General features: G+C 39.1%; 1 long non-coding RNA gene across 1 annotated transcript; it reads left to right on the forward strand.

Annotated features, from left to right (window-relative positions):
• Window positions 1-8,817: 8,817 nt before the first annotated feature.
• On the forward strand, window positions 8,818-59,793 carry LOC118211087. The gene is made up of 2 exons (XR_004761956.1): window positions 8,818-10,075; window positions 58,660-59,793. It is a non-coding gene; the product is annotated as an uncharacterized LOC118211087 (long non-coding RNA).
• The last annotated feature ends 12,296 nt before the right edge of the window (window positions 59,794-72,089 follow it).

Raw genomic sequence — 72,089 nt, forward strand, 5'->3', positions numbered from 1 at the left:
GGGGGCCAATCACTTATGCAGATTGTGGGCATACAGGCTGGAGAGTGAGTGAGCATGTAAGAGAGAGAGAACGAGAAAGAGAGAGAGAGAGGGAGAGAGAGAGAGAAGGGCGGGTGGAGAGGAATACAAGACGACAGGGGATCATATTCGCATGAAAGAGAATAAAGCTCTGCACAATGCGTTAAGCGGCGAGGCTGCATAGTCACTCTCCGATTTTAGAACGTGGCTCTCCAAATGTATAAATAACACATATACCTGGACCTCATTCACCACAGAGTGGCATTGATCTGTAAGTCTTTATACAAATTTGCATCAGAATTACCTCAAGGTATTGATGTTAAACTCTCAAGCTTGTGATTTCATAGAGCACCTTAAACCAGGGGGCTTATCTGTGTTATTATAATTTATAAAGGATTTATGAAATATATCTCAGAGAATGTTAAACCGAAGACCATCCTTGAAGTGCTATTTCCCATGCAGGCCCACTTGTTTACCTATTTGGTGACTTGACATTGTTGGATATGGTACTTATCTCTCCACAAATCCATTGTTACTCCCAGGAGTGTTTTTGTTTTGTTTTGTTTTGTTTTTTGAATGAACAAAACACTTTAAAAGTTTTCATTTCCATGAAGTAAACCACTTGTAGGTGATGAAAACAAGTTTTTAAAGCTTTAACATGTTTAATTTTTTTGTATTAATGTTTCATGGTCCCACAAGCTGTGCTTAATTTTATCTATGATTTAAATGCAATATGTTTGTTTTTTGTAATTTTGGCCAAAGTGGAGTTTATTTTAGCCTGGAGCTGCGATGCAAATAACCCAAATACAGTGTGTAAATGATATATGAACTATAAAAGTATGCAGAAGCTTTTGAGACACTGCATTGAATATATGCATAATATTTTATAACTGTCAGAAAGGATTATGGTACTGTGTGAAACTATGTTCACAGTTTTCCATAATAGCATTGCTTGAAAAGGGCTCTTTTGTAACTGCAATAAACTCGACATACCTTGCATGAACCTTATGGTATTTTAAGATAAACAAGTGTTTTAAAAGGGGATATAACAAAAATGGGCTATGATAAATATTTACTTTTATAAACAACAATGGGACACATGTTTATATCATAGATGTTTTTTTTAATGATTTAAAATGTATAATGATATACCTTTGTATGATAATGATTGTATCTATGAACAAAATTGTTTCACAATACAAATTTACAAATAAAATGCATCATTCATCATTCATTCATCATTCATTCATCCGATGTCGTGCACTAAAAGTTTGGGCAAAGATTCAGAAGATGAATAAAGAAGATGTGAATTTGACCAGACTGGTCACTGGATTAGGCTGATCACAGTTATAACTTATTTATAACTTTTTAATTGATTGTCTATCAACTATGAATTCTGTTCACAGGTTAATTTCCTGTGAATATAATACCTACTGAGGGTAAGTAGGAATAAAAAACATTAAATATAGCAAAAAATGTGCTTGGAATTTCACAACTTGATCGATGCAATGTACACATTGAACACCAACCTAATTCAAGAGACCCAAAAGTCGGTTGAAGAAGACAAAATCATATTGCAATATTTTTGCAGGGAACATTCATATCTACTTCTCTCTGACCTTCTCTCTGTTTTATTAAATGGCATCGTTTTTACAGAAAAGGAAGTCTCATAATGTTGCATTTCACTGAATTTTATTTCTTCATTGTGCATTTTTCCCTTTCTTAAATTGTTAGTGTCAGTTTCATTTTAAATGTGAATTACCAATTTGTCTTTACAGCATGGGCAATTTAAATGCACAGGCTTTTATGCAAAACACACTAAAGCAGAGCATTTTCCCCTAAATTGGACATTTTTATGGTTATAATTTTACCATTCTGACTGCAAGAAAAGCTGCCCCAAAGGGACTGCAACTCTTATCTTTTGTGCTCTTATGTGACGTCCGGATGACAAGTTTCTTTAATATGCATGGAGAATAGCAATTTTAAGAGACTTTTTGTCCTAGGAGCTTGACATGGCAGGCACTGTAGGAATTAACTGTTTCACTGTTTGTGCCATAAAAATGTAAGTGCCCCCCAAAAACCCTTGTGTTTTTTTTCTTTCTTTTTTCTGCAACTGTTAAATTGGTAAGGGATGGCAAGAGACACAAAGCCGACACCAATGCATTACCTGTGCAAATTAAGTTTCTTTTCATTTCCCTGAGTAAACATGGCTTTTTTGTCAGATCCGAGTCACCTTTTATCATCCTAGACAAGTATATTGCGCTGCAACATTGTGTAAGGTTGACCTTCATGCTGCATATTGAAACTTTATGTTCACTTAACTGACATGTGTTTTGGAACATGGTGTCCATCTAGTGTTGTTATTTGTGTGAATTAATAGAGGTATTACTGCATGGCCACATATAAAGTGCTACAGGTATAATAAATACAATAGCTACAGTACATATATAGTTAGAGGCAAGGAAAGGAACAAACTACATGCTATGTCTTCATTGGCCATTTGTGACTAAGCGTATCATAGCACACTCTCGCATCTGTATGCAACTGCTATGGTAGAATTTTGGAAATCTACTAGAAATGGTTAAACCAATGGAAGTGGTTAAACAAATAAGAAAGTAGTCCCTTGTAGGGATATGCCGACTAGAAACTCTGACTATTCAGTATGGATATTGTCTTTTTTTCCCAGTTATGACTGCTGTTCGAGAACGACTGACCAATATCCGTGGTCAGAGAAGCCTTTTTTTTTTTTTTTTTTTTTTGCTAAATTCATATCTTAACTGAATGTACACAGGGCTAATTGGAACATGATCTTAAAGCTGCTGGGTGATAGGCTAGATGCAACCAAGGTCCCTCCCCTCTTTAAATGCTATTGCTCGCATTTCTGTTTTGCCATTTCTTCTCACCAAATGCTTGTGTATCCTGCGCTCGCAACTCAGCCTCGCCAGAGACTTGGAGTACTATCAGTCGCTTGTATTCCAGGATATACAGGCCTACCTAATGATCCATGCCTGCATGAGCCTTTATGACTGGCCTGCTGCCTTTAAGAACAATCGAGCTAATTATTTAAGAATAAAGATCAATTACGTAAAACACAAAAGGCATGAGCAGAAGTGAACATGGTACTTACATATCGGTGCGATGGAGCAATGCATTGACCGTCTGCTTTGTGTTTGTGTTTAAGCCCCCCAAAAACCCTTGTGTTTTTTTTCTTTCTTTTTTCTGCAACTGTTAAATTGGTAAGGGATGGCAAGAGACACAAAGCCGACACCAATGCATTACCTGTGCAAATTAAGTTTCTTTTCATTTCCCTGAGTAAACATGGCTTTTTTGTCAGATCCGAGTCACCTTTTATCATCCTAGACAAGTATATTGCGCTGCAACATTGTGTAAGGTTGACCTTCATGCTGCATATTGAAACTTTATGTTCACTTAACTGACATGTGTTTTGGAACATGGTGTCCATCTAGTGTTGTTATTTGTGTGAATTAATAGAGGTATTACTGCATGGCCACATATAAAGTGCTACAGGTATAATAAATACAATAGCTACAGTACATATATAGTTAGAGGCAAGGAAAGGAACAAACTACATGCTATGTCTTCATTGGCCATTTGTGACTAAGCGTATCATAGCACACTCTCGCATCTGTATGCAACTGCTATGGTAGAATTTTGGAAATCTACTAGAAATGGTTAAACCAATGGAAGTGGTTAAACAAATAAGAAAGTAGTCCCTTGTAGGGATATGCCGACTAGAAACTCTGACTATTCAGTATGGATATTGTCTTTTTTTCCCAGTTATGACTGCTGTTCGAGAACGACTGACCAATATCCGTGGTCAGAGAAGCCTTTTTTTTTTTTTTTTTTTTGCTAAATTCATATCTTAACTGAATGTACACAGGGCTAATTGGAACATGATCTTAAAGCTGCTGGGTGATAGGCTAGATGCAACCAAGGTCCCTCCCCTCTTTAAATGCTATTGCTCGCATTTCTGTTTTGCCATTTCTTCTCACCAAATGCTTGTGTATCCTGCGCTCGCAACTCAGCCTCGCCAGAGACTTGGAGTACTATCAGTCGCTTGTATTCCAGGATATACAGGCCTACCTAATGATCCATGCCTGCATGAGCCTTTATGACTGGCCTGCTGCCTTTAAGAACAATCGAGCTAATTATTTAAGAATAAAGATCAATTACGTAAAACACAAAAGGCATGAGCAGAAGTGAACATGGTACTTACATATCGGTGCGATGGAGCAATGCATTGACCGTCTGCTTTGTGTTTAATTCTCTCTGTGCTAAGCACAGAATGGTGAATTCATTGTTTCCTCTCCTTCACTCTTGCCTTTTTATCGCAATGTTTGTGTGCCATTTTACAGTGAAACAACACCAAAAACAACAAGTGTCAGCCACCCAGAGCAGCATGTGTTCAGATTTTATTTATTTATTTATTTATTCCAACTTCACTATGGTCATAACTACTGGGATTTGGCTTCTGGATGTGCCTTCTAATCTGACTATGACATAGTTGGCTTAAGCCTAGTCACTGGGACACAGATGAGTGTATTTCAGTGAATGCACTTTGTTCCCAACCATTTATCAATGTCAGTGTTGTGTGATCTGCTTCGGATTTGTAATTGCTGTTAATGTGAATGTCAATATCATGACAAATTCAGACGGTATACAGTTACTGATCACTTGCTCAGTGACTAGTCTGAGGTCTGAGAAAGGTTAGAATCTAAGGTGCATTAAACACATGTACAAGCAAGCCATACTTGTAAGGGCTCGGTTCAAGCTGATGGAAAAGCTCAAGAAAGCTTCATTGGATATGGACAAATTGCAGAGCATTGCACTGTTTAAATGTTTAGCAAATGTTCTTAAGTCACTTGCATAGCGCAAATATAAAATATTGTCTTTGTATCCAGCTGGTTATTTACATAAGCAATTCAGATTAGGTACCTTGTCCAAAGATACGAAAGTAAAATTTCCAAATTTATATCCAAAATGAGAAATTTCATTGAATCTCGCAAAGGGAGTTTGTGAGCATGATCTCTTGTGGATTTTGAAGTCAGCTTAACAAACCAAGAATTTGAACATGAGGTTCATACTGCTTGATGAAAATGAGTAAATGTTTATGATGATCAACATTAAAACGTAATGTCATCTGTGGACAAACAGCACTAAATATTTAAATTTTCATGTGTTCTTGAAGGTAATATTGATTAATCCGTTTTCTGTATTTGATACTGTTGTGAATAAATGTTTCTTAGGTAACGGTGATAAAACAGCTGGATGATAAGTTCATTTGAATGTGTTGCCTTGTGAATGGGCCATCTCCTTGTATGCAAAACTATTATGTTCTGTCAATTAATAATAGATTTAATTGAAATACACATGATTCACAACAACAATAACAACAACAAAAAGAATCACTGAGAAGTATTAGGATATAATCTTCCTTCCTAACAAACAATCTCTTATAGAATAATTTTGCCCTATATGTGTGGCCTGTGGTAAGGAAAGAACATTGATATTCAAAAAAATACATTGTTGGATGTGTGAACAGTGTAAAGAAACTTATGCAATGCATATTTCCATCACATAGCCATATTCATAAGAGAGATACTACATAGGCTTGCATGGTAACTTTTTTCAGCAAATGTTGGTCTGCAATACTGCCAGCATAATTAACTGGCACACTTAGGAAAAAGTCTAGGATTGACAACTCTGTATGTTTCACACATGCAAAGACACGTATCATTAAAAATGGAAAAGTCTGGAAAAAAAATCACACCTTAGCAGTTCTGCTGTTAAGCGAACAAAATGAAACTAATGGAATTAGACAAAGATGTATCTTTTAATAAACAATACAAATGTGGAGCCTGACTTTAACTCTGACATTTATCAGGAATTCCACTGTGTAGTTTAATAATTTGCACCCCTTTGTGTGTGAGAAAAAATATCAAATCCATTAATGTTACCAATTTAGATTTAGTCTCATGAAGTATATTCAAATTAATCCTCTGAGCTGCTTAGTGCTAGCAAATTCTCAGAATTAACAGAATGTAGGTCAATTGCACTTTGGAGATATAATATTTCATTACAGAAAGATTTGAGTGACTGGTGAAAAATAAACCTAATGCAATTGTCTAATTTTCATTTGATAAAAATCTCCTCTGTTTCATATTGAAGTATTTGTACATCTCTTCAGAAGAAATGAATATCAGTTTTTTTAATGCGCCCTTACTCAGTGGCCTGTTGGGCTAAGGTGGGTGAGTGATTAGATATTCAGTGTGTGTTTGTATCTCTGAAGTGTGTGTGTGTTGGTGTATCCGCTCAAATATTGACTATTGAATTTTGCTTCAGTCAATGAGCTCTGCAGTTCAGTCAGACTCCCAAACTCTGAGGGTCTTGGTGCAGGCTTGTTTTACAGGTCTCCCTAATGATAGCATTGCATATCCATCACCTGTGAGCAGAGTGATGGGACAGCAGGGACCAGCTCATCAGCATACTCTTATTTTTCAACCCGGGAACTTTATTGGGGTGGGCGGCATAGACATTAAAGGGACTTTGCCTCCCCGTACAGCGTCAGCTACCTCACAGCTCAATCCCTGTCCCTTTTTTCTCCTGCAATTAAAAATGCATAAGGCGAGGGATGAATTAGATGCACATTTTCCAGGTTCACTGTTCTGCAGTGTGAAGCTGTCAAGCAAGGATGGTGTGTGTGGGGGGGGGGGGGTGGGGTGGGGGGGGGGGGGTGAGGGGGTGGTAGGGGGTGGTAGGGGGTGGCGGGGGCTGTGGCACAGGCGGACCCTCCGGCCCTGGAGCTTTGGCGTGGCTTGGCTCTCCCGTCCTCTAATGAATCACTCACTGTTGCTTTTATTTACTGTTCTTCTCCCAGGTCTCATCCTTCACCTGTCCGACACATTGAGTGGCCTTTCATCTCCCCCCATAGCCCCCCACCACCCCCTCACCCCCAACCCCCCCGCCCCTAGAATGCGCACATCCCCGGCTTTCACTACTCCTGCCACCAGCACATTTACACCTAATCAATCTTGCAGCACTTTTACTCAACATGACCGAACATGCAGCTACATCCTGCAGGAAGGGAAGCATCATCGGAACATGTTGGGTTACTTTAAATAGAATGCGTAATGGTGGTTTCTCTAGCCAGGTGGATTTCCCTGTCTCCACAAAATATACATGTAAAAAAGAAGAACGAAATACAAATAGGTGGCAGAGACCTTAAGCTGAACAGTGCTGGGAAGTGCGGATTGCATGTACAGAGGGGCCAAGGTAAAAGTAGTGTTACTGATGTGAAAACAGACATAGAAAGTGAAGGTCTTTTCAAAGTTTATGTCTTCTTGCCTTTTATGTTGTGAACCTTGCAGGCTTGCTACAGGACCTGGAAGATCAGTTGTCAAAACTCAAAGGCATTTGCTTTGAGGTCTGGAGTTCATGAATCTGTTCAAAATTGTACAATTTTCTGTAAAATGAAAAATGTCATTATGTCATAGGTATAGTACGTGATAAAGGAAGATAATGTGTAAAAAAAAACGTTATTTTTTTCATACTGTAAATGTCCTTCCTTCCTCATATGGAAAATCTTGTATTTTACAGCAAAATAAAATACGACAAACTGATCTAGTAACTATACAGTCTCCAACAGCTTTGTCTTATAGATGTACATTCTGAACTTTAACCAGTTGACTCCAGTGCATCCCCAAGCATTATCTTGCATTTGAAGGCGATTTCCTTGTATACTAGATAAACGGTGAAATACAAATATATATTTGTTTCCTAGTTGGTTTGTTTGCTGGCTTGGCCTTGTCCTTTGCATGTGTGTTTCACAGTGCGCCATCAATGTGCCATCCTTACTGTGTGAAAGAAACATGATTTAAGGTTATAAGGCTGGATTTTCACATTGCAGACCCCATCAGTGCAAGCACACTTCCTTATGGCATGCCTATCCAGCGTTCAATACACATTCTCCATGGTTGACTCAAATGGCCATCATTGTGCCACTTTTGATTCAAGTCAAGTCATTAATGATGCTTATCTATGATTTGCATTGGTGGAAATTCTGTGTTTGGATCTAGCCGTAAAAGTGACATAGAGGGGCAGGTGAAATATCTAATTGGTGCGAATAGCTAAAACTGTGTGCGGCAGTTTTGGAAACTGAATGCCAAAATATACCAATAACACACACATATTTTGAATGCTGACATACCAGTTTCATTAAAACAAAATAATAATCAGTTATTATGATCTCATTCATCCTAATGAGCCACATAAGAAATATTCCTGACCAGGGCACTTGCTAAAAGAAAATTGCACGTGCCAAAAAAAAAAAAAAAAAAAACAACCTAGGAAAAAAAAAAAAAAAAAAATCTGCGACCGATGCAGGAAAAGAACACTTCCACACTCGGCATGCGATTATGCGGCAAAAGTGACACGGCTGTCACACAAGAAAGGTGGAGGCGCCGCCCGCCCCGTCCCGCCGTGCCGCGTATCGCCGCGTCCCCGCCGCGCGCGGAGGCGGAGCGGACGGTCGCTCGGACACCGGGGCGACCCGGCCCGGGCCCGGACGCGCCCGGCTCATTAGGCGGCCCGCGGAGACGGAGGTGTCTCCGGTTCTAAAGCCCCTGCTTTGACATTCACGCTGCGCAGCGAGTCAGCCGGGTCTCAGCTCTGATAAATTTGCATCTCTTTGAATGTGACGCTTGGAAAAAAAAAAAAAAAGGGGGGGGGGGGGGGTGGGGGTGTAGGGGGAGGGTGGGTGAAAAAAAAAAAAGCCCAGCCACTAGATTAAATTTTGCCGTCTAGAAAATGAGAAAAAAGGCCTCTATCTCCTGGAGTCTACTGGGAAGATCTTTATTCTGATTCTTGTTAGAATTGTTTATCACTCTGACAGAGCAGGCCTGGGATGAGATAAAGGCAGCGCTCCATCACGAGCCCTGACAGTCGTAGGACATGCAGTGGAATGAAAGGAGCCAGGGAAATATTATTAATAGATGCTGACTTGATTTGCCTCGATTGCACGTCAAGAAGAGGGGGCCACGGCTTGATTGCAGCCTATGAAGTTCTGTCCAAAAGGGAAGCTATTTTTCATTAAGTGATAGAAGTCTTTTTTTTTTTTTTTTTTGCTCCCCTTTTGCATTGCTTTCCAAGGAGCTGATAACTTATGCAGTTTATTCTAAGCGTGCTGATTTGTGTCAGCGAGAGAGAGAGAGAGAGAGAGAGAGAGAAAGAAAAAAAATGGAACTTATCTCTTCTTTCACAAAGTAAACCGCCTAGCCTGTAATGCTGGTTTGGTTGAAGTGAGCACCTAGCTCTCACACACAGCCTATCTTTTGGATGCGATCTACATCCATGCAGGGTATGGAATTTCATATGTATTGTGGTCGTTTCAATACACATCCACCCTAAAATAAATGAATAAAACATTATGATTCACCATTTTTAAAAATAATGCACAAATAAAGATAATATGAAAAAGCATTGTATTCTTAATTGATCTCATGCAAAACACACAGTTGTACGCACACACACATGTACTGTACATAAATACTACTCACACTGAAATACATATGCACAGACGTGCGCACTCACGGACACACATGCATACAATATACACACCCCCAGACTGGCAGATGAGACAGCCAGTGTATGCTTCCAATCTTGAGGCAAAGAAGGAAAAGAACAAAAAAAAGAGCTAAAATAGATAATGACAGCAAAACGCCGCATGATTCGCTCAGTTAGGGGAGGTAGAAAAAAAAAAAAAACATTTGTTCAATCTACTGTATGAGTGGCTGGCTGATCAAGTGGTAGACAAGTTTTTTTATACCTTTTTTTATATCTCAGGAAAGAGAAGACACATATTGGGGGCACAATTAAAGGCAGCCTGATTGAGATACAATGAAAGTTTGATTTAGAAGGACTGCAGGATGTTCCTTGTTTGAGAAGTTCCTGGTCTGGCTGCATTGTGTGTACAGTGAGAACACCTGTCACCAGCAATGGGAGGAGCAGTGTGGGGAGACAGACGAAAGCATGAAGCAGGGTGAGTTTCTCCTAGTCTAAAACACTGAGCTTTAAATACTGTTCAAAATCAACCAAAATACTGTATGTGTTGACGGTTCTTTTTTTTCCCTTAACCGGTGCCTAAATGTGCCATTAGTTCAAGGAAGTCAATAGTATTATTTTGTCTTTGGCAGCATTGTGCTTTGCACATTTATTAGTAGCAAGCTTTGTGCTGGTTCCTTGTTTTTTTGTGCTTTTTTTCTTACATCGGAACAGATCGTTTGTCATGAACGGAGGAATAAATTAGCTAAGAATTGGTTGTTATTTATTTTATTTTTATTAGTATCATTCTGTTTTAATTTCTTAATAAGTACAATATTTCTTCATATTTCAAACATAATGCATTCGGTGACTGATGCTCCATATATATATATATATATATAATTTGTTTGGTTTAAAACATGTAAACACAATTCAGTTTGTCTCATAATATGAAATTAAAATGGTGCAAAAAATGTGTGATTGTTTTGAAATTTGTTCTTAATACCTATTCTGTTCTTTAGCAAGTGTCAAATTGAGTTGAGAAAGTATAATTAAATGCAATCATATCTGTACACTGTCTACATGCAACTCAGCAAGTCTCTTTACATTATCTGTCCCTATACTCTGCTTAGCAAACTTCCCTTTGTTTATATTAAATGCTGATTCACAAGTTATTGTAAGATTTGATTTTCTTCCAGAAATACACTGTATCAACTCAGAAAACTCTTTTTACCTTGGCATTGTTAGTTTATTATTCATAGTATGTATGTCAATTTTGATGAAAACATAAAATGAAAATAAGTTTTATTTTCCTAAATGGGTTTTACAAAGATTTTTTCTCCCTCATATGTAAAAGGTAAGGTATATGGTATAAATGTAACATTTAAATGTTTTACTTCTAAAATTATTTTAGTTTTCTAAATCATGTACAATATGATGATGATGATTATGATGATGATAATAATTATTATTTTTGAGATATTATTAGTTTAAGATCCTGCCATGGTGAATATTATGAAATATGTATGTATAAAGCTGGCACATTGAAATATAAAAAAGTGTTAATTGTCATGGAAAGCAATGTATTGGATGTTGAACAATATGATCTATATAAAAAAATAAAAATAAAAAACATTTGTGTATAAAGTTCACTGAAATAAAACATGTATCCCTTTCACACAATTGTTGCAATGTAGAGAGGGCTCAGTCGGTTCATGTTATGAATATATTTACATTGTATATTAACAGGAAATGAATATTTTTGTCAATATTCAAGATAAAATAAATGAACGAGGCCCACATAATATACATCCCTACTAATTTGATATCTTATAAATTGGCCTTGTTCTGTTAAGTCAAATCTTACTGTGGTATCAAATAAGCCACAGCGAGACAAGCTTTTGAGTGCTATTCAAGTACTACATAAGTGGTCTGTATTTTTCATTGTTCTGGAAATGTCAAAATATAACCAGTTACACTGTTTATGTTTTTCCCCTTTTTACTCAGAGTGAATGATATGTTTGAAACATTTGGACAAGAGCAATGTTAAAATGTTCTTAAAATTTAAATGTCAGATTTGATTTTTAGACATATTGCATCTTTCTATTCCCATCAGCCGGAAATATAGTTTTTAAAACTGGCATGGACATATCAGCATATTCAGAGCCTGTTTGAAAGCCTTTTTCGTCAGCTGTGACAGTGTGTGTTGTAGTACAGTTGTAGTCACAATTTGAAGGGACCCATTCAGGCATTCATTCAAAGAGAACGTACAATCATTCGAGTTTTATTTGAAAGGATCCAATCAGCTCTTGCCAGTTCCAAGATGGCATTCTCCTCTTTTGGACTAAATTTAAAGGATACTTCATCTTCCATTAACATTTAAAATGGTAACACCTAAAAGTTCACAACATAAACAGCAACCATATTGTGAAGTATAGTGTGAAAATACCGTTGCATTCTTTAAGTGTTTGTGCAGCTAAAAAAATTGTTAGCAAGGTGCAAACATGTATTCAAAGCTTCAGACTTCCCCTTCATTCAAGTCACACAGAACAAATGATCTTGCAGTTGGAATGCAGTGTAATGTTATGAACTGCCTTTAGTGTCTCTAAACCCTGACATCATGACAGAATGCTATACTGCCCCCTGGAAAAGTAATGTATAAATCAAACAACCACTTTTTATTCTCATTCTCATCAATTGTGTACAGTATAAAGAGGCATTTTTTTTTAAGCTACTGTATATCAAATATGGGTTTATGGGAGTGTAATTAGGGTCACCCAGTAGTCTTGGGGACATTTGCATTGAGTGAAGAAAATCAGATCTCTGATGTCCAAAGGCAACAAGACACGTTCTAAAGTTCTAAAATAATATTAGTTCTCTACAATGGATAACAGCTTAGGTGTCATTAAACAATCAGCTGCATCAGAAAGACTTCAGATGCAATCCATGTCAATCTTAAGGACCAAGTTGTATAATCAAACATATAAGTGCTGTTTACAAAAATTGTCGTGAGATATTTCATAATAAACATTATTTGTCTTATGTCATAAGTATTATTCAAAAGCACTGTGTATGCAATGTATGGCACATATCATAATGGAAAATTAGGAAATTATGTCCAAACCTCCAAGGAAAGGAAATATGGAAAGAAAAATACATTCAAGGACGTAAATGTAGTTTTGTTTGCTTCAACCTGGAAAATGTCAGAATCTACTGATATGACTGGGATTGTTGAAATGAAACAGGATATGGCATGAAAGTTATGGCCTGGAAATCTTCAAAGAGCTCCTGCCTGGCCAGAATTGGAAAGGGTTCACAATTTAGTCTTCAATCAATAAACATTTAATAGAGCATGCTTCCCTGAGGGAATGTATTACAATGAAATAAATTAATAAATTAATAAATATTATTGCAATTCCTTCATTTCTGAATGTGGCCATCAAGATGCCAGCACTTTTTCTTCTAGAGTGAGCAGAAACCTCCAGCCATGTTCTCAAGCTGCTTACACCTTCTGGTATCTGTCACAGAGCGCCCTTAGGTCGGTCAGGGCGATAGTGGGTGAACTCCCGTTGCCTCTGTCTTAGTTCCAGCGTGGAACAAGCATTGGTATTCAGCAGCCATTTCCAGCTGGTGAGTGGTGAAAACTTCAGCTCCAGGCAACACAGCTTGATGAGTTTGGTCTTTGGTCTTGACCATCTTCTCTTGCGTCTCCAAGAACTGAAGCACGCACATTGTGTTTTCAGCAAACTCAAAGCCTCCCCGCGGCTACCCGCCATAGTTCAGTGCTAATCAGCTCGAGCCCCAGTATGGTCAGCTTGGAGATTGACCATTCTGGAACAGGACCAGCATCGACTCGACCAGTCTTGTTTTTAGCATTTGGATTCGGTCTTTCAGATCTTGTACTTCTCATGTTAGTGTTGGAAAAGAACAGGCTACCATCTGGATGGGTTGACTTTCACATAATCGTCCACTATCTTGGTCGCTTCTTCTGGCAGTTATGCACCTGATTCAAGACGTAAGCAATGGTCTCATCTCGCTTCCTCTTTTTTCAGTTCCCATGTCAGCTGTTCAGAATTTGTTTGGTAAAAGGATCTTCTTTTTCCTCAACAGGTCCCTTAGCCTTGATTGAAGCATTAAATTGAAAGTACTGTACTTCCCTGCCATTACATTTCTATGAACTCATATTTGCCTTTTAAATGTACAGAGAGGTACAGAGCTAAACAGAAATTCTTGGATGCTAGAAGAATGCGGATGACTCATGTTCCCTGCTACACCTCTAGACACCTGGGCAATGCTGATCACCAACCCCAGGACAGGCCTCTTGGCTGGGGAACGAATGGATAGCAGAGGCCTATTTTTTATGAAACCTTGTCACCTCGGAAGCTGTTGGTGCTTCTGGTGCAGTGCTCACTGGGGTGGAGCTGATGGAGTAACTGGCCAGAATAAGTCTCCAATGAAAGGACTGGCCTGTTGCCTGGAAACATCATGGCATCATCTGCAGGTGGAGTCTAGGGCAGAGGTCCCAGGTCCCAGTCTCATAGTCGGCCACCATGGTCCAGCGTTAATTTCCATTGGCAGTAGTCACCCGGTCGATGTCATAGCTGTGTAATCAGCAACTGTGTGAACCGCTTAGTTGTTCCTTTATAAAGGACCTAATCTGATTTAATACTGTGTGCTGCATTCTTGCAAACCACTCCTCTTGTGTCGCTGTGTTGAGTAGGTGTCGACCTTGTCCATGTGGGTGAGAGATTTTCTCAGATGTGGAACATACAGCATGATTTATTCAACTTTACAGGAACTTCACTCAAAAATTGAGTTGCTTGTCTGTGCGAATTGTGGAAATCAGCCCACTTTTACTTGTGTGCAGATCATAATTTATGGAGGCAGATGTAGGTGAATCCCATTATTCTCATGTCCCATACAAATTTACTGTATATATTAATTTAGTCTTAAGTTACTGTGCATCATTAAGATGTGTAGAAAATCAGGATAACTGCCATTGCGATGAAGAAACATATTTCATGTGCAATTTCATCAAAATGAAACCTTTGTCACTTTCACCTTCGCCTTCAGCCATTCGAATAAAAGGACCATTGGTTCAGGGAGGCTAAGTAAGCATGCAAAAGATGAACCAATTAAGAAAAAAAAACTAAAAACGACACAGTACAGGAAATAACTAACGCCAAAATCAGCTTTTGCCTAATTCTTGTGTAGATACAGCTTTCAAAAGAAATATATAATTAAAAAAATTATAATCTGTTGTAAAATCTTCTCCACCGTATCTCACAGATGTCAATTTGCAGTTTGAAAATTTCTAAGGCAGATCTCATTAAACGCACTTTCAATCGCCACCCACCACCAGTTAAAATGATCCATGTCACCACAAGCTATAAAGCCTGCAACTGTAATTATGGCTGAAAACTTCTGACAGACTGAGCGGATGTGCTTGTCTCTCTGCTCTGCATTTCCTCCTCTGTCTGAGCACCTCCTGTTAGATATTTCCTCTGAAAAATGTAAACTTGTCAATATGCTATCATTATTATTTTTTTGGCCCTCTGATTACACAGTGATAAAATGTATCGATGGGTTTGTGGGGTGTAACCAAACCCAGTCATCGCAAAGTGCATTCACTCTCTCCGTCTCAGGACTTGCAGCACTTTTCCAAAACAGAACCTCAGCCAGTTTAATAAGAGTAAGCCAAGCTGTTAATTTTGAACACGCTCTGTCACATGCACAAGCATTTGTGATAACCAGAGTTCCATTCATGACAAATTTGGCCTTGGAGGACTTCATAAACCGCACGTTACTAGCTTGGGATTTGTTTTGACCTTTCGATATTAGCCAGCCATTTTAAAAAGTTTTTTAAAGGCACGACTTGTCTTTCACCCCCAGGAAGTCAACAGAGAATGTAACAAAAACATAAAACCTCAAAATAAAGCGCTATCGAGTCACATCCGTAACTAATGACATGTTTATACACAGACGATGGCCTAGGTGGCTCCATGAACACATCCTGTTTACCCGCTCATCTCCATTTCACTCTGCCTTACCTTTTTAGCCACAAAAAAAAGCAGCGATAACTATCCTCATAGCCAAGAGGGGGCATCCTACTACTTTTTCATTTCATACATTGACGGTAGGTACCATACAATATCAACTCATTGCTGATTACCAGACAAAAAAACATCATATTACAGTTATATACACATTTAAGGTTCTCATTCTTTTTAGAATGACCTATACTGACATCCTTTTGATACAGAGGTGCTATAGCACAAGTACTGAATAACTGTACAGCTCTTTGTTCATTTACATATGGAGAAATTTTCCTAAAATGTGTAAAATGTTCAGTGAACCACGCTGATTTCCGTTTGTATGTGTACACTGTCCACTTTCTTCAAATAATTGTCAACATATACCAAAATCACTACATTAATAAATGCGATTAGTTCATCTGGAAGGAAGGATGAAGTCATTTAGCATACAAATGTCGTTGAGAATAACAGAAGCCCAGCACAAAAGAGTTGCATACTGATAGGTTCATTCCACAGAACTCTACAAAATCGATATGCAAAGAAAGCCATCCATGATATATGCCTGATGAGTCACAGCAGGTTTTAATTGTGCAGTTATAGCGCATAGCCGCTTTCTCTCTGAAACCTGAACAGGCAGAGAGGGACTGTTACAAACTATCTGCTGTGCCAGCAGTGCCAGTTTGTATCTGAGGGCCATTTAAGGACTTCTAAAAACAGGCTCATTTGAATGTGAAATTGTTAAATTGTGTGAAAACCGTTTATGGTACCTGATTATTAACTGCTGGTATTTGTTAGCGATTTCTCCAGTCATTTCCCGTTGTAATCTAAATCCTTCTCTGGCTGTAATTTCAACAGATCTGCATAATGCTTAATGAAAGACAGTGGAGAACACGCATACATGCGCATTAACTAAGTAACACTTTTTCTTGGCACTTCGTGGCATCCTGTCTTTTTCACACTTAGCACATGAGAATACTGGCAGTTGGCCGCATGGAGCATTATGTAATGCAGGCTTTAGCCTCCAGACTGCTCTGTACTTGTTCACAGCCCAGAAATCCCTGAAAATAGGCGCTGATTCTGTGCAGCTCTCTAAGACCTCTTTTTCATACTCCAGGCAATGCATGTAAATTACATTAACACATGAGATGAGGTCATGAGATGAGAAAGTTGAAATGCTTACATTTTTTTTTTAAACTATTCACATATTTACATGTTGAAGTTTTTATATTAGCAAATTAATTTAAAATTAAATAGGAGTAAAATTTTCTGTTTCAACAGGTTCAGTTAATTCAATGGTGAGTCAACATGTGATTGATTTGAGTGTTGATTTGAATTTCCCTAGTGTGGGTGATTTCTTTTTCCATTCGTACACTTTTGGTTGTATTTTCCTAGACGATAGTGGACACACACACGTTCAGATATAATTTTTCCGGATTTGTACTTATGTTTTTTTTTTTCCCTTTTTTAAGGGTGGGGAGGAGGAGTTGCAGAAAGAAAAATGAAGAGAACTGAACAGAATTAAATATTGCTGGAATTTGTTTTGTTTTTAAAAATATTTTTCAGTGAAACATGGCTGAGAATCTAAGAGTTAAACAACGCAACACCTAGCTTCCAATAAAGGGGAACAAATTAATGCAGAAATGCATGAAAATCGACTTTACTGATCCCTCTGCCTCGCATAAAAAGTATTACGTTGACTGGTCGCTCGTGTGTACTAAACGATAAGTGGAATGGGGACTTCCCCTGCAAATGATCAACAGATTCAAATGATGATGACAGGTCAACGTTTCTTGTAAATGTGCTGCCCTTTTCGGTTCTCTCATTTATGTGTCATTTCTGGTCATAATTCAAAGAGCGATCTTTTTTTGTCACCCCTGCAAAGTGCAAATGGACCGTGCAGGGTTGGCCGCGAACGGAAAGTGCAACTGCTGCAGGAGAGGCCGGGGGCAACAAGTGAACTGGTCTGATGAGTCGATGTGGAGAGGATCTGCCAGACACTAGTGAACAGGCCAAAAAAGGGCTCCATTACCCCTGCACTGCTGCACAGGTTCGAGGGGAGGCCTGATGTGCTCTCATAAACTAAAATAATTCTGCATTCGGTGATAACCATCACCCTTGCTTGCTGGGGTTGTTTTCATCATAAGTTGTGCCGAATGGCCTTATCACCTGAAGACATGAAAATTGGAAAATACATTTAAAACAGGATCAAGAAAACTCGACACTTGGCTTTCCAGCATGAATATTTATTATTGAGCCGGGAATGCATACTCCAAAAATGCACAAACTCTAACAAAGCCAAAAACATTGCAGAATGTACACAAAAAATAGCACAATTTGTACATTCAACTACTAGACTGGACAGGTAAGTTTCAAATGGCCTTAGTATAGAATACAGCAAAAATATGAGTTTCAGAGATGTTGCTGTGAGTTGAAAGACATTGTGATATAACGTGGTAATGTGGGTTTGGACTTTTCAAATGTAAGACAACAGTTGGCTGACATATATTTGTAGAGAAACCACACACACACACCTGCACTTTTGCAGATCCTGCAAGACAATACATTGTGAGCTGAAAATAAAACAACCTTAAACAGCATCTTCATCTGTGCATGCACTTTTCCTGAGTGAGAAAATAATGCTCAAGCTATGTAGTAGCTATGTTGACGGTCCATCATAGATCAGAAACAGAGGGTTTCAGCTTAGGTGACTTAATGGCAGTTATTAGCAGAATAATAATGGCCCCTGAGTACTGAAAAAATCTTCAGCCCCTATTAAAGTGACTTCCTGCTCTAATCAGTGGCAGCGAAGGTCAGATTGCTGGTGTAAGGTGGGAATGGAACGCTTTACATAAACCACTGGCTTAACGGCCACAAATGTCACCGTTTTTTTTGACAGAATTGAATGTGGGTACGAAGATGAACTCGAGACTGAGAGGAGAGAGCCTTCTCAGGTTCCCTTTACTGTAAAGGACCTGGGGCTTTAACCGCATGCACACCTTTGGTGCATCTGAGATGGAGGCGAGTTGGTGCGGTTTTGCTGTTTTGTATTGAGCCGTCGTGAGCCAAACCCCACTCAGGAAAAGGGCGCTTGTTTTCGTGTCGTTATCTCTTCGCACTATCCAGCTGCCTCTGCTATGATGAGCGGTCTGTTCGTGTGACACAAACACCTGCTAGCCCTCTCCAAAAAAGGCGATTCTCAGGCTAGACAACCCTGTTTTTTTTTTGTTTTTTTTTCTTTGTTTTGCTTTTTTGCTCAGACACCTGAACCTGGTATGGAACCTGTGTATAATGGCATTTCCCAGTTCTTGTGTGAGGACCTTGATTTAGGTTTCTATATTTATTTACTTATTTATTTATTTCTTTATTTAACATGTCCGTTCCTTGTGAGAAATCAAGCACACAGTTAAAACAAAGTAGACACAGAGATACAGTCCTGGTATGCCACACTGTTCCATCATATTTCCCTGGACAATTGTGCATGTGATGGGCCATAAATGAAGAACAGCCACCGGACATTTTGAATAGCATGTGCATTTACAAGGGACACCGAGCCTTATCTTGACAAGGAGGGAAAAGTCCCTTTGTCAGGGAGTGCATTGTTGTCAAGAGTGCTGTGTGTACTTTTGAAAAGGTATCTAGGAAGGCCCTATTAAATGCAGAAGATGGTGGCTGTATGCATGTGTATCCATCACTTAAAAGGTCATTGTATTATGTTGGAGGGATGTCCTTTGAGTTTGAGACCTTGAACCATCTGAACCTCTCCTCACCCCCTGTCTCCTCCCTGCTCTGATGAGGAAGAGCCCTTGGAGAGACACCATGACAGTCAAGGCTTGTACACAAGATGGAGGTCAGCAGCTTTCACCAAGGACAACCGCTGTAGCAAAGGGAAATGGGGGAGGTGCCTACACAGCGTTATGTGCTATGCTATAACATGAAAATATTTATAGCATCCTAATATCCTTATATTACATGAATTTATTATTAATGTATTCCCATTATGGATTATTCAATATGTTCTATGCATGCAGACATTTTATCCTGCAGGTATGAGATATGAAACAAATTTTTTTAAAACAGAATTACAGAACTCTCCAAAATTCTTCTGAAATTTCTAGCTTCCAGTGATGGACAGTATATCAGACAGAATGATTCCTTTGATGTTTGATGATGATGATGATGATATATGTATGTATATATATATATATATATATATATATATATATATATATTAGACTCTAACTAATTCATCTGAATTCCACCAGTCTGCACAGTATCTGGAGACCTTTGACCTCGGGTAAATATTTACTTGAAAACGGATATTGATTTGAATTTTGTTTTTAATCCAATGGTCACCTCATAGTAATAGTAATAATTAATAGTGCTTTATTTATAAATGGATAACAGATCTGAGTTTGAAATATTGTATGTAATGTCATTTTGGGACTGTTGAACATTACAAGCACAAATGTCCAGCAGTTTGAGAATTTTGACATTAAATGAACCTTCGCAGCTAACGGCAATGCTAATATATCCTTAGACGGAAGTCAGCATGGGGATCCTGCATGGGGTTGTCTCACTGGGGATTTTATCTTTCCTATTTTGTACTTAGCAGTAAAATGCTCAATTAGTGGGCAATAGAGTAGTGCCATGACCATAGGCTTTCTAGTGGGAATTACTCAGAGGCCTGAGAAAACATGACAAAACAGGAAATATCGGTTGTCTGTTTTGGACTGTTTGCTCTCCAAAACAGACGGAAAAAACATTGCCTGCTTACTGGCCCAATCAAATGCATCATGATTTTCAGCAGCATCCGTTCACGTTCCTCAGTACCTTTCTCTTTCCCCCACCAAAGCATGGCATGAAACAGATAAAATGCATTCTAAATCTATATACCTCTGTAATCCTTTCACACGGTTCACCCGCCAGATTAGATCATTAAATTGGCTGTGATAATACACCTTTGGGCCCTGTGAATAATAATGTCAAGGAAAGTCAGAAATAAAAGTAATATTTATTAGTGACAATTGAAGAGAAGAAATAAACTGCCATTGGCAACTTGCATATTGATGAATATATAAAATGCTAACATTGAAATGAATGTGTGTTCCTTTAAACTGCTGTTTGCTCTCTGCTTGCTATACTGTAAGAGCACTGCATTCATTTCTCTCTGTTTGTAAAACTGACATTTGGCTTGTTTTTGTGTTCCTCTTGAGTCCACAGGGGGAGCTCCCATCTATGAATTGCCTGAGTACACTTTCTCTCTACCATGGACAGGACAGGAAGCCTAATCATTAATGTGTCTTTTCAACAGAGATCACACACCTCTCACCAAAATCTTCTGTGCTAATTTAGTCATAACCACATGCTTTTATGTGTCTGATTTCTGTGACATTGTGGAAGAGAGAAATTTCACAGGCATTTCACAAAATGTCATAACTTTAACAGATAAAGAAACACTGCATTTGTCATTACAATGAGAGAAAAGAATTGTTTCAAATTACAATATATGAGAGCACGTCTATATTTAAGATTAGAATGTGAAACTTGCTTCCTTTGTCATTTTCACGGTTTTGAAAACCTAAAGTGACATAAGCGTCCGTTGTCTGTAGAGTTCCCCATATCTGCAAGAAAGAAATTAATTTATTTTGCCGTACCTCATTGAAAGGGAAAGTTGTACTTAATTCAGCGTTTTTTAAGGTGTATGTATTAAACTGCTCACCATCTGTAAGTTGTATTGGCTTAATAATAAGTCATTTATAGAACTATGTCTTTGGTCACAGGGAGAAGGAAGTGTGACATGATAGTAGCAGCACTGATGTCAGTAATAAGTTCATATAAACAAAGAATTTAAATGGCATAGCAGGAAAATAAATATGATGGACAGGATGCCAAGGAACAAATCCTAAAATGAAGGGTCAAGAGGTCAAAGGAATATTAAGCTATGGGCCCTCTTTAAATGAATCTGCAGAAGTATTATGATTATGCCATTTACCAAGTGGTTCGTTTATTTGAATCTCTTCGGAATCAATCTCCCATGTGGCTCATCTAGCTCATCTATGGCACTATAGTGCACAGTTATGCCCCTTATGGCCCCGGTCGAATCTGGACCATCCCAGCTAACACAAAACATTCTCACATTGCTACTGCCATGTAGCGACAATGCTATAATGTGTTAGCTGGGATGCCATTGCCAATGTCAGGCACTGACCAGCATCACCCAGTGAGGGAGGGCTTCAGTTGGCTGGGCGTGCCCCACCTCCACTCACTAGCCTCTCCTCGTGTCACCTGAGCGACAGCATTTCAGTTAGGCAGACCTCTAAAGTGGTGGCTTATACTGTGGATTAGAAGCAGATGAGATTTGAGGAGAACAGAAGCGGTCAATCTTCCTGAAATTATTGAGAAAATGGGGGGATGGGAGTGATGGTGTTTGCAGATGATACATTCAGATCATGTTCACGTGCTACTAATGCTAAGCAGCTGGATCTGTGTACAATCATCAGGTGTAGAACTGAAATAAACTATTATGTATCCTGATAATGTTTTCTTTTTTATTTTTTTATTTTTAAAAAATAATTTCTCAAAAGCTTTTCCAATAATATGTCCGGCTCTGTCAACCTTGAGCACTGTAGGGTATGTTAATTCACTTTAAAATATTATCCTTAGCGGTCATATTAACAATAGATAAAGATATCATTTAAAAACATTATGTTTAATTAAGCTTTCCTAAAAAAAAAAAAAAAAAGGTACAAGTTAAATGTCATTTACATGTATTATTAGATTAATTGGCCTAATTGTAATTTTGTAAAACACAGAATCTGTCATTTTAAAAGATGGAAGCTAGTAGAATACAGTATGTCATAAAAGCATATGTTTAAATTAAGGAAATATATATGTTGCATCCACATATGTGCATTCATCAATGGGGTTTTTCTTTCCCAAGCTCTCTCAGTATCTTTTTCTCTCTCTTATTTCTCCTCCTAACCCCACTCCCCCTATGGACATATTAACAAATAAATAAATAAGATAGGCTGAAACAATCCCATGTTGGGATAAACACAGGAATTCATCCATTCAAGCATTAAATGGTAGTTTAAATGAAAGACTCTCGTCGGAAACGGGGGGGAGAAAAAATGCTCTCGTTCCATTGCTAGACTCGTACTGACAAAAGAGGGCAGTATGATGACATTGACAAAGTGGACAAACTTTTCACAGCCGCTTCTCTCCTCACAGAGTGAGGGGGGCGGTGCTCCGATAGCCTGAATCTGTGTGCGGCGAACGGCCGTCTGAGGTCTGAGAAGAGACGTTAAAATCTCCCCTCATAATTATGAAAAGTGTTTGTGGCGACAGCCAGTGCGATGGGATGGGGTGGGCGTGGGCTGGGGGGTGGGGGTGGGGTGGGGTGGGGGGGGGGGGGCTATTCACTCATATCGAAAGTGCAGCCTGTGTTGAATACACTCTACTTACAAATGTTGTGTATTTTTCTTTTTTTTTTCTTATAATTTTTTTTTTTTAAGCAAGCATGTATTTTTGTGGTTTCATGTGGAAGAGGACAGAAGTTTCTCTTTATAGGCGTAACTGAATGCTTTTCATCTTACACGCTTAAATGTCTACTGGAAACATTGCACCCGGTGGATTGTTAACAGGTGTAAATGTGTTTCCTTTTAAGACAAACAATCAAGAAAGAATAATAGCTCCACATATATTTAGTATCATCAAACTAAATTAAAAAAAATCTGATGTATGCATATGTATCAGTATTTATAAGTGTGTGTGCTTGCATGCGTATCTGTGTGTGTACGTGTGCGTGTGTACGTGTGAGTGCGTGTGTGTGTGTGTACATGCATGTGTTTATATGGCTACATTTCTGGATATATACAATACATTTCCAAAAGTATGTGGACACCCCTTATAATGAATGGTTTTGGATATTTCAGCCACACTCATTGCTAAAAAGTGCATAAAATCAAGCATACAGCCATGCAATCTCCATTGACATACACTGGCAGTAGAATGGGTTGTACCGAAGAGTTCAGTGACTTTCAACATGGCACTGTCATAGGATGCCTTCCAATAAGTCAGTTTGTCTAATTTCTTCCCCAGTCAACTGTAAGTGCTGTTATTGTGATGTGGATACATATAGGAGCAGCAACAGCTCAGCCGCAAAGTGGTAGGCCACACAAGCTCACAGAACGGGACCGGCGAGTGCTGAAGCATGTAGCATGTAAAAATCATCTGTCCTCGGTTTTAACACTCACTACAGTGTTCAAAACTACCTTTGGAAAAAATGTCAGCACCAGAACTGTTCGTCAAGAGCTTCATGAAATGGTTTTCCATGGCTGAGCAGCCATAGACAAGCCTAGGATCACCATGCGCAATGCCAAGTGTCGGCTGGAGTGGTGTAAAGCACACTGCCATTCGAACAGTGGAAAAGCGTTCTCCAAAGTGATGAATCATGCTTCACTATCTGGCAGTCTGATGGAAGAATCTGGGTTCGGCGGAATGTAGAATGCCAGCTGTACTGGCCCGAATAATGCCAACTGTAAAGTTTGGTGGAGGAGGAATAATGGTCTGGGACTGTATGTCATGGTTTGGGCAAGGCTTCTTAGTTCCAGTGAAGGGAAATCGTAATGCTACAGCATACAATGACATTCTTTAAAATTGTGCACTTCCAACTTTGTAGCAACATTTTGGGAAAGGCCCTTTCCTGTTTCAACATGACAGAGATCCCATGAAAAAAACAAGGTCCATAAAGAAATGGTTTTCTGAGTTTGGTGAGGAAGAACTTGACTGGCCTGCACAGAGCCCTGACCTCTACCCCATCAAACACCTTTGGGTGAACTGGAATGCCGACTGCGAGCAAGGCCCTATGGCCAACATCAGTGCCCAACCTCACTAATGCTCATGTGGCAGAATGGAAGTGAATCCCTGCAGCCATGTTCCATAAAATACTGGAAAGCCTTCCCTGAAGAGTGGAGGCTGTTACAGCAGCAACTCCATATTAATGGCCATGGTTTTGGAATGAGATGTTCAACTATGGCTGTGATGTTCAGGTGTCCACATACTTTTGGAAATGTAGTATATATATATATATTTAGTGTTGAAATAATTGATAGAATCTTTGACATTTTTCAAATTTCTTGTGTTCATAAAATGAAGATCTGCTCTTAAATATGCTATTCATATTGTTATTGAAGGAAGATAAAAAAGTACAAAGCCAGTTCTTTCTCAGTGGAGCCAGGCATTCTTCAGATTTCATTAGGTAATAGCTCATTCACAAATGCTGCTATTATCTTGCCTAGGACACGATTCCTGCACCAATTAAGTTTCAATCCAGCAGGAATTACACAATACTATGCTATAGAATGATACCGCTCCTCCCCTGGTATTCTGTCAATTTCGTTAAAACATCTCAGAGCCACTGGGGACCCTCGATCCTGTTCACTCTCCACTGAGCACAGTAGCCACTACTGAACAGATGTGCATGCTGAAGCCTAACAGCTGGACCCTGGGTTTAAGAGACTGGTGCTCTCTTCGCCTCCTCTCTTAGCTCATCTATTGTTTGTTTCCCTCCCTGCAGTCTCTTTCTCTCTTTCCACTGTGTGGGAGCAGGGGTGCTGAACTGAACCCCTGTAATAGCAAAGTGCTTAAGAGTGCAATCTGACATCACGCTGCGAACAAGAAGTTCTGTGTCACTCGTGCTGACACCAAAAACTGAACGCATCTGTGTCCTCCTAACCTCAAACTGTGCACCAGGGTCTCAGAGTTTTCAGCCAGACCAATGTTAGGTAGTTGACAATGTTATGTAGTTTGCACTCTGGCATTTGCTCTGAGGCTGAAAGATCTGCATATTGACCAAACCCTTCCTTATAAATGCTAATCTGATCCTAGGTGATGATCTTGACTGAGAGATACACTTTGGTTTTACCATGTAGAAATAACAGCACCTTTTACATGTAGTCCTTCCATTTCAGGGCGTCATAACGTTTGGGACAAATGGTGTCACAGGTGTATTATAGTCAAGCATGTTCAATTGCTTCCATAGTGCAGGTAAAAGAGACCTTTCAGTATCTATTTTGATTCTAGCTTTTTGATTGCCTCTGTAGTTAGGACCAGCGTTGTGCCAATGAAAGTCAAGGAAGCCATTACGAGGCTGAGAAATAAGAAAAAAACTGTCTGCAACATCAGCTAAACCTTAGGCCAACCAAAATTAACTGTTTGGAACATTACTAAGACGAAAAAGAGCACTGGTGTGTCTTCAATGGGTCATCTTAAACCAGGAAAATCAGTGCTAATGAATGTTAATACTTTTGTTCCAAAATTAATGAAAACTATATTTAGTCAGATTGCAAGAATACATTAATTTCAAACATCATTGCCTGTGCACACTCACTCTCTGTTATATTCAATGTAAAAGTGAAATAAACACTTTTCTTGAGAATTTGCGCAGAAATCCATTGAGCATTTTAATGGATCCAACCAGTGCCCGAGTCCCTTGAGAAAGCCAGGAGTAAAACAGCTAAGGAAGAATTAAACAATATTCACTGATTTATTCTGATAAAATAGCATCCACTTGCTGCAGTAACACCTGACATACCTCTGTTTGCTGTTGGTTTTAATGAACTGCATATCCCTTTGCACAGAGACAAAAGAGAAGAAGCACCATCAACTGAATATAAAACATACCGTCACAAGCTGCAAGCTTTTTAGTTCAACTGTGTTCAATGTTTGTTATTGGCAACATGGCAGGGAAATGACTTTAAATATGAGTCACAATTACCACTTAAATAAAGGACATTTTTTTTACAAATGCACTGTACATTCTCTTCAATTTAGAGGCTTGGAAGATAAGCATGAAAATCTGGAAAGAATCTACAACTAGACATTCGGAGCAAATTAGATTATTATTTAGAACACACAATCTACTTTTTTTTTTTTTTTTAAACGAGGAGACTGCCTTTATACTGAACTTGTGGAAAGTATAGGACAAGGTGAAAAACACATGTACAAACATATGTACATGAGACTCTAGATATGAAGTTTTGTCTGCAGATGTGATTATAATTATTTTCTCAAATTAACATATATATGCAAATGAGGTTTTAATTAATTGCAAAATGTATTTTGATTAAATACTCAAAACGTCATGATTCTAATCTTTACAAAACTTTTAATTAATTTTGCTAGTTAAACCTCATCAACACATCCATTGGAGCTTAATTAGAATCTAGACTCTCCCTATAATTTAAAATGGGAAAATCAAAAAATGAACCATTGTTATCACATTTGTAATGCAACCAGTAAGAAAGATGGAGGACTGATAAATTAGGAGGGTCCTGATTTCCGCATGCAAGTAAAATAATGGCGCTAATTGGCAGATATTCTAATATTGATTAAATTAAGCACACAACACTCTTTCATTAAATCTTCACTGATACCGTAATTCAGATCATTCTCTCTATGAACTTGTGCTATTGTGGATTAACAATTAAACATTCCTCTGTGTTCCCTTCAGTCCAGCAAAAAGTCTGGTGTGGAAGTAGTGAATACCATGTTTTAATCTTTAGCAATACTGATGTAATGCTGATTATTTTCCAGAATTATGTGGCATGTACCACTTCTTTCATTGTCCTTTTTCGTGGTTCTTAGGAGAGTTTTTTTTTTTTTTTTTTTTTTTCCCACTTTCTCGGGTTGATATTTCAAAGGCTGAAAAGTTTCACTCTCTTCAGTGCTAGTCAATTTAAAAATATACAGAAGCTTATAGGGATAAGTCCATCTCAGGTGCTTGAGGTGAAATAACCAATTACATCTGATCACTTCTGACTCTTCTAATCTCCTTCTTGTATCAGTGGATTTCTCTTTAATGTATGTGTGAACTCAAATCATCCATCTCTGTCTTTGTTATTCCTAAAACTGCCTGTTTGACTTCTCTGTTCAGTCAAAAACTTAATTCCTGTCCCAAAGGATGAGTGCACTTTACTCTGAATTGAAAAAGTGAACCACACCCTGGTCAGAGATTTCAACATACTTTAGATATCAATTATAATTGATGATTAGGACAATTTTTTGCAATATATTGAAAATTATTTTCATATCTATACAAAATGTATTCAATGAGATGACTGTTACATGGGTAAACTTTATGTTAGGGGCATGTAGCAAAGAAAGAATTGAACAATTAATACTTTCTGCTGGTATTATACTTGTGACACACATATGGGGTGCAGTTCAGGAAAAAAATAATTCATTTAAAGTATGTATATATTGGTTTGCTCGACACTATATTGGCTTATTGGTTTGCCATTGACACATTGGTCTCTTACCCATATACAGTGGTTTGTCACTGATGCATCAATCGATTTGTCATTTATGTATACATTGGTTTGTCACTGATGCAGCAAATCAAGAAATCTGCCACCATAGGTGCTTGTGTAGCCTTGTAAATCCAATAGTTAGTACTTCATTTCTTATGCTAGCTATACAGTATATTCAGTCAGATTTACAATTGCAAAGTGAAAACTGACCTAGTGTTAGCGATGTTACAAGAGGTGTGAGGCTGGATCTGATGCCGTGGAGGAAATTAATGTCAATGACACTGGCAGTGTTAGGAGAGTGACAGTGAGCACAAACAACGAGAGTTTTGCTTGACAGTGCTAAAACAATATGATCAAAGGGCCACGGAAGAATACTTCAATTTCAACTGATTAAGTCGTTAAAAATCAATCAAGGTAAAAGTGACTAATATATTATCATTGTTGGTAGCCGTTGTATAAGGTAAATAGCCATGTAAGAAATGGGTTAATCCCCTCGGAGGCGGTCAGCTATCCGGAAATAATGACCTTCACAGAAGTAACCCCCATTTTTCGCCTACGTGGCAGTCATTATTTCTCAATAGCCGACCACCTTGTCGGGGATAATCCCTTACATAGCCCATTATTCCTTACATATTGTCAAGCGAACTAATATATACGTATACTAAATATACTTTTTTTCCTGAACAGCACCCCATACACACGCACACACACATGCACACACATGACACACACTCATTCACATACATGCACACACATATGTGATTGCATATACATGCATGTGTAACTATACCAAGGAAGTACATGGGGATTGTAGTTAAAGCCAAAGCGATAGGCAGGGATGCATGAGTGGTGAACACATTTTGTGTTAGTTTCTATTACCATGACTGTCAGGCTGTATGAGAGTTGCTTTGAGTCTTTGACTTGGCACAGATGGTGCATACGAAGGAACCCTGGTTTTATCTTTGCATTTGTATATCAATCAATTAAATTAGGCAGTGTGATCAGAAAACCTGAATGAACCATACCATATAGAGATTAAAAAGTAATCATTATAAATACAGTATGTGTGTGTGTGTGTGTGTGTGTGTGTGTGAGACAGAGAGAGAGAGAGAGAGACCTCAATAAAATAAAATAATGGATATGAGGTAGGGGGGAGGGACCTGAGCATCTATATCCTTAAAGCTGTGCCTCTCCAACTGGAGCAGTATATCGTCTTCCTGCTTGTGCAGCATACAGTGTACCAACAGCGATTTGGGAATTCTCCTTTTGATTTTTCGCACCCATATTTGTGTTCCTCTCCCGGTTGCATCCCCAGCACAAGGTTGTGTGGATGAAGAGGGATGAATGTCCTTTGATCTTTGTGCAGAGCTGTCAGGGATCAGCAGGTATCGCCAGAATGCAGTGCCCAGGATTGAAGACTGGGTTAGTGCCTTCCATTTGTCTTCACAATAAGTCTCTGTTAGCAGAGCAGCGGCGAGAACGACCCGTGAAACCCACCCAAAAACCGCTAACCTCTTAAAACCCACACAGCGGACACGTCTCTTACTTTGGCGCTCCAAAGCGGTCACTAATTGGGCAGTGAGTTTTTTTTTTACACAGATCACCAAAGAATGTTACCGATTGGTCACCATGATTTAGACAACTACCTTTATTATGATTACAGCGAAACGACAATTGCGGGTTGCTAAGAATTGCAAATGTTACTGTGTCACTCACAACTTGCATACTTGTCCTTGTCACTCAAGAAGCTTGTGCCAGAATCGAATATAAACTGACAGCCCTTGAATATCACTGCATCAGCAATTATTAGCATATTTCCACAGAAAATTATTTATTTATTTTGTATAGCAACCCACTCCTAAAGATGGAAGGAAATGTTTATTATTGGCAGTCGATTTTCAAATCAGTTGTTCTGAAGCTTATTCACCATTAATCAGTATGAATCGGCTACATCAGCAGTATGACAAACATAAATTGCTCAAAACATGGATTTCTGGCAACAATGGCGTTAGTAATTATTACTTAATTTTTTTTTTTAATACTCATCTTCTCCCAGGGCCTCATCTTGAGATATATGAGTACAATGTGCAGATCTGGTTGACTTTGTGAACTAGATGCCAGACCACATCAGAGGACATGCTGAGCTTGCAGAGTGCCCTGCAACACGTTTCTCTCCACGCTCTCTCCCTGCCTGCGACACTTCCGGCCTCTATGGGCTCTTACAAAATTCGAACCCGTTTGCACTCAAAACCCAGTTTCCCTGGTCCCATAGATGTTGTACTTTCCACACTGACCTGATGCTCATGAATGTTGCTAATCTCCCCAGTACACCCATTAAACACATTAACATTTCAGTAAGTAGCCTGACACTTGGTCAATAAATCACCTACTGCACTCTGCAGACACACACACACACACACACATGCACATTAGACCTGGGTTATATAATTAGCTGAAACACTTGGACCATTAAAATCCTTGATCGCTAAGATCTGTTTCGCCAATATTAATAAAATTCTTCCTACAGAAGATGCACATTTCAGAGGTTAAACACACACACACACACAATTATTATTAATATGAATCCTTCATCATCTTCTTCTTCACCTTCTTCGTCTTCTCAGTCATGGCATGCATGTGCTTGACTGATATTACATGATTTGTTTCTTTTCACTGGTTATGCAGCTGAAAATCTGTCAACTTCCATGTCTTCTCTAAGTTTAGCTGTAACCTTCACCACTGTTTTTATTCAGAGCAGATGTTTACGTATGTGAAATAGATGCATTTAAGCAACAGGAACATTGTCTATTTGTTTAAGTGAAAAGAAAACAGACTTGGGATTTCAACAGTTAAAATATGGATGCGGACACACTCTGTACAGTATGTCTGTCATTTGGTTCATTCATATTAATGCAGCTAGTGTATGCAGAGCATTGTCTTAATTTACACAAGTCTATAATTCCCTTTGCATATGAGAGCAAACAACAATACAGAAGGAGGGAAACATCAAACCTCTTTGTGTACTGAAACTTATGAATAGTGATTTTACTGAAAACAGGTTTAAGGTTTAAGTTAGCAATCACCATTTGGCAGAGGTACTGTATGTGCTGGCTTTAGAAACAACCACGTATCATTTGTATCTTAAGGGGTTTAATAAAGTGTGTGGAAAAATATTTGATACTCAGACGTTGGATGTTGAAGTGGGCTTTTTGCCGCGTTTTTGCCTTGCACTCCCCACCCATGCACATATTTTCCTGAAACTTGCCTGAGTCGGAAAGTTTCTGACCCACCAAAGAATAGTCAAACCAGACGGGTAATCTAATGGTCTTCGATGGCACCGTTGCTTTGGTTCACAAGTAAGGGCGCAGACTTTGCACAAATGAGAGACGCTTTGAAAAAATAAGCCCTCATTTGTGATAAAGTGGATTCAGATGGTTGGCCATAGCTCAAAGAGAGTGGATGGTTTGGGTCAGCTTATTATTTCAATGGATACAAGGCGCTGATGTTCTCAAGTGCTGTGTTTTTCAATCAAAGCCCTGGTCATTAGAATTTAGGTCAAGGCTAGCCTGCTCTGTAATTCTTTGTGGTTACCCTGTTGATTTTGATTTGGATTAAACCTGTTTCAGTTTTGGTATCATAGTTTGGAATCAGCCCAAAAAAAAAGAAAATTGAAATTCAAAGCATCTGGGATAAGGGATTCCAAGTCTAACACAGTGTGCTATGAGAGTGTTTCTAAATGCAGGTTTCTGTACTTATAGTCAAACAAAATGTTATGCTTTGAAAGCTGAAACTGCAAATTTCATGTTTATGATGGCATGGCATTTCATGAATTTGCTTTACATTTGGGTTATAATTACATGCACTTTGAGTATTTATGTGTGTGTGTGTGTGTGCATGTTGCAACTGGACTACTAAATCGCACAAAATGGACAGACATGGCTTCCCTTACTTAATTTGTACTTGTGTGTTTAAGCGCAGGCCTCTTAAAGCAATCGCTTCATCAATTTTCATGTTGGTAAATCAATAGATTGGTCTGTTTTCATATAATGAGAGGATGCCTTAGGTTGCTGATCACTTTGTGTTTGCACCTAAATAATGTTACCATCTTAATACCTACTTTAAGACAGGAGATTATTAAAGGAACTAAATATAAGAAGCCGCGCTGTTGCTTCAAATAATGATCATAATGCCAACTAACAGTATGCATTTATAGTTCAATTGTATTATAAATTAAATGATAAATATGTTACAATTGCAGAAAAATGATTAGCTGAGAATTCTTTGGCATAGAAGAGGTAACACAGATTATTATTTTCTGATGGATGGTTTGTAAGCAATTGCAGTTTTGGAAATGCAAAATTATGTCAGATTAGAGTGGCTAAGACTGCATGAATTTGAAGATCAGATATATGTTTCAGATATATTCCCTGACTGGAATAGCCTCTCATTATGGGTCAGCAAAAGGGTTTCTTGGTTTGAGAAGGATATGTCCAGTTCTTCTCCAAAGTTGTGGGCTTCATGCTGTTGGTGACCATTAAAGGAAAGTTCTTTCACCACAACTACAGAGATCGCTAAAAGAAAGCTGGAGGCAATATATTCCTATGGATTTACTGCCTCTTGTTGCTTTCAGTGATGCTGCTCTTGACAGCAATTGGCTTCACAACCCAATGCTGTTGTTGACTACCGTTTGATTTTGAATTATTGAGAAATACTGGTGCTAACAGTTGAATTTGTAGTCTGCTTTTCTTCGATTCATGATTTTTTACTAAGTTAGCACAGTGTTATCCAGGTGACTGTTTAATGTCCAAGGACTACTTTAATGCTAACCTCATTTAATTCCTCTGTCGGAATCAACTATATCAAGGAGGTTCAGTTGACATCTGAGTGATCAGTTCTGCCAGTGATTCTGGAGGACTTTTTCACATTCTGGAGTCCATCTGGGCTAATGTGACCCTTGATAGCCTGGTGAAATTGAATCCCTGCTGGCTTTCTTCATGAACATGAATGTTTTTTATAACTTGCTAATCTCTGCACAAGTGGTTGATGGTCTTTCCTGTTGCAGCCAAAGGCAAGCCTTTCTGCCTTTGCAAATATCTAATAATGTATTGCTCCATTAGTTAATCCAGGGATTTCATTGAAGAACGCTGCCATGCGGCTTGTGTGGAAGGCTTGGAGGAACATCAAAAGTCATTTGCAAGATTTTGTAGTTCTTATCTGTGTAGTGTACCACTCTGAACCCATGGTGTCAGTTATATTTTCCTAAAATAAAAGGGTCAAAAGATGCATATGGTGGGTAAGTTTTATGATTATTTTGTCTTTTGCTTTTGTTATAGGCCTGTGTGGTATGGTTTTACAACTGTCCTTAGACTGATGCATATCTGATACAATAATATTTACCATGGCTTGGAGTTGTCCAATTAGAACTTATGAAAGCATGTTATTTGTGTCTTGCTAACATGGTCTATTTCTTGCTTTCCACATATTTAGATACAGTCATGTAGAGCTAAATTACAACACATTTGCTTGGACCATTAAGCAAGGGGGGGGGGGGGGTTATTTTTGCTTTTGAGAGAGGTCTATACCATCCAAGTTGTGATTTGAATTATGGTATGTATTTCGCTATTCTAATGATTGTAGGATATTTCTTGACCTATGGTAACATGCCAAATTGCCATGTGCTCTGCCTTTCCCCTTTTTAATTTTTTTTTTTAGATTGTTACTTGTTCCTGCTTGGACTTCCTGATACATTTTCTGATGAAAATATATCCAATCAATCAAAGTGGCTTTTTTAAAAATACTGTACTCCTAGCCACGGGAAGTAGGGGTGCTGAGGGTTTATTTTATTTTTATTATTATCGCAAGCGGCAAGCGTGATTGTTTCCGGTCATTGGCTATGGCTAGCATCAAGGTGAAGGAACCTCAAGTTCAACACCATGGCTCAGGCTCAGTCTAGTCAGACTCAGAAATGAATTTCTGATTTTTTCAGTAAGCCCAAATCAAAAAAACTTGCAACTACGACTAGCACTGAAACTACTACCCCAACTGGCTCATCATCAGCTGTGACACAGAACAAGTCGTTACTAGCCCAGGAGGATCTCTGGGACAGATCGACGACATCTGCAACCACAACCAGGGCGTCGGAAGCAGTTAGTTAGTTATATAATAATAATATAATCCGAATTTTAAAGCTTATTTTTGTTCTTTTTTAAGAAGTAATTTAGAATAGTATTTATTTAACGTCAGAATCTTTGTTTACATTGGACAGAACAAGCGTGGCTAGGAACTGTGTTGTTGAATTTTGACCTCTTGAACTCTCGCAAAACAATTCACGCGAGCTTGCTGCTGATACAGCGGACCTGTGCTAAGCTTCTGTAATTCATCCATGGTGCTATCTTCAACATCCATGGGTGCTACGCATGGGTGGTACGCACGCAGTTTAGCTAACGTTACTTACTCTAAAGACGCTTTTTCACCGCATGATACCGGCTCAACTCGACTCGACTCTACTCAACTTTTTTGGTTTTCCATCGGGCAAGAGTTGGAAAACCAAACTCTTGCCCGATGTACCTGGTACCTGGTACTTTTTTGGTATCACCTCCGTCGAGGTTCCAAGCGAGCTGAGGCGATACCAAAAGGCGACTTGAAAACACTGCAGACCACTGATTGGTCAGAGTGGTCACTTATCCTTTTGCGTCGTCTGAGCTCTCGATGTAGGATTTCCCAAACTCTCCTGTTTTTTTTCAGCAGTCTTTTGTCTTGCTGCCTTCAACCTCTTCTGAAACAAAATTTGTCTCCTTGCTGTGACAAACAGCCACATACCGAGAATCAAGAACACCATCCCTTTGATATCCTCCATTGTTCCTGTGTGTCGCGTTGAAGATGACGTCACAGCAGTTTCATGCGGCGTCGCTTCATGACAACCAGCTACATTGACGGGGGTACTATCTGCAGTGGAAACGAAGTACCTGGTACGAAAAGTGAGTCGAGTCGAGCCGGTACCATGTGGTGGAAAAGCGGCTTTATACATGATGGCAAAATGCCCAAAATTCATGGAACATTTATTTATAAAAAACAAAACAAAAAGGTATAACCGGGAACCCCTGCCAGTGATGCAGTAGCAGCTGTTGTGAGTAACGTTACATCTACTTCGGTCCAAAGAATTAGCAACAATACAATGCCATCGTCGATGCTACTTCAAGCACAGAGGATAGCAGCACAGCCAACACTAGCTGCAATGATTCTGCAATGACTACAATGACAGACACGCGTCTCAAACCTGGCAATCCTTCAGATTGAAAAGGCCCATATACGATCAACATCAAAAGTAATTCATAAGTATGAAGCAACCAAGAAGGAAGCTCCAGTTTACTATCTAAAGGTAGGGCTAAGGTTGATTTATTATTTTGCTTGCTTGGATGTTTTGTTATTCCTTGGCTTTGTGTTATTTCCATTTAGTCATATTTTAGACCTGCGATAATATTGTACATGGTAGTAGCTACGCTGACAGTGACATGCACTGGTGCCCTCGATATTGCTGTTATTGTGCGGTCTACAGCAACGTTGTGTGTGCATTGTCATGGGTGATGACTCGACGCTATGCCAGTGTGTTCATTCTGATTATTAAAGTACATTCTTAACTATGCCGTTTTCATATTGTTATACCGTTTGGCTGACATAGGGCTGTCAAGATGTGATTTACAATGTTGCATGGAGCCTCGACCCTTTACTGCGCTGTTATGCTGATATTTTTCGTCGTGATGATCTGACTTCAGACTTGGCCACCCCTGACTGATTTCTCTAAAATCGCCTATGGTTACAGTCACCGTATGCAGTCAGCTAGCTATCTAGCTAATGTTGTGTTCTGGTGACAGTTTTGCATGACAAGTGGAGCAGAAAAGGAAAGGAGGGTGGTAATAGGGGGGGCGAGGGTGTCGGTCGAGTCGACCGTGCAGCAGTCCCTACTCAAAACATGTTCCCGCGGCTATGACTGTACTGTTGGGGCTAAATCCCTGTTTAAGGAGACTCACTAATAAAAATCCAAGCCTGTTCATCTGTTTCTGTGGTCATCCACCCATATTCAGTGGCAGGATTTTTGTTAGCATTTTGGTAGCGTTTCAGGGGTTCTGATGGAAAGCTGGGTGCAGCAGGCAACTTCAACAGTTTTTTTGTGGTTTAGGTCCGACGTGTTTATTTGAGCCTGCAGCTGGCGGCTGTTTTAGGGGAAGAGCTGGTATAAACACGCTGATACCCTCTGAGACACGTTGTTGTTGTTGACTAATGTCAGATCAGCACTTGCATTTACCTCCTGGGCAAAGACCTCCTGTCACTCCAAGCAATGTGACGGTGCCCCAAAGAGAAGCAAGTTCAACCTCTTTCCTAAAAGGTGTTAAGGAGAAAATGAGAAAATAACATGCAAACACAAATTGTGCAAGCATCTATTTAGCAACCCGTGAGGCTGTACCGAGAGATCACCACGTACTCTTCGTGTTTCTTGTCGGGTTGCGATGGTGCAGTGAATTTGCAAGATGAGCATCTCAAGCACAGTATGTGACATTGAAAAGGAAACGTGTGAAACTGCTTGGAGAAAAAAAAAAAAGCCTTTTACATTTGAGAGTGAGAGAGATGCAAAAAAAAAAAAAAAAAAAGAACAGCCGCAAAAGAAAGGGGCTGACATCACCGTATTCTCCAGCAGAGACACTGAACACCCACAGCCTTCTGGACAGAAACTATTTTTGATCCTTCGAGTAGAGGTTATCAAAGAGTTAAACGAATCCTTTTTTTTTTTAACACAAAACGCTGTACATCAACCTCATTTTTTCTATCTCTCTCTACCATTTTTTCTTCAGTTTTTCTTTATCCTCCATACGTTTTCTCCAGAATTCCCTGACTACAACAGCTGCATGTGTACATGCAGTATGAACATACAGGAGGCAGGAACCCTAGAAATATCTGTGGTCTATGGAACAGGCAAGAGAGAGGGGGTGGGGAAGGAACTTGCTTTTAATCAACGAGATAATGGGTGCCATACGCTACCACCACGTTTGTACAACTGACTTCATTTTTTTCCCCACACACTTACAGTCTGCATCAGTTTCTTTGTTGGCATAAGGGGAAATCTTGTCCCGCTTTCTTTAATACATATATATATATATATATATATATCTGTATGAATGAAAAGAGAGCGAGAGAGAAAATCTTCAAACAAACCTACAATTTAACTGGCGTCGGAATGTTTACAGCCACAGTTTGTTCAAGTCTGATAAAATGCACATGGTCTGTGTTGCAGTGTACCACGGCAGCCCTGGTTTATTTTCATAACAATGTGCGACTGTTTTTTTTTTGTTTTTTTTTTTTTTTTTGTAATCTGTAATCCTAGTTTACTCACTTCCTCTCTCTCTCTCTCTCTCTCTCTCTCTCTCTCTCTCTCTCTCTCTCTCACCACCAAGTGTTCACGTGTGTATTATTATAATCACAATCACAATTGAAAGCATTTGATAAAGATAGCCTATTATGTAATATCAGTTAGAAACATGTTCTTGCATTGATTGTGTTCTCTGGCAGTTAATTGGTATAGTCCTCTTGATTTGTGATATCAATTATCCTGAACTGGCACTAATGTTCTGCCATATATATTAAACTAAATACCGTACATTGGGAGGGGTACCCCCAAGCAGAAACATAGCCCTGCAGAAGGATCTTTCAGCGAGACAATGGTCCAAAGCATACCAAGAAATTGTAACTGACCAGAAAATTGCAGTTTTTTAAAATGATTTTATGATGATCTCAGACTCCAGACTTGGACCTGATTGAAAATTTGTGGTTTGAATTGAAGAGGACAGTCCACAAATGCAGACTGAAGGATCTTCACAGATCCATTTTGGAGAAATCAAATGAACTAATTCATGTTTTGCATTAATGCAATTTGAATTTCTTAAGTACACATTCAGTGTCATTGAATTTATACTTCAAGAAAATCAGTTGAGCGTTTTATTCAATCTCAGATTTAGACAGCATTTGTCCTTAACTTTGACTATCAATTAGGCTACATGCAAAAATTATAAATTGAGTTTGTTAAGCAAAAGTGTAACATTTGTGTTTACTTACAATTAAAAATTAGGAATGATGCTAATTTAATACAGAAACGTATTTGTTCTGAAGCTGATTGATTGCATTTGGGGGTTATGTCAGTTGGTAATGTAGATAGAAGCACAAGACAATATTGGTCATTTGCAAAAGTTGCATTTGTATTGCTATAATCATGGTGTAGCTTCTCCCGAATTTTGATGAAATGTCTGAAGGTATCAGTTACTGAAATGTCAAAGAAAATTGAACTTTATTTGTATTATTTCATTTTAACTCCAACAACATTGGTGTTTTTGTTTTGTATGCATCACTATTATTAATTTCATACATTTTTTGGTCATTCTACTGTTGGAGGGGGAGGGGTGGGGCTTGTATCAGCGCTGTGATATTGTTATCACCCACTGAGTCTCTGTCTGTGAACATGAGAAACAAAAAATCAGTATAAGTGTGCACCTCCACCAGTCTGTCTCTTTGGTCTTGCAATATTTATTCAATTTCAGTTACAGAGCCATACTGTGAAACAAAATGGATTAGCTATAGAACACAATAACAGAAAAAGTGAGGCTCTGTACCCTTCTCCTACCTCTAAATGTCTGGCTAATGACCATGAATATCGCATTCCATCAGTATCAGATTGACTGCTAAGTTTCCAGTTTCAGTCTTGTTTGGCCGAGTTGCAGAACCGTAGTTGCTGCCATAACTGGAAAAGGCCACTTATTTTGTCTATGTAATCAGGTCAATATGGAAGAGTAAAGAAACCTTTTTTGGCCAATTTAGATTTTCTGTAGGCTTAATTTGTTCTCCAATTGCTAAGCATGTGTGAGGTGGAAACCAGGCCTCCCCCTCTTCTATACCCTTCTGTATATATGTTCTATTTACATCCTATTTACCTTCTATATGTAGATGTTACAGTCATGCCGCATGGGGATAGACTTGCTGTTTCATTCTTTGGCAATGTCTATGAGTAAGTAATACAAGTCAAACCTATGCTGATTTGGAACCAGTAATCAAAATAAGTGCATTTAAAACATGATGAAACCACCACTTATCCAACCCCCTTCTGCTCAGTTAAGCCATGCCATAGTTGTGAATTAATGATGAATTTGTGCAATATAATTTTTCTTTCTTTCATGTGAGCAACACCAAGTGATTTTATGTTTGCGAACAGAATCACTGGCATTGCGTGATCTCCTGATTTTATTTTGTTTAATAAAACTTCAAGATACTCTTGTCACTATTTCTTAGTCATAAAGCATTTAAGCTACTGTAATTAGCTACAGATCTGATGTGAAATTAAAACTGGCCCATAATGAATTTTTAGGCAATGTTCTAATTCTAATGAAAGAAAAGTTGAACAAATTCAAACTAACTTCTCTTATTTAAGAGATTCGTTCAAACTCAGTTTTTGAAAAAAGTGATGGCCCAACTCTACACTTCCCGCAAAAGAACATCTTGTGCAAAACATCTGATGAGTATATCATTATCCTCATCTGAGATGCAGATCCCTGCCTACTGAACTCACGGTTGTTATGTAGTTGCCCCTCCACACATTAGATCTACAGTGGTGCCTTACCCAGCTAAGCCACTCAGCAGCATCAGGTGTGATTTTTTTTTATTTATTTCCCATACAAATTCATTGACATATTAATTGTAGCTAGAACCTCTTTAAAGTAAATGTTACAGGTCTGACTGGAATAAACCCGCCACTGTATCACATTTAAAGTTTTTATTAATTCTGAAAACAGAAGGAGAATGGACATATATGAGTTTGCTGCACCGGATTACCACACCATTTCCAGATAGCATTAACAGAAGATAATCTCTGATTTTACTTTCACAGTGTCGCAAAAATAAAGAAAACACTTTACCCTTTACGGTTCAGTTACCTTGTGCCTGTTTCAATTACCAAAATAAACATATTTCTTTACAGAGTATCAATTCCATATATCAGTATCACATTTCACAATTCCAAAAAGACCAGCAATCTCACACAGTCACTAAAACTAATTAACAAAGATTTTTAGGCTTATTAATCTCTATAGCTCTACATTTAACTGAATATTCCCACCTAGTGGACAAACAATTATTTGCACTCCACTAGCAATATTTAACGAACCTCATTTCCCCACGAAACTGGGTAATACAGTTCCGTGCATTTTCCTGTGTTTAAGCTAACTGTTTCACATGTCCCTTTTAATACCAGATCCGTGCTCTTTAATGCATTAAGTTGCCGAGTATTAGCTCAGCTACTGATACTCCCACGTTCCCTTTCCGAGTTAGTGCTGGGAATTATTGTTTCAGATTCGCTTTCGCTCAGGCAGGATGTACTAATAAAGTCGCGAATCCGCCTTCAATAAACACAGGATGCATCGGCTTTGGAACGTCGTCGTACCCGGTATAACTTATTCATGTCTGAACTTACTCACAGCAGGTAACTGAGCATATCGTAAAATAACTTGGTCGGCTGCTGTGGCTATCAAGCTACGCACGCTTTGTACACTTTCGAGGCCATTCTGTTTCCCGTCTCCCGGTTCCTTTCGCAAAACGGCGCTTAATGCTCTAAATATTTCACAATCCATACCCGATTATTTCATCTTACATTCCGAAATGGAACATTTAGCCATCATCACCGAATATTTTCCAAAATGGACGGCGACCCCGTTCAGATACACAGTGTATTCGCGCCACAATCTCACTGACGCTCATGTTGCAATTAAACCGCATATTAAAACATATCAACATATCACTTTCTACTTTCTATTACCGCTACACACTAACCTATTGCAGGAGTGAATATTACATTACCTGAAAACAGAAGGAGAATGGACATATATGAGTTTGCTGCACCGGATTACCACACCATTTCCAGATAGCATTAACAGAAGATAATCTCTGATTTAACTATCACAGTGCAGACCCCTGCAGTTAGTAGCGCCACCTTACTGCTGGGAGGTGGATATGCCCTCTCCATTAACAAACTGAATATGACGCCGTACACTGTCTTCAGTTCAGAGTGTGACATAAACTGCACAGATAAGATGGGGATTTGTGGTGCTTAGCATTTAAGTGAACTCATTTAAATGAAATTTCATTTAAATGAAATTTGGTTTCAACCTACAACCTTTATGAAGTGTGATTAGCAGGTGCTCTGGTTTTATTCCCTGGCCAAAAGTATGGTCTTGCGCCAATAATTTATTTGTTTATATGAGGGGCCATGGAGCTATAATGTAAAAATTATACAAAATACAATTACCTAGTGTTAATTTTAAAACCATGTTTTGGCTGAAAACATATTCTCAAGTGATAACATTTGCTTCCAGTAATGCTGGAGCTCATCAATGCACTAAACTTTGGCTTTTAATGGTAACAATGTTTCAAATTTATTTTTTAGTACCTCGAAAGCTAATGGATTGAGCAGTATTTGGCCAGAATTCCCTTTGTATGATGCTGTATGCTGATGGTTTATGCACTCTAGGAACCTCTTAATCTACTTTTGATGTTGGCTTCAGAACAGCCATTTCCAAACTGTCAGAAACTGGTGAAGTCTGGTTTCCATATTCATAGTAGCAGTTTCAGGGGCCTCTCAGCTGCAATACTTGCCGTTCTAAGTTGCAGATTGGGGGCGGCGGGGGTGGGGGGGATGGGAGTTGTTGTTACAACAACTAGCAAGAATTGCTTAACTGGAATCTGCTAGACTTGTCAGACAATTTGCTGATAAACACAGATAGGGCTGTCCTCAAGGAAGGCGGAGGGGCGGCCTGAGGTTTGTTTTGCTGAATGGCTCCTGGGTTTCAATGAAGTGAAAACGCAGCTATTACCTATCCTATGGGTTTTGGGCCCTGCCTAATTGTGTAATAAGCTCTAAGCTCTGCATAACGAGAAGCTTACAGAGCGGCAACCTGGCCCATATCTGAGGTTAACGACCAGTGAGATGGCAAGGCCTGATAAGTTTGAAGTATGTGAGCGCAGATGTGTTCAATATCCTCCTCTCCGTAGAGACTTTGCCTGAAATCCCCTCCCCCCAAAGAAAAAAGAAGCACACTTATGCAAGTGTGCACAGTGTGGTGTTAAAGGAAAAAGTCTGAAAGCAGTTGAGGTTTGATGATGGTTTGTCAGTTGCTCCCTGGCGTTCTCAGGCATGGTGGGTTTTTGTTTGTGGGACAACTGGCAGAGATTAGCATACCCTGGACATGTTTGTTCTTTTACTTTTGAGAAAGGTAATGAGACCAAATAACTGATGACTGACCTGCTCAGCTTTCAAAAACATATGTATCAATTTTATTTCTGCAATCCAATGGATGTAATGGTTTATTACTGGTCTCTCGCTAAACTAGTCTCTCTCTCTCTCTCTCTCTCTCTCTCTCTCTCTCTATCTCTCTCTCTCTCTCTATAAACTAAAATGACTACTATAAATGCAGTTTGTGGGTGTTATCATATTTTGGGAACCTGACACAAAACAGAAATCACCTGTCAGGATCATGTTTCACACTCAGAGTTTAGAATCTCACAACTGATGGTGTTTTTTCTTTTGTTTTTTTTCTCAACAAAAAATCTTGAGTGAAATTTGAGAGTACAAGTGACATTAACAGTCTTGCTTATAATAATAATAATTGTATTATTATTTTAGCTCATGCTTATTAGTGTCCAGTACATGAATGGTCATTATTACTCAAAGGATTACTAAAAACATTTCTGTAGCAATACAAGACAACCCACAGGCCAATATCTATATCCTATGTGGCCATCATTTTTCTATTAAAGAGGATAGTACACTGCCAATGATCATGTGTTATGTTTTTGAAATAAGGTACAACGATGAAGTTGCAAACCGCAATTGCAATGCCGTGCACCATAAGGTTAGTATGTGACAGGTAGCTGTTTTATATTTGATTAAGCACGATTGCAAATTTATGTTGCTAATTTAAGAATTGTTAAATACCTTTAGATATTGGGATTTGAAGTATTGCCATGTTGTATGGTTTCATTATAAAAGTATTGCTGAGGTTAAATATGTTGCAATAAACGGTGTCTGCAACAATGGTGTATGTAACATTTCATTTTTTTTTCCAGGTTGTATACTTACCTGTGATAAAATGTTATAAAATATATTGGTTGTAAAGCAAATGTACTGATCTACTGTACAGCATGTTTGGGGAGTGACAAAACGTCTTCCTTGTTCAATCACATGATCATTATCCATTGTTCCTAGCCATACCTTGTCTTTGGTGTACTTGTCACATAGAGCGCTTGTAGCCTTGTAGTCAATGGAACAAAACAGTTTTCCAACTCCAAGATCAACTTATCAGCCTCAAAGCTTCAATTTGTACAGCATATAAATTCCTGTTGTCACCAAGTCTACAAACATTTATGGTGTTTGACCAAATTTTAGTGTAAATAAATGCATACAAGCCGAAAGAAGGAGCATAAAATATGTTGTCTTATTTGAAATACATAGATCTCTGTACATACTGTAAATCAGAGTTATAGAAATAACCCTTGAGATTGCTTATTGCAAAGTGTTGGTGCTTTCCCCAGTGTCCTGGCTAAATTCCCAAACTGCCTCTCAAACCTAATCATCCCCCTCTATAATTGGCTAAAACTCATTCTCTCCCGCTCCCCCAAAGCTGATGTGTGGTGAGCGTTCTGGCGCAAAATGGCTGCTGTGCATCACCCAGCTGGGTGCTGCACATTGATGGTGGTTGAGGAGACTTTCCTCCTCATCCCTGTAAAAGTGCTTTGAGTGTGGGAAAAGTGCCACATAAAGGCCTTCAATTTACAAGGCCCCAGACATTATATCTTTGCATTCAACTTTTCAAATGTACATTTATTTCCCTCCCATTGTGACTGCTTGCTTGTGCATGGACCCTATAATTGCAGCTATATTTACATTTTTTATATTTTTAAGTTACAATATTGGGACAACCACCTTAAAGCTGTTGGCCAGTGGACATTTCTTTCAGCTATGTTGTGCTTTTAATTTAAAAAATGGAAATAGAGGTATGGGCATGGTGGAGACATACTGACTTTTGTGTAAATATTCATCAGTGGGAGAGTGGGCGTGTGTGCTTGAAAGGGAGGCTCATAAGAGTGAGCTGATATTATGGGACAATTTCACTTTCTAGATGGAAAATGTCAAATGACAGAAATGATAACTTTGTGTCCAAGAAGAATTTTGATTAAGAACACTGCATGCCCTGTGAATTGCCTTCCTTCATTCACCTTTGGACCATAAGTAAAGTAATGTTGAGCAATATTTTAGCTGAATACACTGTATCATTCAGGAGTCCCAGGATAAAGTTAATATTTTTAGTATCAAACTGCTTTCAGATGGGGGCAATATGTTGGAATGTATAGACAACTCAGAAGAAAGAGGAAAAACAGTTGCATTGAATTAACAACACGTGTTACGCAGCTTGCTGTGATGTAGGTGTTTTAATATTTTGTGCCTTATTTTGTAATAAAATACCACATATAGCTCTGTTAAATGCTTTCATTTCATTAGGAACACAACCTGATAGATTTTAAAGTGCACACAGCTTGTCCCGGATCCTATTTTAAATGGTTCATACTGTAGCTGTGCTCCCATTTATGAAAGAGATTTGCATTTCTGAGAGATGATTCAAAGCTCTGTTTAGCCTTCTTTGACTACATTCACTCTCTTAATTCACTAATGGTTTTTTAAGATAAGATAAAATAAGATAACACTTTATTAATCCCCATGGGGGGAAATTCGGGTGTTACAGCAGCAGAGAGTGAATACAAAAAGAAGCAGAAAAAGCCAAGTATACATAGTATACACAATATAGTAATGATAATAAACAAGTGAAACATGTAAAGGAGAATAAATAAGTATTTCAATGTAAAGGGAGAAGTGGTAAGGGGGGGGGGGGGGTGGTCTCAGGCAATGTTGTACAGCCTAATGGCTGTTGGCACAAAGGAGCGCCTGAACCGCTCCATTTTGCACCTGGGAGGGATCAGCCTATGGCTGAAGGTGCTCCCCATCTGCCACAGCTCATCATAGAGGGGATGAGAGGGGTTGTCTGGGATGATCTTCATTTTGTCCCTCATCCTCCTCTCCACCACTGCCTCCAGATTGTCCAGAGTCTTGTCTGGATTCGATAATCAAAATCAGCTTGCATCCGTAAACAACCCTTCCATTAATCTTATGTGTGTGTGTATGAATACTAAGGTATTCTTCAGAAATATACTAGTAAATACACTGGACATTGTGGGGTGGAATGAAAATGACACTATAATGCTTTGAAAATATTTGCAATGATGCAATGATTTGCAAGAATTGAATAGTTTATGCCTAGGTTTAGAGGAACTTATAAATAAGTTATTACTCACCTGCTGTGTGTTTATTTATTTATTTATTTGTTTATTTATATATTTGTGTTTGTTTGTTTAAAAAGTACTACTGATAAACTGGTTCAAAGTTGTTATTCTCTTTGCATTAGTTTGCTATTACTTTAGGTTTGATTTTATATATTCAGATTTAATACACATGTACTGCTGGGTTTGTGTGCTTTAAATAACTTACAGACCACAGTATTTTAAATGGACTTACACTAATCTGAAAAAAGTATGTCTTTTTCCCTTATTAGTGTTTATTTATCACAGTGGCAAGCAAATTTGCTTTGCTGTTGTTTTGATCCGCTCATTTGCATATAACAGTCACTGAATATGGAATTTGTTCAACTGTCTCGCAGATTTCTTTCTTTCCCGTCTATTACGATATTTTCCTTTTCAGCCTCCAGCACATACAGTTTAGGTTTCTCTCTTTTTGCAATGTTAGTTAAGCCCTTGCCCAGACGCTGGGACACCCATATTTAATTTCTGGCACCATGCGTACATCTAACTTGCCAGGACATACTGGCAGCACTGGAAAGGAGACCATTGCATCTTTACAGTTTACAGGAATGTGTCAGCAATAATCTCTTGGCGATCGTCGCTGGAAATTCAAAATGACAAACTAATGAAAGCATTGTGATACAATATGGCAGTAAAAGCCTTTCCCTAATTGTGTCTATTTAAAGCAGCTGTTATCAGCTCTGTTTGGGTTTGAGCAGAATACATCTCAAATTACATCACTCGATCAGTGTTGATTCATTCGAAACTACCCTTTGTTTTTAAATAAAGAAGTAGCCAGCATATATGCTTAATTGTGCTTTATATTATAGCCCAAAGGGCCATTTTGTTTCAGTTAGGTTAGGAGTATATTTTCATATGGTTTTAGGGCAATATTACATGTACCAGCATTTTCTACAGTAGCAGATGAGTATTGTTGGAGCATGGCATCTAATCTGAACAGTGACCCACCTGGAGGTATTTTTAAAAGGAACTTTCTAACAGTTTAAAAGGATTGATTGAAATGCAATATGACCATTGATTATATTGCTACAGTGTTCTAAGATCTAGGAAAGCCATTGACATTTTTATAAATCCTCTCACAAGGATATCCTTTTCAGTGACTTCAATTAAAATAACATGAGGAAGTTGTTTCTGAAACTCCACCACCATTTTAGCATTTGACAAATAGTTCACATTAAAATCATTACTGATCTACCAATCTCAAATTTATTTGAATAAGTCTTTTTATATGTTTCAAGATTTAAGTATTATTATTATTATTATTATTATTATTATTATTATTATTAATAATCACTAATGTATCATTTCAATATGGTCCATGTGTATGGTTAAATAAATGGGAACATTATCAGAAATATCACAGGTTTTAGTTGGGGGACAAAAGAGTGGAATGAATCATGTTGTTTTTCTCTCATGTGCTTCCATTGGACTTAAGGGCCAATCGATTGTTTTGATTCATGTTGTGTCTCAATCTGTGATCAAAAAGGCCTTTGGCATTACAAAAGGTCGTCCTAAATGCCCAGTTCTATCAGAAACATGCTGCCATAGATTTTGCGCAGATTGTCTTCTCTTTTTTTCTTTTTTTTTTTTTTTTTGAGGGGTGATTTGGTGTGTGAAAAACTGGCAACTTCTCATAGCTCAGTCTTTTGCTCAGTCCCGCTCCTGAACGAATAAATAAGTAAATCAAATACAAAAATAAATAAATAAACTGCTGTGTTGTTGTCTCGATGTTTCATTAGGATTGTGCATTTTGTATGGTGCGATCACTCGAGTTGCAATGCATATTTTATGCACTATTCACATTTCCTGCGCACCTGTGCCAAAAGCATTTGTGCCTGCGATTAAATGAATGTTAAAATGCATGTCATCTTGCATTGGTTGCAGTAAAATTACACGCCGAAAATAAAAACCCTTGTCTCAACAGAGTGAATTGCTAATGGACAAGTCAGCATACCTCATGGATGGTAAATTAATAGCTAATTGTGAAAAAAAAACTAGTTATTCCTGTAATAACATCCAAAGTGCTGTGATTGCTCTGTGGAGTTATGAAATACTGTATTTGTATTCAGGATCATCGCAAAATACCCAGTGTGCAGTGCTTAGCAGTCCATCAAGAGTGCTGGGATCGAACTGGTGTCTAAATGATCCTGCTCCCATCGTGTCATAAGGGCACAGAAGAGGACACAATGAAAGCACTCCTGAAATCTCCTTGAAGATGTAGGGGGAGAAAAAGCATGTATTGATCTGTCTGTCCACGGATATGATACTTAAGCCTGATACTCAGAGGTAGAGAGCCGGAGATCCATATCTCAAAGACTTTAATCCAACCTCTTCTCTAGCTGGATTGGCCTTCACCCTAGCCTCCTGACAACTGCTCCTGCAGATCAGACATGGGAGGTTTTTTTATTTTTCTCCCAAGTTTTTTTTTTTGGTTCACATATATATATATATATATATATATATATATAGTTATTAGCCACTTCAAGACTGTTCTCAGCAACTCCAACTTGAACAATGAGGTCTGGTAATTCTACATTGTTGAATGTAATTAAAGCATGTTTCAACTCTGAACCTGTAAAAAGTTTTATTAAAATTATTATACACTTGAGTGAGGGCAATAGAATAATGCATTTATGTTATCTCCTCTATTTTTAGCGGTACTACCTACGTTTTGTGGCAGCATCAGTTAACATATATTTAAAATATTTTAAAGTAAACAAATTTGAATGATCTTGAATTATCACCACACTAATGTAGTATTATATTAGTGAGCTTGTAATTTGGGAACACTGAATAAATCTGCACATACACATGCATATAATATTGGTATACAGCCATACAGTCTCACATTTTTTAATACATAACCCCCAACACACACACACGGACACACAGTCTTTGTCTGACTATTTCTCTCTCTCTCTCTCTCTCTTTCCCTCTCTCTCTCCCTTGCCTGCTCGCGCACTGCCTCTCAAACACACACACACACACACACGCACACATCCTTCCATACATGTGTGATGTACAGTATCCTCCGGCTTGCCAGGGCTGTGATAAAATTCTGTTGAAAGCGATCCCATTCTCTCCTCGATTCTCTGGTGCCTTGCTTTCTGGTCTCTGGCAGATGTTGGCATATGAGTCCGAAACCTTAGGAGGTCGGCTGGGGCCAGCAGGCTGGGGTGAACAAATTGTATTTACAAACACGCAAGGAATTAATCTTCCTTGTAACGACTCAAAGGAACTCAACCTACCAAGTGAGCCAAAACTCAACAGCTTTCAGTGTAAGAGTGAACGACATGGGAGCTCTCCTCTCTCTAATTCACCCCTCAAGAGGTTGCCCAAACCAGCAAACAGTCAAGCAATATGTACCGTATTGAAACCGACAGTGAAATTTCCTTCACATGATTATTTTTATATGATTATTGTTTATATATATATATATTTTTTTTTTTTAACTTTTTCCCCCTTTTCTTATCCTTAACTTGGAATTTGATGTGATGCATCTGATGTCACTATTATGCCACCCACACCCATGCAAGGGGCATTGCAGGTGAAGCATACATGCTCCTCTGATACACATACCTTCAAGCCAGTAACTCTTTCAAAGCCCACAGGCCCCACAGTTCATCAGCAGAAGACTAAGAAAAATCCATTCTAACTGCACTGAAAACATCCCTACTTTTAAATTAGCAATGCTTCATCATTAAGGACACAATTTCATACTTTACTACACTTTATCTTTCCTTGAATAGAGTGTAAATAGAAATGTTGCCTATAAAAATAACTAAAATAATTACCAATTTCAGATTTCTAACTAGCTGGAAAAAGTTTGAAATCTGAAAACCCAGTGAGATTGATGCAGGCCAAAGGTCAGGCCTGTGTGCATAAGCAATCATTAGACAACTTCCTGTGCTATCTGCCTGTCTGGTCACTTTGTCTGACCCTCCTGTCTAGAAATTCTGAAACCTTAATTGTCATATTATTTCATCCTTATTTATGACTTCACGTCATTTTGTAATTCAAAAACAACAGAATTGCTTGCTCTGCTGTTCAGACACAGTGACTGTCAATTGTTTTTTTTTTATATGGTAAAATATGCATTATTATTTCTTTTTTTTAAATTTTATATGAGCTTGTCAATGACTAGTTTAAATAATCATTCCTGTGAATATTTTGAAAATAAATGCATTAGTTGATTACAATATGCTGTTCATGCACAAAAAAATGAAAAAAAAAATGGGACAAAGAATACTAAGAATCTTCTGGAAAGATCAAAGGGTCTTTTGTGTTGAGGACTGGATTATAAGCCCATCTGCTCCAGTTAGTTGTAAGAAAGTCATGTTCAAAGACACAGGGATCGATTACAGTTGATAAATCCAGCATGATTTGGAAAGACTTCTGTTCACTACATAAAGATAGACTGCACCAGCACCCACAAACTATATTATATATTTGGAGGTATTACAAACCATTTCACATGCTTATCCATTCTCAATATGTAGCACTTGCATTTATATTTCTTACATTTATACATTGAAACACACAGAATAAACTGAACAGGAAACCCTTCTGCAGTGTGTGTTTGAGCTTTGATTCTGGAGCTACCCTGTTTTTCAAGGCTGACCTCGGTGATCCAAATTCTTCATATGACCCTAATTATTAATGAATGGCTTTTATGATTATTTGTCTTATGGTAATGGGCCCATCACAAAAGGGGCCGCGAGACGGAGGGGGCGGAGTTTGCGGGGGAGGCCGAGCCCTCCTCCGCCTGGGTTCTAGATTCATCCTCCGGCTTCCAGGGCCTCCCGCCTGACCCAGACTGACCCCCGCAGATCAAATCAGGAGCTGGCTCTGATCTGAATCTGAGATGGGCCGCCCTGGCCCTGCTTAAAATTACAGTGCATATGTTGCTTGTGTAATGGCCTGGGGGCCCCCGGCGCTGCAAGAACAAATGAACAATTCATCATCCACAGCTGTCCGCCAGGCCCAGGTGACTGCAAACTAAAAACATGGGGGCAGCTTTTAATCGGACAAACGCTAATTGGATGGTCTGGAAAGATTAGAGGAGCCCTGGAGCAAGTTTCCTATCAATGGTTGCATCTCTGAGGCTACTGCATATCAACGGCTCCTCCTCCTTTTGGAGGATGAAGTGCAATGTTCAAGATGTGAGGGGCAGGGTTATGTTTCCTCTCTGCACTAAAATTTTCAAAGTTAGGCTCAAAAAAATTAAGAAACATTAGACATTAACTTATCCATTTATGACTTCTGAAAAATGTTTATAATAATAATAATAATTATTATTATTATTATTATTAGTATTATTATTATTATTATTATTATTACTATCATTTTGTAAAAGGCTGGCTGTCTTGAGTCATATTCAGCTGTAGTTCATGGGCATCCCATGTGTTAAGCATGCATGAATGACACTTGCCATCTCATCTGATGGCCACCTCACACTTTGGTTAATTCTGACCAAGGCTGAACCTGTTTCCTACATCTTGACAGCTTGCTGGTTTGTACTGTAGTGTTTCATATCAGCGATAGTCACCCTCGCCAAATCATCATAACATGGTGATGAGAGCCCGTCAGATTTATTCATCTAACCTAAAGATTCCCAACTGCAGGGCTGGAGGGTGTGTTTCTGTCTGGAGGGGGGGTGGGTGAGGAGGGGTGTGGGGGCTGTTTCCCACTTCAGCCCTTTCCCCTTCACACAAAACGCAAATGATGACATCAATCTATACCGTGTCATGTTTGATGTGTTCCATAATTATAACAAGGAAATGATATCAATTACAACGTGCAACCCCCTACCTTCAAACTTAATAGGTGAGATCCATTGCTTTGACTAGCATCCCAGTGATGATTGCACTTCCTCCGCCTCCCTACATGCACACCCCTGTGGATTCACACTGCGTCTTGGCGCAGATGCACTAAAGGGGCAACCACTCCCCCCTTTGTGTGGCTGGCAAGGCCCCCTCACCTCCTCCCCCTGGAAAGAGGAGAGGCAGACTGGGTGAGTGGGACAGATGCTTGTTACCGGCCAAGTCTTTAGACTGTGAGAACAGCCACTCTCTAACAGTTTCCTTACAGTCAAGCGAATGTAATTGGAGGGGGGCGGGAGCTGGGGCTTTGGTGGGGGGGAGATACACAAAGATTGTATAGCCACCCCTTGTTCTTGTCTGGGTTTGCATAGTTTCCACCAAGCTGTTTGCCAAGAGGTTCGTATTTTTGAAGAGCCTCGGCGTACCCGCGCGGCTAGCAAGGGCCATCTCTGTTTCCTGTCAGCAGCTGTAGTGGTTTTGCCCCTCTCCTGAATCGCACACTAATGCCATATCCTAACACAACGCAGCCATTCTGAGTGCTAAATGGCACACGTGAAACTTGTGGCTGCGTACGACGTTGAGCGATCCCATTTGTGCACGTTAGCACACTGCATGTGTCCGCACAAAGAGCCCTCGGATACCTCCTACTGGTAATTCTCCAACACCTTTGCTGAAAATGTCATCTCGCTGTCACTTAGGGTCAGTCTGTCATCTTTCATGAATAGAATGTCTCCCTTTAAGAGGCACATTGCCCATGGACAATTAGCCCCTCAAACATACTGAACATCTCCATTACAGGAATTCAGAATTTTCTCTCACTCTCTAACATTTTACACTTTTTTGTGTTAACGTATCATATTTTTCTCCGCTCCCTTGTTTACATTTCATCGATAAGTGGCCAGCGCAGATGTAGCTTTTGGTTTATACTTGAGAGAGCATAAGGCCTAACAGACAACATGGTCGTAGCCACGCTGCCTGAGGCTATGCAGGCGACAGCCTGACGAAGCTGAGCACACAGGGGCAGATAATACCCACAGGAGATGGCTCGGCGTCCTCCACACCACTGCCTCTCTGGCCCGCTGCCTGCCAGCTGCGAGACACTCGAACCCCGGCCGGCGGCCGCCCTGCATCCGCCAGGCAATAGCTCTGCAGCCATCTTGTGTGCAGTCAGATGGCCAAATACCCACAGCTGCTGCTCCCATTGCACTCTGTTACAGTGAACGAGTCACACCTTGTCCTTGCTGGGATTTTTGTCTTCTGCAATTCTCTCCATTTTACTCTCAACTGGCCAACTGTAGTCTGAAACTTAATGTAAATTAATTTGATGGAAAAATATGCCAGGCACATACCAAAAACCATAACCCTTAAAATCTGTGTTTAATACTGAAAATAAACTTACATTATTGTGCTTTGTATATATATATCAGCTTCCTTATGTATTACAGGAAAGGGAGATAATATATGAGTGAGACCTCCTGTTTGAGATCGGGTCTTGCCTGAGCTGTCCATTTCACCCTATGAAGTGGACTGCCATGAATAGCATGGGCATACATCTTTCACTTTTCTTTGTATTATATAATTGCCTGTCAACAGGACCAGGCAATGTGGCATTTGAGACATAATATACAATATTCCCAGCTGGTAAAATATTGTGTTTTGGTTATCCAAGCATCTTAAAGGCTGAGAAATATTGTAGTCAAGATTACAATATGTCCTTTGTCTGTGAGTGTGTGTGTGTGTGTGTGTGCGTGTGCGTGTGCGTGTGTGTGTGTGTGCGTGTCCACATTCATGTTTGTGTGGGTAATTCTTTGTGCCGATATGACATACAATCCTATTTCAGAGCCGTTTATTGTGAAGGTCACTCATAGATGGACAGCAATAAATGTAGAGGTGGATCAGAGTGTAAAGTACATGGGGATCTAAGGAAACCTAACAGGGCGGTTTGTTCCTTATTGGAAGAAGACATGTACCAAGGTCTCCATAAAATGCAATGGCTGCAACAGCACGTCATATTCAAGCATTATTGTATCTAATAGACAGAAAACATAAAAATAATGAGTGATTACGGATCGCAGAGAAATGCTCTCCCTGTGTGCCTTCAAGAAAGTGCTAGAGGACAATTTGTGTGGTTTGATCCGGCTGCCATCGATAAAACTCATAAGACAGCAGAACCGAATCGATCTGCAGTTCATGGAGGCTGGACGCAGCATTCATTTTCTTTATCATATCTTTCAGGAAGTCTGTGTCAGGGAAGCAAACACCAAGCCACAATATTTCCTCTGTTTTGAACTTGTGAGAATTAGCTTTGCTGTTACCAAAACGAATCCCTCTACCTAGTTGCCACAATTGTACAAACTAAACGGCCAATACATGCTGAGGGCTTTCACTGTAGTTCTAGTTCAACTCTAGCCAGCTCCTTTTCCTTTGTGTGTGCGCTGCCCACTCATCTGTAAAGGAAGCATACAGAGCAGAGTAGTAAACACGATGAGGTCTCCCAGTGCTGTAATCCTCCACAGCTGATTTTTTTTTCTTTTTTGAAAGAAAACAACATATCCCTGTCACCTTGCTGCTACATTATGTAGGCACAAAAGAAATGTAAGGAAAACTGCTGCATTTTTTCTGTTAACTTCAGCTGCTCCTGTTATTTCCCTTTACCGAGGCATACACAATGGCACAAAAAAAAGGTTAAAAAAAAAAAAAACTTGTATTCTTTTGTTTGCTTACAGTGTGTCAATTTAAAATATGTCTGCCGGTATTCACGAAGGAGGCCCTTCTGATCTGAAAATGACTACGACTGCAAGATTAACTACCACGACTCGCTGCAGTAAATGGCACGTCGTCCATCACTAATTCCGAGTCATAGGTAGTCGTATTAAGCAGGTACTACTTATCAGGTGGCTACTGCAGTCCCATCACCCCCTAGGGACGGTCTGTTGTTTACAATGTAAGTATGAAATAATATTTCTGAGCATACCGGCCCTCCCCCAGGAAGGCACAATTACAACAGTAACAGAGGATTAATTAGAGAGCGTCCCGATGGAAACGTTAGAGGATTCGGCTCTGGTCAAAGGGGAGACATTAGCAACTTCACACACAGGTAGTGGAGGCAGAGCACATCCCAGGTAATTAATAGGCCTGGGGTTCGAGTGAATGAGTTATTTATTGCTGCTGGCCTTCAGACATTTTGTGGCTCCAGTGAAAGCCTCTTTTTATAATGCTGCATATTTAATATGCTCAGATTGCTCTGAAGTTATACCACACACAGGAGGCTGCGCTCCCAGCATGCAGCAGTGCAGTGCAGGTAGAAAGCATCCTTAACCCATTGACCCCTTGGGGGGGAGGTGGAAGGATGCCAGAATAGACCACACTGTCCAGTTGATGTTGCAGTTATATGTTAGGCTAGAATAACTTATTAAATATTTACTACAATTATAACTGCAGTCAGCCTTAACCATTACAGCAACAGCTCGTGGTTACTGCTTACTAATAACATTTAATTTATACCCTGTCTAGAGTATGTGTATATGTATGTATTGGTAAAAGCATATTCAAAATAAAATATTAAGACCCAGCTGTACTTTTATTATAAAATTTGAAGTAAACCTTCCACATATCCAGAAAAAAAAGTAAAAAAAAAAAAAAAAAAATTTAATTTATCGTTGGGTGAGTACTCTAGATGAAAAATAAATGCATAGACTAATTAAACAGAATGAATGAATGAATAAATAGGACCTTTAGACTACATATTGCACATACACAAAATGCATTGCAAGTTGGTGCTATTATGGAGTGAATAGTATGGAGGAACAGAGCCTTCACTCTTCTGATGAAGACCTCTCAGCCTAACGTAGTGCTGTCACTCTAGGCCTCCCAATGCATTGCGAGGTAAGGCTATTTTCAGCTGAGCTGCTGTTTTAGTTGTCTCTTTGACTCTTTCAAGGGGCTCGGACTTGTGTCCTGGTCTTCCGCACAATAGCAGTCCTCTCTCCAAACACAGAGATGCATCTTTTTTAGCTCGTTTTCCCTTGTGATTTTCATAAGAAATGAATTTCCACGTGCCGCATACAGCAGAAAATGCTCCCAGCCTTGAGAAATCACACCGAGTTACAAGCAGGCGTGCTTGTGTCACCACGAGCACTGGGATCTTAAGTCATTTTGAAGTTGCTATGCCAGTAATCTATAAAGAGAATGGCAAACTGGAAAGGGGGAGATGGTGGTGGAAGGGGTTCTTGGATAAAGAGTACTGTTTCCATATGGAGATGAAGGAAGAATACCTGGAAAACTGCCACTAATCTTTGGCTGCAAAGTCGAGGAGTTTCTGCTAATAAACAGAGCATTGGCAAGTGGCTGCCATCGGGGGAACTTGCAGCTACATCAGTCCTGTCTTTCCTCAAGAGAGACGTTGTGTTGTCAGCTGAGCTTTGCTGAGCTCTGCAGAAGAGACTTGCAGATTGGCTTCATGACCAAGAGGCGTGCGTGTGCAGCCTTCAACCCCTGTCCAGTGCTTGTGTCCCATTATGCTTCAAAGCAAAGAAAAAATTCAGGATAACCTAAATTTCCAAAAAAAAAAGAAAAAATCATTTTCTTATGCATAAAGCCTTTTTGCCTTTGTCTAAATGTTCAGCTAGCATTGTGCTAAGGCTGGAAGCATGCATAATGAAAAACTCTACCATAACAGTGACTCTCAATAAAGGTTGGGCTCACTCACAGACAGGCAGTTGCATGGTAGCACCAAGGATGGATGCAAGCCTTGTGCCCCGTCTTGCATACACAGACCATTAGATCAGGGCTCACTACAACTCCCGTGAGTTTGAAAAATGTCAACACAAGACCCGGGGGTTGTTTCCTCAATCAAATGGCCTTCCTCTTCCTCAGAGGGCCGGGGATCAGACAGCTCCCTCCGACACGGTCCGACTTGCGGAATTCCAAATGCCACCGAATCAAATTGTTGTCCGACAGCGGGGGCAAAAATGAGAATATGAGAGGTAAAAGGGATCCGGGACTGATCCGGGATAAGTCTGCCACACCGCCCTGGGAGCGGCGGGCCCGGGGTCCTCCCACAGGACTGGAGCTCTCTCTGGGGCTCATCTGCTCCAGGATTTCCAGCTGCATTAACAAGGGGATGAGAAAGGCCATAAATGTTACTGTTGAGACAGAGATAAAAAGTAATAATAGATTACACATGATGATGGCTACTTTTCACACTGCGCAAACTGCATTAAAAGGGCTGTCTTTATGGGAAGGGAGAGGGGAAAAAAATACACTATTTCTTTAATAGAGTATTGGGTTTGTCAGAAGAACAAAGGAGATAGGATATCCCTAATCCCTGCAATATTAATGTCTAAAATGTCATTAATAAGCTCCAGACTTGGAGCCCCAGACCACACCAGGATGAAAAGTCTGCGTACATGAAGGTACCTGCCAGGGCTTGTTTGACAGGGCCTTGGCTAATGAATGAGTATAAAGCTACTCCAATCAATCACACAGGATTTATCTTCGCCCCGAGTATAGGTGAGGTCTGGTATGGGGTGACCACGACTGTCAAGCATGCTGAAGCAGCAGCCAAGAAACTGTCTCAGCATTTCAATGAGGCTGATATTAATGGGAGTTTACGCTCCTTCTTTACGCTTTGTGCAGTTTGTGTTTATGTGGCAATGCAAGTGTGTGTGCCTGTGTGCGTGTGTGTGTGTGTACATATATGCGTACGTGTTTTTAAAGGTACATGGCACCTTTTTATACTACTCACTTGTGTCTACCAACAGCTAATTACACATATACTGTATACATTTTTTTCTGTGTTTATGATGCAAATAAATGCAGTACTATTTATTTTCCATTTTAAAATGCAGCCCAGCAGTTTAATAGTAAAGAACAGTACTAGCATCTGTGACACCATCAGTCAATATTTATATTTTTTGAGGGTTTGTTTGTAAACTACATCAGGTTAAATGTGTTTTAACTGGCTGTATCGGTGAACCTTTTGGGACATTCTGAGCAGTTCTAAAGATGCTGGTTTATTTATTTATTTATTTATTTATTTATTTATTTATTTATTTATGGTGTTTCATATATATATATATATATATAATTTGTTTTTATGCCCGTTTGAAAACGAATTAGGATATATTTCACATACCCTGATGACCCTGATTCAGATTAAATTATATATTTGTACCAGGTGCACACTATAAGCTACAGGGATGTACTGTCAATGTTCAATTGCATGACAGGAGACCGTGTGAAAGATCAAAATAATATGTACAGTATTTCATATAGTTAGGCAATATGAAATGCCCAGAAGCACCAACAGTGGAATTCAAGAGTCAGTTTTACAGAAGTTGGCTGTTGGCAGGACAAATATAAAATCTTGCCAGTGTCAGGCAAACATCTTGATTTTGTTCCATGCCAAATGATTCATGAACAAAGCTTATTTTATTGGATTGACCCCACCTATTCCCGGGGCAAAACTGACACTGAGAAAATGTTCTACCTCGCTCACTGACCAATCCCGCTCTAGCAAACACCACCTTTCAAAACTTGAAAGCACTTTCAGAAACGCATTTGTAAAATATAAGAGAATGGGGAGTAATTTTGCACACTGACCTTACCCTCCAAACTGTTCTTGTTCATCCATGTTTAAATTTTGAGCAGAAGCCAAGTATGTTTTTGATTGTTTACATCTGCTCTGTCACGGTGCACGCCTTTCTGACGGAATTGCATACACACCTCTTTAAATAACTTGTCCTTCACAGATAGATTCAGAGCTACTGCAGCCACTGCATCTCTGAGGAAAATTCATGATTTATGTGATGTGATTGTGATTGTCATTTTGCATTCTGCACGTACACTTGCATGTCTTGACTGTGTGCAGATAATCTGAGCTGGCCTGGCTATATTCTCCCTGTAAATTGAATGGGTTAAAAGCTTTGATACACACTGGAGATTTTGCATGATTTGTGAGTGTAATGGAGTTCCATAACTGAACCTAACTGCTTTAAGACAACTGTGTTGGCAATTATATAAATTCCATGTACTTCCAAGTAACAGAGGTAGGCCTACTCAAAATCAAATTGGTGTTTTACCACAGATTTGCAGGCTAAATGCTAATTATACATTTAATTAATTCAGCTTCATATGTGGAATGGGTTTGAGCTTTTGCTGTTTTCTAGGCCATGCTAAACCATTTACCCACAAGAAAAGGTGCACATTAATAACCATGCCCATCAAATGTGTGATAAAATCATTTTTTAGATAAACTCTATAACATCTGCTGTCAAAGAAATCACAATGAGACTACACTCATAATGTGCCTCTCAGTACATAAAGCAAACAAAAACAAGGGCAGCTGTTGATTATGCTACTGGTTAGTAGTGACCAGGATAAAGTCAATGTGTGGTGTGGCTATTTGTTAAGAGCCTTTAGTTTCAGCAATTCTTTTTGTTGTTGTTGTTGTTTCAGGGCTCATGTATCAGGTGGCAGTCATGGAGCATGGCTTTGGGTACTTGCTCCAGAGCAAGTCGTCAGTGGACACTGACAGAAACGGATAAGAGCTCGGAGGGACAAAGCTCTCAAAATACTGGACCTTGACCTTCCACAAAAAGAAGTGTAAGCACCATAGCAACCATGGTGGCTGTCTGGTCCCGCAGCGATTCCAACTCAAGTCGCAATGTATAACACAGTTGCCATACAGGAGGTCCTCAGCTGTGAACTCTGATGCCTGCTGGAGAACATTTCGGAGGGATTGCTGATCAGGTGATGCCCGGAGCTGGTGATGTCAGCACGTTAATAATGTCCACACATTTCCGTGAGGTTTCGCTAATGGCCAAAAGAGTTCTGGCTCTTTGGAGCATTAAAGCTTTTTGCTCTAGGAACTTAGTTAGATGTTATACGACCTGGATGACTGCCACATCTCTTATATTTTTATCAACCATGTAGTTATTCTGCAAATATGTTCTCTTATTGAATGCGCATTGCCCATTTTCAGTGATCATTTTGGGATAGCACCACATTTAGCACAATTATCTCATTGCTATGTCATTACTATAGTGTGTTACGCACATAGGTTTTGTTACAGTATATTCAAAATGACAATTGGTTGAGAACCTCCTGATAGAAACTAAAAGAACAGAGGGACGGTACGTCTTGATAGGAATATCAATAGTGCATGTTCTGGACTTGAACAATCAATAGCAGAGCAAGGGAGCAACTTTCCATACAGCGCTGAAACTCACATGTTAGCGATAGCGTACTGCGGCATTCCCAAAGGGACATGGTTGGGAGAAAGTCTGGAATGCTGCTGATTCCCTCGCATAAAGGAAGCCTGAGCACTCGCAGTCAATTGCTGCCCCACGAAGGCCCGGCAGGCCGCAGGGATAATGGGAACCAGATCAGGGAGAGCTGCAGTGTTGTCACCAGGAATTCATCACAGCGGGGTATCCTCTTCTCCAATGTGATCAGCCTGGCGGTGGGAGGTCTGCGAGTACAATGCCATGACCAGGAACTGGAACTTCCTTTTAAAGCCTTCCAGGTACTGATGCAGAACAGCAGGAAAAATACTAATTAAAAACAGCAACAATTGCAAAAAAAAAAAAAGAAAAGAAAAAAAGAGTGACGTGCTGAAAAGTTAGACAACAGGGTAGGCAGGAGTTTCAAACTAAAAGAATATCACTGAAACCCAAAACCTCTTCATAGCAGGTGGCAAATGTATTATAAAAAAGTATAAACACATCAAAGGAACAGATAGGCAGTGTCATAAAACATGAACGTGTCAGAGCAAGTTTTCCCATATTGATTTGACGTACTGTGCATTCAGATGTTGGCATAATTTGCATTGACCTTTTTTTCTCCTAATATGACCTGATTTGACTCCACACCACAAACAGACAAAACATAGTACATGTTTTTGATCAGTACTCGGAAGTTCAATTATTATTTCAACAACTTATTTTCTCATGTGCCATTTAAAGAATGAAACATTGATGTTCTCCCAGCAGTTATCTCACATAATAAAATGGATGACTTTTGAACCAATGATCCCCTCTCCTCCCCCCCCCCCCCCCCCCCCCCCCCCGCAAAAAAAGTGGCTAATTTAAAATGAGGATCTTTTTTCATACTGTAATTGCATACAGAAGTTGTTATGTCAGTTTAAGAGGGAATTGTAATTGAGTAAGGTCACCTTTGAGACACTTGTGAGTCAGGGAACATGGCATTTGGGCATTTATGAGGCGTATAGTCACAGGTGAACATGAAACTATGTCATCTGGTCTTTGGAAACTAGGAAGAAGGGACATGAGAATGATAGATTTTCCACTAATAAATCCCATACTGTCTATTGACCCAGAGCTCTCAGAATTAATTGTACCGGGTAATAGTTTCTGTACAGACACTTTTCACTTCCACTATTGGCATGCATTGTTATTATTTTAACATTCCCTTCATGCAGTTGTGTAATTGATAACTAGACTTTTAAATGAAGGTATTTTCCTTGTACTCCTTTCTTCTGACACATTTTACAGTAGTCATTAAGGAACTGCAGAAACTTTTAAAATCATGGATTATAAACATGGACTGGGTTAAATGTAATGTGCTGGGGGAGATAACTTGACTCTGATGGCTTAATAATTTCAGTGTGTTTATGTGTTTACAGATGCAGATTGCTGGCATTCCTCTTTGCCACTGTGAACAAAGTGCATGAATCAGTTGTTTTTTTTCGTCTCCTACTATTATTGTGAGATTCAATAATGTTTGGTTTCTAGAAGGAGCATTCTTCACTGTAATAATATTATGGAGCCAATGTTTATGTGAGGATTAATGTAGCTTAATATGCTAACAATTCATGAGGATGATTAAGTGACTTAATATCGACAGTACTCAGTCATGGGGTGTCTTAGAGGGGGAGAACGAAGAGACTTAATTGATGACAGAATTTATAACAGTGGTGTTTATTTCACATTTAAATAATTTAATACATAAAAATAAAAAAGACTTGCTATGAAATACACATCATACAGGTTGTTGGTTGCCTTATCTTAAATAGTATACATTTCAAATTAGTGTATTATTATTATTATTATTATTATTATTATTATTTTACCATTTTGTTTACATCACACAATAAAGAAAGAAAAGCTTTTTCGTGCACATTATAGCATAACTTTTCATATACAAGTCCACTTTAACAATACATCCACCTTGATGTCATGCTGCTTTGCTTTTAATCAAACAGTTTGTTAAGAAGTGAATGGATCAATTAAGCAATTTATACAACTAATCCTTGGCAAGAGCATCTTTTTGATGCAGCCAACAAAGCGATTGTGAGCAGTGTAAATGCATCCAAAAAAGGGGGCTGCACTCCCCGCACTCCCAAATGATTTGGAGTAATTTTAGTCTAATTTTGGAAATGGAAGCAAGCCTTTCCCCAATGCTGGCAATCTGTATGAAAGCTCTCCAATATCTACTTTCTCCCAATATCTCCTCATTTGAATCAGCTAAATGACTATTAGGAGGGTGCCCCTTGCCAATACTTGCAACCTAATCACAATGAAGGCTGTGGTTTGGATTGGTTTATTGTGACAGCTGGGCATGTTTGCACCACACAGGATATATATTTTGCTTTTTGAATTATGCACACAAAAAAAGAAAAAAACTACAAATCTTTGCACCGGAAGCAATCAGGGCTGTTTAGTAAGTATTGAATTTAATATGCTGATAGCATTCCAACCAAACCAAACACAGTCAAAATATTGTTTCCTGCGTATCAGTTGTTTGTGTTCAGGCAACTGACTGGCAGATTTTCCCCTGCATTTAAAAAGCTGTAAGATTTCTGTGGGTAATTAATGTCAAAGAGTGTGCTCAGAAGGCACTCCCTCTTAAAGCACTGAGAGCTGGTTAAGAGTGTGGGGGGGGGGGGAGGTGGCGGGGGAAAGATAGAGCCATGTAACGTGTTCATCTTGACCTGACTTCGGAGACAGCTGGCCCGTGTGCCCGGGTGGCAGTGCGGACTGGATCCGATGCAGGTGATACCCGCCTCCGAAGGCTCTCGGGCACCAACATGCTGCGGGGATGGCACAGAGTCTCCGGGGACGAGTTTGTTCGAGAGGAGCTCAAGTGTGGCCGCAGTCCAGGCACTCCCTCTGCCAAAAGACACTTAACAAGCTGGCAATAAAAAAGTAAGAGGCCTGTTCAGCATGTGGGCAAACATAAAAAGAAGTGGATTTAAAGTTAATTTTTCCAGACGTTATTATAGGCGCTTCATATTAAAAGCCAGTGCCAGGGAGACCTGCTTTCTTTTTTTCTTTTTTTAATAGGGCGCACAGCTCGACTCCTTCCTGGCTTCTTTGGGGCTCTCGGCTTGCACGGTTATTTTGTCGCTGCCTCGCCATTTCAAAGCGATAACGGGAACAAAACAAAGCCGTGCGCTTTGCAGCAGCAGGGCCCGTGCATGGAAAACATGTCCCTGTGTTTTACATCAGGCAAGTAGCAAAGCTCACAAAATGAATACATAACTGAAGTAAATCCCCACAGCTTTTCAGTACCTTCAGCTGCAGGGAATGGGGCTTACGTACGTTTTACATCAGAGGTCAGGAACACCGAGAAATCAGAGACTCACCATTAGACCCCGCCTAAGTGTAGTGACGGGTTAATCCCTCTATTGGTGTGTGATAGACAGGGATGCAAATCTAATTTAAATCTGGCAACCAGAGTTTGGCACTGAAGCTGTGTGTGTTGCTGTATCAACCACCCTTGAAATCAACTCCCTCTTTGTCTCATTATTACATCTCAAAATGTGGGTCATGTAAATTAATTTAGATATTATGTCTAGTACAACTGATAGCACAGTTTTTCTTTTTTCATTTTGTCTAGAAAAATGTATTTTTCCACATTCTGGAACAATGCACACTGTATGGATTATTGATACTTGAACTGAAATGTATTTATTTATTTAAATACCAGATTAAGTGGAAAATGTAAACAGCTTCAATAGACAGTATCAATGGCTGCTGGAAGCCTGGACACCTGTTTTTTTATTATTTATTTTTATTTTTTTTTAGTTATCGCAATGCCCTCTTGAAGTGTGTAGGAAGCATTCCTGGGAAAAATCTGGAGAACACTGTTTCCTGTGATCAAAAAAGTAAGCAAACATCAGCTTTTTCTCTAAGACCATATGCTGTATTTCCATTTTTTATTTGTTTATATTTCCTCCTGGCAGCTTGTATACACAAAACTGCATTGATTCAGTGAGAAGAGACAAAAACAATTACATTTTACACACCTTTAAAAAGCAAAAGACTATTGTCTTTCATCCAAAGCTGTGAAGTCCTCTTTTTTATTTGATTGTTTTGCATTGATTGTAGGATGAATAGAATTGTCTGTAATATCCCTGGATAACATGAAAAGGTAAAACAATGTATTGCTGTGTACATCCTAGTATGAGAAAATAGAAACATAAAATAGGATATGCTTTTAAAATATAGATTCATCTGTTTTTGATAAGTTTGTTTCATGGCTTCTACACTACCAAGCAATCAATTAAATATCAAGATATCAAGATATCGGAATAACTTGTTGATCCCCTTGGATCACCATGCTGTTTCATATCCACTGAGGAATGCATTTAATGGAAAATTAAGGAAATTACAGGGCTCCATTTAATCTCAGTGCTTTCCCAAAATACTTTTGGAGAGCCCCGTGTATGTCCAAAGATGAGACCTTTTTTGTGATAATGGGATCCCTTCAAACACCTTAAGGATAGGGCATGTTGTGGCATGCTCCATCAACACAAATGCCACAGTTTGGTTTAACATAGTATAATTTTCATTGTAAAAAAAAGTAATGTGTACCTATAATTAAAACAGCCATGTTTGGGTTTTGGGTGTCAGTCAATCAAACTGGTGTGTAGTTGGAGTTTAGAGACTTTGAATTTCAAAACATCAGAGGGCTTTAATAACCTCCGCTAAGGTGCAGGCCTTTATTCCAATGAGGCCTCCATCTTAAAGATCTAAATGTATAATCCCCTCTAGCAGACCTGAAATGCCCAGGCTGTTCTGGGACCAAAGATAACCTACTGTACAAAGTCAAAAATCAAAGTTTGATAATTAAAATCATAATGGCTGCAGTTAAGATGATTATCTTGCTTCAAAGATAAGACACCTCCAGCAGATTTCCGCTTTTAATATTAATGAAATACGATTAGCAAGGAGCCAGACCAGTGTTAAAAGGTTTAAATTGACTTTAAGATCAAGTGATGGAACATAAGTGTCTTAGTGGCGGGAAAGATCAGGAAAACTGGGGAATGGGGATCACGGATAAAGACCGTGTCTGAATCAAAGGGGTGGCGCGAGCTGTAGATTGAGAAGGTTATGGCTCAAGTCGCCAACCACGGAACAGATTTAACATAGTATTAGCCATAGGGGAGACGGCGAGTGGGTCACAGGTGAAGTGATTTGTGTGCTCGTTCTGTTATCCCACCATGAAAGAGACATGATGGACAGAATAAGAAATTTGCACGACAGAAACAGCGGGAACATTTAGACAGTATCTATAGTTCACCTGACCAAGAAAGTATTTGTAGCTATCGAGAGAAATAACCACCGTTGTGAATATTGCCAAAAACTTTTCTTTTTTCTTTCTTTTTTTCTGTCAGTGTAATATTTACTAGGAATGTTGAAAATTAATTTAAATGACTAAGCAATAAATTTGATTCAGAGACATAATTAAAAATACACATGCAAGTAAAGTACAACCAAACTGAGACAAACACTATTATTTCAAAAAGGAAATTAAAAAGCAATGGTAGCCTAACTGTAACGCAACAATTGTGATTCACCTTCAGATGACAATCATTAAACAGTATCATCGGTGGATAATATTAGCATATGAGCAGAATTGTGTTATTATTGTTCTGGCTAGCAGGTCTTGATATTTTCCTAACTTCAGATGTATACTTTTTAGACCCAATCAATTGTAGATGCCTATTTTCTTTTTGCATGTTCATACAAGAATGGGGAAAAGTTAAAGCAAGTTTGGACACTAACTTTCTTAGTCAAAGCACAGAGGACTTGCAAACAAAAGCCTGTCTCACAGCAGCAAGCGAGTATGTTGCTGCGACTGTAGCAGACCGGCTTGTTTTGCAGTGATAACCACCAAAGAGCCAGGAACCGTATTTTAACACCTGCCCTGGAGCTCTGTCTGCTCTCAGCTCCCCATCTCTCCAGTGGCCCTTGTTGCCTGGGCCTGGTGCCAAAGGCCTTAGAGGCCTGTCCTCGCCACGACAAGCCCCTGTGAACCAACACCAATCCCAGAGAGAGGAGTGGCTGCAAGAAAAGCCAACAGATCCCTTTCCAGTCAAATAAACAAACCCCTCCATTAAAAATGGCTAGGTTACATCAGCATTTGTTTTCTTACGCTTATTTTCTGCCAGTCCTCTTTACAAATCTTACAGCAGCCTTGTCCTTTCAGGCCTGGTGATCTGGTGAAGACAATGAGGTGAGTCATATAGGCCCTCCCACATTGAATGGCAACAAAAGGTGGTCAAAGGAGAACTCCAGAGGGTGTTTGTGTGTGTGTGTGTGTGTGTATAATGTCCTTTTGCTATTGGTAAAAACATATTATAGATATAGCTTCTGGACTTAAATAGTCAGAAGTGATCCAGCATTTTTTGACAATTCTTAAAATTTTGTATATTTGCACTGTACGACAACAGAAATGCGATTTACAAGCTATGTAAGTTTTAATTTACTTAGGTCAGAGTAAACCTGTAAGGCGGTGTGAAACCCAGCTCCGTTTATAACGGAACGGAAATGCGTGAGCTGATGATGCTCCCTATTGCCCTGATTAAAAAAGGCCTAAGCCTCCCCCAGGTCCAGATGCTCCTCAGCATGGAGTCACCGTCCATCCAGCGATATCAGTGCAATCTGACAAACCTGGGCAGACATGCCAGCTGACCTCCCGTTCGTGGGTCGGGGCTCTCCTGTACGGGCCGGCCACAGATGGCCCATATTTCACTCCTGATCCCGCGCTGTTTGTTACGATGGATCTCTCGGTGTGGAGTCATTTGTGCCTGTCAGGAGCGGAAAATGCAGAATATCACCACACATACCCACATATACCCGAACCGGGCTGCCCTCAACCCCACTCTCCACAGCCACTCCCACCCGTCTTCATCCAAACGCCATTCTCTAGTTTCCTTTCAGTTCCTTTCCTGGCTTGTCGTAGACTACTAAAAGCAAAACAAAAACTACAACCAAAGCAGCCTAATATCAGCACCTTGTCTAAGTAATTAATTATCCCTGGGATTAGAGATGACTGGGGGGGGGGGGGGGGGGGGGGGGGGGCTCAATAATTCATGGAGGGAAAACGCCATTGGCATCATAAATATGTTATTGAATATCTGGTCTTTTTAAATGTCAGTAACATTGCAGATATTTTTAGTCCTGCAGAGATAAAGGACATCGTCTTGCTACTGTAGGTTAAAAAAGCCTCCAGTTTTATGTTGATAATATGGCTAAACATTAGAAGAATATGCCATTTAAATTAGCATTATACACATTTTAAAGCAAGTCGTTATAAATAAATACATAACTTTTGTTTATGAGAGTTTAGGCAGGTGTGAACATTGCATGCGGATATCAAATGCAAAATACTGGAACCTGTGACAACCCAGCCTGGAGGAACTTCCTTGGTTCCCAGGCCTGGTTTGGTCAGAGAACGGTTGTAATTAGGTCTGTTTTATTTAGAACGCAGGCTTCATGCTAGTGTTATGGGGCATTCATCTGTGGGGAAAATTATGAGCCACATGACAGTAATTGTGTAACAGTGTTGTGTTGGAGGTAGATCCTGATTACTAGGAGCATTTATTCTGAACCCTACACCATGTTGAATGTGTATTTTTTTTTCCACTTGAATGCTTTGTGATTAGTAATGCACACTGCGGCTGGGGTCTGCACTTATGTCATGCTCGCGCTGTACCGCAAAATATGATTAAAGAATTTGACTCGCTCACCTATTGGCTTGCGCAAGCAGTAGACTTGTCAGTTTGGACACCATTGTTGCACTTGAAAGAGAGAGCAGGAGAATGAAAAAGAAAGTGAGCGAGAGCAAAAGCAAATAATTATCTTGCACACAAAGGGCAATATTCCAGTAATGGACCTTACACTGGGAAGCTACTCCTGGTCAATTAGAAGCACATTCAGTAATCATTTTCTTCCCACTTTCTTTACTTAGACAGCCACAACTGACAGAACACCCACCTTTTGTTCAATATTGATTAATTAATGAAACCATCTCTTTCTTAATAGCCAGTGGTTATTTATTTATTTATTGCATGTGCAGGTAAAGGCAGTAGTTGCTAGAAACAACTAATGTGTTTATGCTATTCTATGTGCAACATATACAAAAATGTCCCTTTATTCTGGTAGAAAGCCATTTCTTTAATTGCCGGCACTTATATTCCTACATGAATTAATCCCATTCTAGCTGAGGATGAAAGTTATTTGGTTATTTGTTTTACAAACTCATTTACTCTTTCTTTTCCCAGCATTGACCAGATGGCAAGGCGTCTCTGATTGTTAATGCCACAGTAATCCTCTTTGCACATGGTGCCCTCTGCCTAGTGAATACTCTCACTATTGTTGCTGCAGTGTCTCCTCTCCATGACGCTGGCTCGCCATGGGAACGGCCACTTCTGTGTTCTCTGGCGCCCCTACCAATGGCACTGAGAACACTCTCTCAATGGCAGAGTCCTGCTTGTGTCGTGCCTGGTCATCTCCGTCCTGCTCGTCTGGTTCGTGATCCCTTAGCAATAGCCTTTGAGCTAGCTAGCACACAGAGATCTGTTTGCAAGCATACTTTTAAATTACAACTCAGAGATAGATAAGATTTCACAGGTCCAGATTTAGAGGTCAACCTTCAGTAGCTTTAAATGTCTGGGAAAGTACGGAAAGCTTCAGCTGATTTCATTATTTTTTCCCCAGTTTCAAATGTAGCAAATCAATGTAAAGCCACTTATCCCAACTATGTCATGTGGCTACTGTACAAGTGCGACTCTTCTGACTTTTGAGGTTGAACGTTCAGATGCAGCTTCACTTCGTGCTCTGAAGGTTGAAACTGCTTAGATTACGCCAGTAATCAGTTTTGAGACTATGAATTCTATAGGAAATGTACATACAGTAGATAATGACTGATGTAACCAGTGGAGGTAGCTATTGTGATGTATTGAATTTTGCTGGTTTCTGCTTTCTGTGTAATCACAGCAATGCAGGTCCTGCAAACCTGAGACATTTACAGTAGAGGTCATGTAAAACAATCTTGTGTAGACATACTGTACCAAAGTATACCAGTTGATGTCCAACTAGTGAGAGCTAATTCATTTGCTTAATGATGCTTATCTGTAGGCAGTGTAGCTTAGTGAATGGGTAAAGTATGCTAACTCATGGATTCCATTCTTTGCTAAGCCAAAGAATAGCAAAAGAAAAGCCAAAGAATATACCACTATAAATGGTATACCCAAAAATATATATGTATATTTTTTGTAACAAAAGGAATATATAATCAAGCACAAAAACTGAACTCCCTGACCCTGTCTTTGTAAAGTAAATTCTAAGAGGTAGACTAGATCCTGTAGGTTTCCCATTGTATTAAACACCTAAGCTTACATTATATCTCAAAATCAGAAAACAATAGCAAGAGAAGTAGAAAGTGACTGGCATGAGCATCACTGTGCTTTAGTCTCTGTGAAGAGGCCGTATTGAAGCTGCTTCCTTTACTATGATAACACCACAGTATCAAGCCTTATCTTCCTAAGGAAAAAAGGGGATTCCTTTGAAGTAATATTAAATAAAAATGAACATATTGATAAAAACATTAGTGTTATTACTGATATCATTCATATAGTTCAGCCCTTTTTGTTTATTGCCTGTCACTGGCTGGTGTATTCTAATGTAATTCAAAATTTTAAACGCTTAATTTGAAAAGCTGTTTCCTCTAAATTATTCCAGGTATACAGCTACAAGCTGTGGTGTTTTTTCTACAAAATTCAGCAAGCTTAATGTAATAAGAAATTTTAGAAACTATTTTGTAAGCAAATATTTCTAAACAAACGATGCCCTGCATGTCATCTGTATATTTACGATGGCTCAAAGACATGGGTGTGTGGATCTAATTAAAAATGTGAAAGGGGTTAGCAGCCTGCTGCTTCCCTGCGAGTCTCTTGTTGCCAGCTCTTGGCAGCTCTGCTGTCAGCCAGCCAGCTGTTTAGTCCTGCCCTGAATTATTGCCAGGGCCGCGGTGAATTGTGGGGCATCTGGTCTAGCGCTGCTTTGTATCGTTTTGTAGTCAATGCAAAGGCTCCTTCTTGAAGTTTTCAATACGGAAAATGCATGGGAAGACATGAGATGGAATAGATGAAAGGACTCTCCTTTAAAAAAAAAAAAATGTAAACATGGAGGCATTCATTTTTTTTTAAATATTTCCTAAAATTTCGAAATATTATTTTAAAAGGTTGGATATAAAAGTGCAAAAGAAACAATTACATTTGCAAAAACACAATTTTGCTTCTCTCTCTCTCTCTGCTCCCAAAAATACCAGTACAACTCTTCTGTCAGTTAGATAGATTCAGTCCTTGTCAACAAAACTCTTCAGAATCATCCCTGAAGACATTGAACCCTGCCTCCAATTTGTCACCTTCATTAAATGAGAGTGTATACATAAATATGTGGACTTATATTGATTTTTCTCCATTAAATAAAGGTCCCCTAAAATAAATAAATAAATAAATAAAACAAAAAATATGCTTCCATGTACAGTGTACAGTACATATAACAGTACAGCTACTGTAATATGGAAATACTCTGTATGCCTAGCTTCTGCCAAGTGATGAGAATCACGCACCAAAGCCAAAGGCTGCCGAGAGGTATGAGCATCACTGGCTGTGCAGCACTGGCACTAAGTTGGCGCTGCAGTCGACAAGTAGCCCCAGGGTGGAGAGTTTCAGAGATAACTGACACCCAGCCGGTGGGTTTCGTTCTGTTTTGTCTGGAAGACTGCTAAGTTTGTGCTTATAGGAGATAGATACTAATACATGACTCCAGTTGCCCCTTGATGAAATTGATTGCAATGCTATTTTTTGGAACATTTTCAACACAACAAATAACACCCAGTTGGCTAATGGAAATCTCTGAACCATTGCCTGCATTGTCAAACATAATATTTTGGGTGCCCTTCCTAAGATGACTTCATTCCTTCAGTATCTCATGACACTGTGAAACATCACGCAAATCAAAGATGGCATTGGAATACATTCTGTCTGCCTTTTTATAAATCTTGTATTTATTTATTTATTTATTTATTTATTTGCTTTTGTATGGCATAATGTATTAACAAATTAAAAGTTACCATTGTGAAAGTAGGTATGCCACATGGTTTCAGGGGTACATTTTGTTATGTTCCTCTGAACAATGCACATAAATGAAATAATTAAATCATGCATCTTCTAATTGGATGGCTACAGGAGGCTGCTGTATGCTCTCTTTACCTGCAAATATTTGTTACTATGCTTTTATATCTTACCGCAGCCTTGAAGGACAGCTTTTCTACAACTTCTTGCCCAGATAGAACAGTACCTGACAAAATAAAGTGATAACTATCATCTTGTTTTCTCTCTTGGACAGAGAAAATGTTATTTCTGTGTCTACATGAGGGCAATCTGTGGAAAGCTCCTCTCACTTCTACATTGATTTGAATTACATTATGAAATGGAGATATTAATTCAGCTAATATTTTAGCTGCCTAGGTCTCTTTCTAGTTGTATTCAATAATAAAACCAAAATTGCCTCTAGGATAGCTATGAAATATCACACTGTAGTACTTCATTTCCATCATTGTAAATATTAAAATACTAGCCAGAATAATGTCTCTTCCCCATTGCCTGTCTGAGGGTGCTTGGTTGCCCTCAGTGTTCATTCTTTAAAAAAAATATGCATATGCGTACAGTATGTTACAGTAAGACATATAGGCATAATTCTCATATGCATTTTCTCTTTAAACTGTACATGTTTGATTTGCATTTGCTCTGAAAAATTACACTTATCAATTGAATTTGATTTTAGCCTTCCAATGAAAAGGATAATGGTCAGTTTTATTTTTAAATGCTGAACCACCTAGCCTGGATGAAAAAAGCAGTGGCCAGAAATTGACAGGATGCAATGCTGTCATTTCCAGAGTGAAGCATTCCTTATCATGATCTGGTTTGTTTCCTTTTGCTACTACCAATGAACAGCCACAATCAGAAACAATTTTAGATGGCATAGAATACATTTCCTCTCTTTGGGTAGCTGTATAAATCTCAAATAATGACTTTACTGCAGCTTTTCTCATTTCTCAAACACATGACACTTACAGTATGTGACAAAGTGGCAATTTTCCAGCCATGAAGATAACAATTGAATTGATATTATCATAACTTATCCACACTGGGTTTTTTTTTTTAGAAGACAATAGAAAGCTGTCATCTTGGCATTATTTATAAATGTCTTAATCTTTATCTTCCTAAAGTTTACACAATTACCAAGAACACATTTACACAAATATGAAACTTAAACATTATTGTTACTTTGATCAGTTATAAAATAAGATATAAGTAGAAGAATACAGTAATTCCACAGTGAAATGGAGTTGAAATAGAAGACAAGGCAAGGACCAATTCTGAACTTGCTCAAAAATTGACATGTGCTCAGAATTGCCTTCTGATCTGTTTGTTTTTAGATGCTGTCGTGGTACATTTAAATACACTTCCTTGGTGCCCTCTCTAACCTTGTTTAAAGTAAGGATGAAGACCCAGTTTTAAACTCCTCTGGCTTAACTGAAACATCCTTAGCAATTCACTCTGATCACCA

This window comes from Anguilla anguilla, chromosome 1, assembly GCF_013347855.1.
Source record: "Anguilla anguilla isolate fAngAng1 chromosome 1, fAngAng1.pri, whole genome shotgun sequence".
NCBI classification, from domain to species: Eukaryota; Metazoa; Chordata; class Actinopteri; order Anguilliformes; family Anguillidae; genus Anguilla; species Anguilla anguilla.